General features: G+C 42.2%; 1 long non-coding RNA gene across 1 annotated transcript; it reads left to right on the top strand.

The window, feature by feature from the left end:
- Nucleotides 1-30354: 30354 nt before the first annotated feature.
- LOC311061525 lies at nt 30355-34027 on the top strand. Its single transcript, XR_014602406.1, has 5 exons — nt 30355-30430; nt 32634-32677; nt 32829-32959; nt 33811-33897; nt 33992-34027. It is a non-coding gene; the product is annotated as an uncharacterized lncRNA (long non-coding RNA).
- Nucleotides 34028-72089: the final 38062 nt, after the last annotated feature.

The following is a 72089-nucleotide window of genomic DNA, read 5'->3' as shown; positions in this document are numbered from 1 at the left end:
CCAACACTGATATATCTGAAGTACTTTGAAGGAGAAGTTGACACGTGTCTAACATGATGGACTCGAACCCTAATGGACCCAGGAAATGAATTCTGAGATCTCATTGGAAATATGATATTTTCAAATGGTGTATAATGATGCCTGTAGGTTTTATAAAACATTTTCTGGTAATTGTTCATGTTTTTTATTGCAAATGTCATACCTAGGAGCGCATACTGGCATTTTAGCTGCTTTGTGATGGTCATTTTAAAAAGTTTTAAGATCATTTTGGAAGAAAGTTCAACTTTATGTCACAGAGACTGTAGGATTTTGGAAAGGCAGAGATTAAACAACTCTGTCAACCGTACACTCTCAATGTCACACAGAATATTAGTAGATCAATGAATGATCTAGAGATTGAGACGGTGGCATTTCAAGGTTTCAGTGGAGAATCTTGCATGGGGCTGTTGCTGTAAATGATTTTATATCTGTGATGATGAGTCACAAATTCTAATAAATGTCCATTCTGTGAGATGTGGGGACAATCTTCCACTGTTTTTTTTAAGTGTGTACAAAACTTTGTCTACATGGTTCACTGAAATTTGATCGAACTGCTTTTATTTCTGGTGCAACTTATAAATAAAGCAATGCACCAAAGTGGTAATTATTAAATGTATTATAGTAGACGCAAAACTGTCCATATACACTAACTAGTACATATACTGTAATAAGTAACAGTGTCAGGAAGCATTTCCTGTCTTTTATGGGGTCTAGACAGGGGCGGATTAACCCTTTGTGGTGCCCGGTGCTTGGACCCGGTTCGGTGCCCCCCGGGAGCGTTTTGTCAACGGGGGGGGGGGGGGGGGGGGGGGCTGCGCGGAGCCCTGCGCGGAGCCCTGCGCGGCGCCCTGCTTCTACATTTCAACGTTTTTTTTCTTCTTCACGCCGTTTGGTGCCCCCCCCCCAGGTTGGTGCCCTGTGCTTCAGCACCTCAAGCCTGTTGGATAAGCCACCACTGGGTCTAGAGCCTGGGTTGATTTTACATCTCATAAGTTAATTAAACTTGTAGACATTAGTGTTTCAGGTGCGCCTTTTCTTTCTTTGGTAAATTGTCTATTGGGCTTGTTTTTGGGTGCAAACTTAGTAATCTTTTTTGATCAATGACATACATTAACATACTGTGTTGCGTGTGCGTGAGAGAGAGTGCGCGCGTGTGTTCCCGCCCGCATGTGTGTAGGGATAAGAGAAAGAAGGTTCCTTTATGAAGATGGCTTGAGGTTTTTCCCTAATGTGCCGTTTTATTTGAGATGTTACATCAAAAGTATCTTTATTTCTGCCTCTCTCTCTCTCTCTCTCTCTCTCTCACTCTCTCTCTCTCACTCTCTCTCTCTCTTTCTCTGTGGTTCACCCGGCAGTCATGCCTCTGGCACCGTAGAGGACAGCAGAGTGAGATGTGTTCATTTTGTGCTGTGCCAGGTGGCATGGTGGTCACAGGGGGTAGAGGGGCACAGATGGCAGCGCAGGTGTGGCAATGCCACCACATCAAGCACAGTCAACTTTATTCTTTATTTGGATCCCCATTAGCTGCCACTAAGGCAGCAGCTATCTCTTCCTGGGGCCCACAATCTCCCCCGTCTGAACACACTCTGGTGTGTGTCCATCACCATCAGGGGCAGATTTAGTGATGTCTATAACCATTTCAAACTGCCGTTGTGCCCCACCCACACTCCAAGTTAGCTTTTAAATAATAAATAATAATTGCGTTTGCGGGTCATGCATTTCCCCTTTGAGCTTGTGTGGTGTGCAGTTGCGTTGTGCACCCTCCTGCAAGTTTAGGCCTACAGCAGTGCTGCTAAACAGACTAACAAATGGAACAAACTCACTGGCTTGCATGTTCTTTGTCGACTAGAATGGTAGAATCTTGTCTTTGCTTGCCACGTGAACGCACCCATGGACCTTCTGGAAGTAGTCTTCGGAGATGTATTTAATGGCTGTCAATTTCACCAGGATCCGGTTTGCAATAGGACATAAGGGAAACCAAGATATAATGACTAGTTGATGCACCAAATGTGCTTTACCTGAACAGACCTCTGTTTTTTTTTAAAAAGGAAAAAACACCTGCCTGTGGGGCCCCCTGGTGGCTCCGGTCCTGTTTCATCTGAAACGGTTGAAATGGATCAATCCACCTTTGATGGCTATGGCGTTTGTGTCTATGCACACGCACGCACGCATACACGCGCGCGCGCGCACACACACACACACACACACACACACACACACACACACACACACACACACACACACACACACACACACACACACACACACACACACACACACACACACACACACACACACACACACACTGCACACACAATCTTTGGCAGGAGAGATCAGAGGCAGACAGGCTGACATCTTGCAAGATGAGACATCGGAATAAGTTAACACTTTTTCTCTTTCTGCCCGTCTGTCTCGCTCCCTGTGTCTCCCTGTATTTTACGTTCCCTTGCAACATTTGACATGAAGTTGAATAGCTACACACTGTATGCTGTTCTGTGAATAATTAAACAGAAAGTGGAGCTGCGGTGGCCGTGGCTCTGACATTTAAATCATTGATGTCGGGATTAGCTGTTTCTTCCACTGTAACAATGTTAACAATCCATTCATCTGTCCTGCTTTACTTTCACTTGACTGCTCGGCATGACAGCCCTCCTCAGGGCTGAGATTTACTCTGTCTCTGCTCTCCCACTTTGTTTCCTTTTCACATGTCACTTGTTTGTCATGTGAATTGGCAAGTATTGAGAAGTAAACGAAACACGACAGCAGACAAGAGTAATGTTCTGAACTACCGTCCTACCCTCAGAGAAGTTTAACTGGAGACAGACCCTTGTATATTTTTTTATTGAACGTGAAATCAATATGTTATATATTTTCTGTAACATTCCATTGCTTTTGTTTCTTGCTTTATATTGTAGTACTGTTTTTATTTTGTAGTGCTCCCCTGTCTTGTCGATTTGGTTCTTGCCCTTGTGTGTCTTCCACTAATTACTCACCACGAGCCCATGGTTTTACAATCAGCCAACCCGGTACAGTATATAATACCAGCCTATTTCCTGCAGCCAAATTCTCTTTGTTCTAGCCTCGTGTGTTCATCGCTCTCCAGCCAGTTTCCTAATGTTTGTTTCATTGTTTTTTTTTGTCTCGCTTTATTCCCTGGTTTTTGGATGTTTGCCTTCTCCCTGGATTTTTCCCGCTGTGAGTCGGGACTTATTTCAGATGCTTTTTGACCTCGCAACATTCTCTGGTTTTGGATTTTTGCCTTCTCCCTGTTTGGATTTGTTTGCTTTGATCCAGACCGTGTACCTGCTGTGTATGACTACCTGCCTCCCCGTTAAATACCTGCCTTTTGAATTCCATCGACGTTACATGTTCCCTCAAAGTGCTGTCTAACATTTGTTTTATGTTAGACAGCACTTTGATTTAATTAATCTCTGTTAATGACTCTAATTTAAGCAATTATTTCTTCAATTGTGATAAAAGATGTTTATGCTTTGAACACCTCAAGTAATGGATCAAACTTGACATGTAGCTTACAATTGTGATATTTGAATTAGCTGTCAGAGTTTATAATATCAAACACCTGCCATTTACAGTAGGTTTCAGCTATTTGCAGGCCCGCCACCAGGAGTTATAACCTGACTTCGCCAAATGGAAGAAGCTTGCGACACACATTCTGGCTGAGTCAGGTTACAGGAGTTATGGGTGGGGGGAGAACTTTTTGAAATGGAAGGTTGCCTCCCCATCAGTGTGTGAATGCACTGTATGGGCGAATATAAGGCACATTGTATGTAAAAATCCTTTGGATAAAAGCTATAGAAATGCATTTACCAGTAGTCTCGTGTTGCCAGACGATCAGAGATCTCCGCCTACCGATACATCTGGGGACTTTGCAAGAACAGCATCAAGGATGGTCGCTAACAAGACTATACACCGACTGCTTTGGAAACCAACCATGTCATCACCCCGGCCCCCTAAGGACATTGGATTGGTTTTGTATTTGTTTTATACGGTTTCTACCCAGTTTTTAGCAACAAAAGCTGGGAGATTGTCCTTAAGGCCGCATCTTGCCTTACGCCTTATGGCTAAACTTATTTTAGGGATTTCTTTTTACTATTTTGAAAAACATTTTAAAATAGCGAAAATAGCCTATCTACATTGACACATGAGCTTTGAACTATTTTAAAATGTTTTTCAAAATAGTAAAAAATGCCAAAAAAGTTTAGGCATGAGGGGTAAGCGGTGCACAGGGATAGGGCCCTCAGTCTTTAGTTGAGTGAAGCGTTTACAGACTGATTTGTGAGTCTAATTTACCAGTAACTGTCATATTAACTTTCATATTTTGGGGAATGCTGTGTTCAAACAGCCACATTATTTTTTGTTGCATTCATCAGTGCCTTCATGCTTCCATTAGTTTTGAAGTGGTCTTTATAACTGAGAAGATTTCAAAGAGCCTTTCATTTAACATTTCCGTGACCCTTGGCCGAGGCAATCAGTGACTGGAACCTCCTCCATTAACGAGTGGTGTGCAGACAGCAATGGATGCATTTATGAACCAGGCTGCCAGATTAATTACCTAAACGAGTGCTCTTCATGCTAAATTTCTGAGAGACCAGGGTGATTTGGTTGATAATGAGGCTCGCTCATTACAATGACAAGTCCCCATGGCTCATCAGGCTGACTTTGAGAAGACAAAACTCAAGTGCAGAGTCTGCGGATTGAATTTAAGTCTTTATCAGCATAACATTCAAGAACTGGAAATGTGCACTCGGTAGAGTGTAAATCTCTGCTAAGAGCCATGCCCTAATAATGATAATAGTGATTTATGCAGTTAAATTTCTACCTACACCCATGAAAGCGTAGCGCAGCATGTGATTTACAAGTTGTACATTGCCTCCACGGTATTTCTCCCTGTCTCTCTCATACCAATTAATTGTGTACCTCTCTATTTTTCTGTCTGTCTGGGGCATGTGATGACAAGGTTTTGGGGTTGTACTGTACTGCATTGGTGTAAAGATATAGTAATATGGTAACACTTTACCAAAAGGTCGGGTCTATTAATAAGTGCATTATACATTTATAATGCATTATAATGCACTTCTAAGGCTTCATAATGCTCATTATAAATGTTTATAATCATGTATGACAACTTATAACAATGTTTATAACGTATTACGTGCTGATCATGATCCATTATAAGCTTAGTGGAACAGCACATTATAACTATCTTAGTTAGTTATACAGTGTGTTTGTTATAAGTTGTTATGCATAATTATAAACAGTGTGTTTGTTATACGTTGTTAAGCATACTTATAAACATTTATAATGAGTGTTATGAAGCATTATAAGTGCATTATAATACATTATGACTGTGATTATAATACATTATATACCCAACCAATACAAAGTCTCCTTAATACTTATAAAACAGCTGAACTCTTCACACTTCCCTGATTTTTTCCTGAAAGTTCCCTGAAAAGTCACGGTTTTCCAACTGTTTTCCCCAATTCACATCTGATTAGCCTTTGTTTAAATTTACACCATTTCACACCTATACCATCATTTCACACCTGGCAAATGTCCCACTTTCTCCATGAAAAGGTTTGGATTGCCCACTGATTTGCCAATGGCAGGCCCATTGAAGTTCTCAAATATCACATCTGTACATTGTAATGTGAGTGTGACCCCATTCCAGCTCCAACGTCATTAAGATCCCAATATTAAAAATGTCTACGGAATGGATTCATTCAGTGTATTGACTCCACAGTGAGCCATTTATTAGAGACATAAATCTTTCCTTTAAGGTCACCCCTCCACCTTCATCAAAATGGGATTAAAGGTTTGTCCATGGCTATAGGCACTTGAAACCTAAAGAGAAGATTATGGATTATGGCATAACATAATGCTCAGAATATATACAGCCCTTTCCCTATGTTGTTCATCAGCCTGTCTCATCCCTCAAACACAAAGCCTGTGTGATTTTTTTGTGCCTCAACCTCTGGCATCTCTCTCTCTCTCTCTCTCGCTCGCTCTCCCCCTCTTTCTCTCTCCCTCTCAAATGCTCTTCTCTTTTCTCCTGTCACTCTTGCATTGGCCTTTTATGCGTCTGCTCTTTCTAACCCCATGATGTACCCCCATACCCCTCTCTCTCCCTCCATCCAATTTCCCCTTCCACGGGGCCTATTGATTCCATCGACCGTGGCTGGCGATGGTGGAGCATTGTTTGCCATGAGATAATTGTCCCATCATTGGCGCGGTGATGAGCGCTGTGCCTCCCCTGCCTATTTATTTATTAATGTGATGTGTCACCTGCTCCACGCTCTAAGGGCGAGTCGAGAGCGAGGCAGGCAGGTAGAACAATCCCAGAGTTAGCCCTCATCAATCAGGTACAGTTGTTTTGGTGGCGGCTGTGTTGCCGACCGTCAAAGTGCAATTCAGAATACATCATGTACAATCAGCGGAATGGACATCGGGATCAAGTTTCTGAGTCTTTCCGAAGGTCTGCTGTATTGATTGGACACATTTTACCCATTGGTTCAGCGAGGAACATTATCCAGATGCCAAGAGTTGTACTGTATGCTCTCTCAAGTAAAATATATTTTCCCCACTCTCCTCTTTTTCCCCATTTTTTATAGCCATATTTAGTGTGGTTGCCCTAACAGGGCAACCAGACTATAGTAATAGTCCCACTTTATTCTTTCCTTCTAGATAAACTTTATTTTGCCGCGCTACTCCTCCCACAGTTTTTCTTCCCCAAACTCGTGCCATATATCAAAATGACCGGCTTCAACGGGAATCGTGCGCTTGTATTTTGCTAAGAGATTGGTTACATAGTTTCATTGATACTAATTTATTAGTGCATTAAATTTCCCCATCCACTTTAATGGGAAAATGAAAAAACTCGATTTCAAATATTTTTTTCTCAAAAACTGTAAGGGCTAGAGTTACAAGACTTGGCGGGGAGGTTCATAATTTAGTCCGAAATGATCAAAAAAATAATTACACCAGTCGGCCTCATGTTGGCGCTATAAAAGCCCCTTTTACGTTTTGGCCTATAACTCTTGAACCGTAGGTTGTAAAATAAAAATTAAAAAAAACAATCCGCAATTTTTAATTTTCTTCAGAACACACTTTTAGCTCCTCCTCCTACATATTTTGTCCAAATCTCACGAAAATCGGTACACATAATCTCTGGACCCATGCAATAAACATCTCCAAGCGGAATTTTGATAGGTCATACCGTTCGTCCGTAATTGGCTTCCAAAGTTAGCGGAAGGGGCCTGTTTTACAAAAAAGGCCAAAAATCACGAACAAAACCTCCGGCGAATGTCAAGGGTGGATTACTCAACGAATCCCCAAAAGCATTTCCACTTTGAGCCATAGGGGGCGCCATAAATGCTCAAAACGTTACCGTTTGATGCAAAAACATGATCTCAGGAGTGAGGTGACTATACAATTCGCCCTTTACATTCATGGGAGGGGCTTATTTTTTTAGTGGGAGGCGCCTATTTCCTAAAATCAAAACGGCACGTGTCGCTAACGCGGGATCCTATCGGCACCGACCCGTGACCGGCGTCGGCGCAACCACACTTTTCAATTTCCCAGAATTGCGAAAATTCGAGTTCACATTAGGTATGCTTGTTAGTTTCAGCAAACTGATGATGAGCACCTTTTAGTTGTGAGCAATGTCCAGGGTTCGATTTGCTGGGGGGAATGGGAGGGGGAAATCCATACGTCTGCCCCCCCCCCTTCATTTTTAATGTTTTATCCCTGCTTCTGGACATGCTGAATGAAATGCATGCATTTCCTTTGGGGGAATGTCTGATAAGTTTGATATTCATGTTTGATAATATCAAACATATAGATTGAACAATTTAATTAAAATTATACCACAGACATTAACCCCGGTGTCAGTATTTTGGGCAAAGTTTCAAGATTTGTCAAAATTTGCTTAAGTGGTTAAGCCCTATATACAGATTTTTCTTTGTTTTTATACCAATCAAACCTATAGTCCCAATGCATAACCGCTGTTTAAGTCAGTCTTTACTTTCACTGAATGCTTACAAGATCTTTTATATTTGACTTGTTGCTGACTATGCTCATGTTAAACAGCCGAGCTGCACGCATGATGTGCTGCTGAGATGAACCTTGCTCCTTTGAGAAGGATATTCATGAGCTGTAGACCTATTTTTCCTGACCTTTATAATGACTATGGTACAAATAAATGGCTCTACGATGACGGTTTTATTTATTGATTATTTTCGAGTGACGACCGTTAGACTCATAACAGGGATTTCAGCACTACTGGTCCTCTCTCATTGCTGTTCCACCCTCTACGCCTCCACTTTAATCTGTAGAAATCCAGTGCTGACTAAATCCTCTCTCTATAGTTTTCTGTTCTTATATGCCATGTTTCCACATAAAGTGCATGGTTAATCCTCTTCACTTCAACAGAATTTGAGTCATGTTATCAAGCCTCTTTTTGCTAAGTGAGAGTGCAGTATCATCATATTGAGCCAATGAACACATTAACATTGCACGTGCGGTCCTGTTTGCTTTGCATTCGATAAAATATTAGGTGCTATAGTATGGAGTAGTAATCTCTAAATGTTGACTTTAATAATAAAACTACTCAATACAACTGCTTCAGTAGAATATCTCCAGACAGTGGCTTGCTGACTAAGGATTCTTCGGATTACGTAAACTCAAAACTGTGATGAGAGATGACGGACAATGGACAGTGTGACAAAGGTGAGATTATCACTGTTAAAGACAGTTTGTGACTGGACTCGATAGCGGAATGGGTGTATTCCACATAGGCTCTAATACTCGACTTCGAGACCCCACGCGGACCATTTGCTGCAAGTCATTCCCCTACTCTCCCAGTTTCCTGTCTCTCTCTCAATACTGACATAATTAGAAAGAAAAGGGAGAGCCTTCGGGAAGCCAAAAAATATAGAAGAGTATCCTTCTATAAATATTAATATTCCAGACATCTATTCCTAAAATAGATGTCTAACCTTTTGGAAATGAGTAAACAGGAACTGCTATGAAATATAAATGTTGTGTTGTTTGTGACATTTCTATGCCCTTCTCATGTCCCTTGTTTTAGTTAAAGACAGAGGTTCTACCATTTCTAAGTTTAAGTTTATGGCAGGAGTTTTCCCATTTAACCTCAAATTCAGTTCTATTATGCATATATTTTCTCCAACCTCTGAACGTTTTTTACTGATCAGCGTTGAGTTCATCTGACATGTGACACAAATGTTAGACATGTGCTTTCTTACATGTATTAGCCACTTTCAACCTGCTGTCCCTATTTTGGTCATTTCATTGTAGGCAAGCATTTAAAAAAATATTGTTAATTTTCTAAAACAGTTAAAATATCCAATGTACAAGCTCATTATGTGTCATGATGCGTCACATTGTGAGCTTTTGGAATAAGGCTTAAATGATCATTTGTTTGCCATTTTTTTCTGAAATGACGCCTCTGGTTTACGCATGCATGCACGCTGATACAGATTCATGAGTGTTAGTATAATGGTAATAAACAGAAACTAAAACTAAGAAGTGGATTTTGGCAAACTTATATAGATAATACCAAATTTTGCAACTGTTGTTGTGTAAATCTGTGGGCTTAACTAAATCAGTAATTCAATGTTGTTCCCTACCAGCTATCTCTTTGTCTTGACCTCACTCTTCCCCATAAAGCCCCCCACCCCCTGCTCCATTCCACAATATTCTGGCATCTCTGCTTTTCTCTTTTCTTTCATTTAAGGTATTTTTGCAGTTGTAATTTTGGTATAAATTGTGCTTGATAGTCCAAAAGTGCAGTAAATAAGCTTACATTTTTAAACTTCAAAACTCCCTTAAAGTTTACTTCAGCCAAGAAATGACTTTATTTCTTTTGGTTACCTACCCGGTGGTGGCTTTATCAAGGATAGTTTTTGTTTGTAAAACATTCCTTAATGGTGCCAAACACACGCACTCTCTCTCTCTCTCTCTCTCTCTTTGTAAATGCTGTGTACTCAGCAAGTAGTCCTCTATTTGAGTTCGGGGAGCAAGACAAACAAGAGAAAAGTCTGCTCCGCTGGGTGTTGAAGTAAACACCCTGTCTCACCTCACTCCTCGATCCATCCCTGTCATATTCGATTCCTCTTCACTCTCTAACTCACCGTCCAGCTCACCCAGCACCTCTTTCCTCTGTCACTTTGTTCTCTTCTATTCTCATACTACAACAGATGTCCTCTCTCTGTCTTCTGTCTCTCGGCCATTTTTCCTGTGGTGATTGTCCACTGCCGTCTTGGTTGTCACGTATCTGCCAAGAGTCCCCTGTAATATGAGAGGATTTGCCCTATCTCTTACCAAGCTTGTTTGAATTACACTCATATCAATCAGATAGAGTCAGAGCTTCCCTGTGGCTTTGTGGATTGTCCACAGGCACTGATTAGAGATGAGTCATTCGGCGGTTTAGCTCCAGATTTGTCTGGTTCAGCCTATCCATGTTTTTGACCTCAGGGCTGCTCTGATTGGAGGCTTTAAGCCTGATTTATACTTAGTTGCGTGCCAGTGTCGCACACTGACAATAGTCGATCGAAAAGCTCACATGTCGTACATCATGTCGTAGATCGGCTGAAGTTATGTTTACATCTGCACATCATGTACTACACACTTTATTCGTCTTATGACGGGATACGGTGAGACACTCTAAGACACTGCAGTGTAACCTGTGTCGTTGCTTTTCCTGTGCAGGACAGGACACAGCGAGACACTGTTGTTTTCCTGCATAGTGCAGGACAATTGTAGAGTTTTTACTTCTTGTTTTTCTTTTTGCCTTGTATTGCTGTACACAACAGTACGTTTTCTTTTCCTTACTCTTTACCTGTAACTCTGTAACCTTAACCAGGGCCGGCACGCCCATTAGGCAGAGTAGGCAGTTGCCTAGGGCGCCACTAGGGGTGGGGGGGTGGGGCGGCGGCAGGAAAAATATTGCCTATAGGCGCCAAATTGCCTAGCACCGGCCCTGACCTTAACTGCTGTGCCGCCTCTGGGCAACAGAATTTCCCCTGCGGGATAAATGGTATCTATCTATACGCTGTATATGTCTTTGATAATTTGACCTGTTTGTATCCTGTGTTCTTTTGTTTTCTTCTTACGCACTGCACACACACTTGTGTGTGGTGTGCTGTGTTTGGTTTTCACCAAATATAGCACTTGGATTTCAATCTAAAAAGTTAAATCTTGGTGTTATCTGACCATAAAGCCTTTTGTCACATGGCATTTTCTTTTTTTGCACAACACAATAAGTTGCCACATGCAGAGATCAACCAATCTCTGCCATGAAAGGCTTGTGAGTGATTCAGAGTAGCCACTGGCCTCTTGGTAGCTTCCCAGATCAATCTCTTCATGGCTCAGTCATTCAGCTTGGAGGGACAGCTCGATCTAGACAACGTGTTGTTCGGTTGAATACTGGCTATTTCTGCCACATGATGCCTTCATGTGACAAAGTACAACTTTAAAGTGGCTAGGAGAGAGTGCCAGCTAGTTCTGAAATCATAAACCACTAATAGATCATTCAAGCGCTCCTTTATTAGGGGGGCTGTGTGTGTGTGTGTGTGTGTGTGTGTGTGTGTGTGTGTGTGTGTGTGTGTGTGTGTGTGTGTGTGTGTGTGTGTGTGTGTGTGTGTGTGTGTGTGTGTGGTCTCTTCTTCCCATTCTCTAAGTTTGTATGGACACCCACACATTGGGGAGTGGGAGAGCAGGTAGAGAGAACAAACATTTTAGAGATATCTACATACATATACATAATACACATAGCACAAAGCGAGCTCGAAAAAGAAAAAAAACTTCATGGTTGTGGATCAAATTTACACACCTCTGCTGTCCGGGAGGAACCAGCTAACTCCAAAATGTTCATTTTTCAGGAAATGAAAAAAATGGAGTTAGGAGGTTTTGTTCATCATTGAATAGAACAGCTGAATGGACCTCCAAGCTCACAATGAAGTTAGAGGTCAAAAGGGGGTGGAGCCTGGAGTCAGCAAAACCAGCTAACTCCTGTGGACTTTGAGGATCCAATGGAGTTAGCTGGTTTTGGTTGTTTTTTTAATGCTTTTCATTGGTTCAATATTTGTTTTACCAACACACAGACGTAAAGGGTGTTCAATGGCCCTGATTTATGGAAAAAATGCAAAAGCGTCAAAATGGAGTTTGCTGGTTCCTGCCGGACAGCAACGTGCTTTATCATCATTCATCATACCCAATCATAAGACACAAACAGCATTTGTCCCCATTACATTTGAGTACATTTGCCAGGTGTATCCAATGCTTTTTTCAAATGGAGAGCTTCACAGCTGCGATCGGGAAAGCAGCACAACTGAAGCAAAAGCGATTGCCATTTGATTTGGGCTTCTCACAGTAGGCCCACTGATTAATAACTTATGTACGTGGTGGGTGCGTATCTATTGGAGAAATGACTACGCTCACAACACGTTGTGACTCGTGTTGTGACGCATTGTGAGCTTGTAGATAAGCTATTTTCTGCAAAAATATTTGGTTTAGAGGGGAAAAGGAGGGGGGCTTGTAAAGAGCCCTGGAGGACTTCGGTCAACAAAGTATATAGGGTTTAAGTGGTTAATGGAAAACATGTATTTGCAATGGCACGCTTCATGCTGTATCTATGTTCATGCTATAGATTAGAATTAGATGAAAGTCGAACTGGACAAGAGGATTCTCAGGCGGTGGGATATAGTGACAATTAGTAAACTAAGATATCCCTATTGCTTTTGCACTAATCTCTCAAAAAATATTTGAATTTGCAATGAAAATCTGTCGGCAGGATGGCTTTTTAGTTGAATAGGAACTCTCCTAGGGGGCAGGCCCTTGAGCAGGAAGCAAGCACATTAGCCTAAAGGGGCCTGCAACGCCTGATATCCTGTTATTCAGGCATTTAATTGGGCTTGCGCAAAGAGAGAAGAGAGAAAGAGAGATGGAGAATGAGCATAGAGAAAAATATGTGCTGACATTTTTATGTCCACCTAGCCACACCTTTTTTGTTTTCTGTATTATTTACTTTGTGATAAGGTCAATAGTTAGCTTCAACAAGGATTTGAGTTGAGATTCAATCAAAGCATTTTTGCCAACAGGACCCTCTGTGCCTAATTATATTTAATGGGATTATGTGTAGTGTGTAGCTAATGGACACAGGCCATATTGGCATAATTGCCAATATGGCAAAATGTTTACTTTTATTCCAAGTCATTAAAACACTATCACACTTACCTGAATAAGTGAGTCCATTTTAGCATAACTAAACTGTCATTTGTACATCTGTGTTTTTTGTATGCCATAAACAAAAAAAGGTTTGAAATATTTCACTTTATGCGCAATGAATCTAGAATATGTTAACATAGCCATCTACCAGGAGATTTTATAGCACTTTGTGCTTCCGTACGCTGACAAGCTTTATGGAGATGCTGATTTCCTTTTCCAGCAGGACTTGGCACCTGCCCACAGTGCCTTAACTACTGGTGTACTGACCATAGCATTACTATGCTTGACTGACCAGCCAACTGGCCTGACCTGAACCCCATAAAGAAGGCTGCTATTAGCTTTCGATTTTCATCAGCTGTATGCCATAATCATCAAGATTAAAACAAAAAAGTTTTTAAATATTTCACTTTATACGCAATGAAGAAAGTTTCACTTTTTGAAGAAAATGAACTTTTCCAAGATATGCAAATCTTTTATATATATATATATATATATATATATATATATATATATATATTATTTTTTTGTTGTTGAGGGATCTCACTTTTGCCACCTCGAAACAGGTGACATTAGGGGTGTATTGGTAACTAATTGTATTGCATGTACTACATACAGTATGCTAGCAAATAAAATCTACTGGACAGCTACATGACGTGGAATGGATATTGTATTGACTAGAAGCTCGGCCCTGCTACGCAGGGCCTCGCGTCTAGCCCGCCGCCACGCCCACGTAGCGCCCGCGGCCACTTGGCAGCGCATATAAGTGGCATAGCGTCATGAGGGCCAGTGGGGCCGTGGCTCGGTCAGTGAAGACCCTGTAGCGTGGATGATATGTGGCATAGAGGGGCAGATTTTAAATCTCCAGAGGAAACATCCGTGGGCTACCATTGGTTCAGCGATGTGTGCGGGCGCCCTGCGGGCCCTCCTCCTCCACCAATGTGCAGTATTGAGAGCCCTGACGTCACAACATTTGGAGCGATGGGCACTGCACTCTGGTTGGTTAGGGTACACCTAGGGCCCAGGTAGAACCCAGTGAAAGCCTGCATGGGCAAACCCAGTTAGGACCCGCCTTGGTCCCACATAAACGTGGCTAGTTGGGGCCCACCTAAGGGCCAGGTAGAAGCGACTTATAGCCCGCATGGGCATCGCAGTTAAGACCCACCTCGGCCCCACATAGAATTGCCTAGGTGGGGCCCACCTAAGGGCCAGGTAGAGTCGGTGGGGACCCCCCACAGGCCAATGTAAAAATGGTAGCACTTGTTCCTCAACATAGTGTGAATGTGCGTGCAAAGTTGACCACAATCGGACGCGGCATTCATGATTTGCGGCATTTTGTGCAAACTTTAGATGTGAATCTTAGCCAATCGGGATGGAATATGAAAGATTAAACAGATCCGTCTTGATCACATGACTATAGAGATCATGTGTACCGATTTGCGTGAAATGTAGCTAAAATCGGAAGGAGTAATGTAAAGAAATATGTTGTACATAAGGCGGCCTCCTGGTGGAGCTATAAAAGGTAGATGTGAGAAATGCAGGGGAAAGGTTTTTCCTTGACCTCTAGAGAGTGCACATACAAAGTTGTACACAGATTGGTGCAGGTATAGGTAAAAACACAAATTGGACTGTTATAGCGCCACCATGAGGCTGATTAGAGAAATCTCAAGTGGAATGTCTTGCTGGGCATAGTGGGAATGTGGGTGCGAAGTTGCACGGAAAGTGCATGCTGTGTTCATAATTTGAGGCATTTTGGTCAAAACGGAGCAGTCCTGGAAACTTTGGAAGCCATTTTTAGTCAATCAGGATGGAAAATGAAAAATCTGAAAGAGTGTTTTTTTTAATGACTATAGAGATACTGTGTATCGATTTGCGTGATGTTAGGACAAAATATGTAGCAGTACTGTGAGAAAATGTGGTTTGCAAGAAGCGGCCTCCTGGTGGCACTATAACAGGGCCATGTGAAAGAAATGGGGCAGAGGTTCTGAATTGGCATCCAGGGAGTGTGTGTGCACAGTAGCGCTGCGATCAAGCCAATGATGCGGGAGATTAGCTATCCACAGACCGTCGGACGGACAGGGGGTAAAACATACTCTCGCGCCATCCCTTTCGGCCTGGCGGAGACAATAAAAAAGCTAAAGTAAAGGAAAAGACCATTACTGCAACAAAAGTAGTCAACAAACTATACTATAAAACATTGGCCACAGTGTCAAATAATTTAAGAGAGAGGCAAACATGTTGAAAATAGCCGATCTACAAGCTTACAACGCCTCTCAACGTGAGGCGTTGTGAGCTTGTAGATCTGCCATTTTCACAATATTGACTTGTGGAACGGAGTCAAACAAAATTGGGGGGGTCCCCAGTTCAAATATGATTAAGGGGGGGGGGGGGGGGGTAGCCACTGCCCTAATCGGACCGAAATGATCTGAAATTACTACATGACCATAATGCAGCCTAAACGTGCGTTGGACGGGGCGGTCCTGCCATTACGTTAGTTACTTGCTGTGGAGCTACACCAGAAGACACAGACAACATACACCATCTACAATGGACTAACGGAGCAGCAATAATAACAGTTACCGCACGAACGTGCATTGTTGACAAAGTGATTGCACAGCCGCTGCAGGCATGACAACCACGTTAGCGTTAGCTACATGCCAACGATCACAGCGCCCTGTCCGTCGTCGCTGCGACTGACTCTGATGGCTACAGCCATAGATATATAAACACTACAGCAAGCTCTCTGAGATGCCATTGTCTGGGAACTGCTCTTAGCGTGACACGACCAATGAGAGTGAGCGCTTTCGTTGTTGCTAAGATACGGTGCATGGCACACGGCGTCTCTGCCCCATAGCTTGTAGATCTCTCACACATGATTGGCGTAGGCTGCGTTGCCGTCGACGCTGATTGGCTGCATGTTGCTGTGACGTTGAAATGGGGTGCCAGGTCTGCTTTGTGTGTAAGCGATGTTGGGCTCATTTGGGTGCACTTTTGGGCTCGTTTCCATAGACCACGGCAGCGCTTATTTCTTTCCCGTGACCGATGTGGCGAAAAAGGTGCAAAACGAACCATCCGGAAGTAAATTGCGAGATGAAATATATAGCACTTTTTGATTATTAGAAAAGGAGACACATGTGAAGGTGGAAAATGAAAGGTAGGAGATTATATAGTTTTGCATGAGCGATTTTTGTAGCAAGTTGTGAGAGAATTGGGCCACTCCTGTGGGCGGGGGGCTCAATAGAACCATTGGGGTTTGAAAGGAGACGCTCTCTGTTTGAGTGGTGAGATATTGTACAACTGTCTTCACTCTGTATCACTCAGTCTTCAATTCTAAATCATCTCACAAGACATACTGACCCCTTCTGAGAAAGGTCATAGCTTAGAGGTGAAGTAAATCGATGTCACAGGTTCACTGGGTCCAATTAAGGACAGCTTATTGGGTGGGTCGTTCATCATTTACGCCCACCCACCACTCAACAGTCTTAAGCTCAAGCCATACCCTGTTTGGTTGGCCGCAAATATTGTAATTCTTAACCTTTGCATAATTCAATTAATCAAAATGTATATAAAACTGTTCTCGTTTTTTTAGCGGCGCTAGCCGAGCGGATCCTGCTCTATACCTGACTTTGTCCGTGTTCACCGTCAACGTTCTGATTGGTCAGACCCGTCAACGTTCTGATTGGTCAGACCCGTCAACAAAGTGATTGGTCAAGCTGCACGTGACACATGGCTATAAACACATTATAAACACATATCGATGACATAATGTATCAAAGGCGCCGCTACCTTCACACAGGGTGTGATTTTTTTTTTAACTGTTAAAGTGGAATACCACTCCTTTTCAACATTAAACTATGTCATTTATATACCTTATAGAGCTGATGTGTGGAAATGTTGGGGTCATGTGATCAGTGACGGACGGAAGCTGTAGTCTTTGGCCTGCCCTTTAGTCAGCCTGCAGTCTAGAATGGGGAATTCCCCTCCAGCTGAAACAGCATGACTTGAAAATAATACAAGACTTGTTTGAGCCTTTTCAGCCAATTCAGTTCACAGTGTACAAGTGCTAATACTCCTTCTGACCCGCCAAATTTTTCAGTCCCAGAACTTTTCCTCCGAACCCCTGCACCTCCAGATGACCTGACTCTCCGAACGATAGTTTGGGAAGCCTTTCCGACAGGGGCGTCAATTGGGTATGGCAGGCTATTGCAGCTGCCATACCCTGGCTCCAGGGGAGAAAAAAAAAAAGTAATTTTTTGATAATAAATCGGGAAAATCAGGCAAAAATAGGAATTAAATAACATAACCCTAACCTAACCCGAATCCTAACCCTAAAACCGAAATAAAGTAACCAAAAACTGGAAAAAAACGAACCCAACCCGCCCAGAACCGCACAAAAATTTCGCGCGCGCGCGTGCATGAGGTCGCGTGCATGCTGCCATACCCTAGCTTTTGCTGAACTGACGCCACTGCTTTCCGATCTACCCCACTACATCTCAGAGGCAAATCATATTATACTTTTACTCCACCACAATTATTTGAAAACTTTAGTTGCTAGTTACTCTGTAGATTTAGATTATAATTACAAAACATACATCAGCCCTATATATATATAGCCCTATTTCAGCCATTTGTAAATAGCCGATCTACAAGCTCACACTGCGTCGTGATATGCATTGTGAGCTTGTAGATCTGCTATTTTCAAAAGATTTTTACACATTTGAAAACTTGTCAGATGGGACATTCTGCGTAATGAGTACTTTCTACTTTTGGTTCTTTTAGTACATTTTGATACCACTATTTCTACATTCCAGTATTGATCCTTTTACTTAAGTAAAAGATGTGAGTACTTTTTCCACCAGTGTACAATCCATAAACTAGGAATTACCGGCCGCCTCCTTGCTGCCCGGTGGTACATGTTGGTTGGGAACCTCTGTCTGCTTGCATCTCGGATCATATTTAGTTGGACACACTCTGTGTTAATACAAAACACAGCAGGAACCAAATGGCTTAGTGGTCGGGGGAGGAGCAAGTTGCGTGCATGCGCATGTGTACAACATGCATGCATGCACACGAGTGTGTGCGTGTGTGCGTGTGTGTGCGTGTGTGTGTGTGTGTGTGTGTGTGTGTGTGTGTGTGTGTGTGTGTGTGTGTTTTGTGTATGCGAGTGAATAGATGTATGTGAGTAGCACTGCAATTGTCCTTGTACAATCGAGGGTGTATTAATGAATTGCAATATGAATATGAAGGATATATGATCTGGGATTGCGTTAAAAGGCTTGGTGTCAAGTATCTATTTTGGACACTCCTATTTGGGATAAATTATATTTCGTATTCAATCTAAAATATATTTGTGAATTAGTGTTTCCTGGCTACAGAGTTTTGAAGTCCATTTTCTAGCCAAGTGTTGTATATTTTGATATGCACAGTTGATCACCGACCTTGACCTGTACCTTTGACCACCAAATTGCACCATAAGTCAGATACCGCATTTAAGAACTAATATGAAGTTTTATGACTTTATGACGTGTTATGATTTGTTAGTGATACAGTATTACTAAGTCAATGTACACAGAATAACAAAGTACATAATGGTCTCATCACTATAACTTCCCAATCACCTTGTGGCTCAAGCAAGCAATAATAATAATAGCATGGACAATCAAAAGCACTTCTCAGTCAAAAGGCAACATCTGATTTATTTGTCCCCTGAATGCCGGGGGGAGAATCTTTTTTCGGGACATTGTAACAGGTGTGTCTATACACTATCGGCCTGCCAGTGGGTTGACAGCAGGCCTTGATCACAACAGGGGAAATGACAAAGGGGAAGAAAAGGCTGAAGGCTTCATTGTCTTCGTACGTGCCCAAAGACACTGCAGGGCTAATAAGAGAGAAAGGCCATTAAAATGCCATTTGGGCCTTGTGCTCTGTTTGAGTGGAGTGAACAGATTAGCCACTGATTCCTTGGCAGGGACTGTGTGTGTGTGTGTGTGTGTGTGTGTGTGTGTGTGTGTGTGTGTGTGTGTGTGTGTGTGTGTGTGTGTGTGTGTGTGTGTGTGTGTGTGTGTGTGTGTGTGTGTGTGTGTGTGTGTGTGTGTGTGTGTGTGTGTGTGTGTGTGTGTGTGTGTGTGCGTGCGTGCGTGTACTTGAGTATGTTGTAAGCGTGACATACTGATCAATGATGCCCATTTGTGGGTCATCCTCTACTGACTGACCTCTGTAATTATCTGTGAGATGACACAAAAGGAGCCTTCCTAAATCCCACACTCTTCTGCTCTTCACAGTACCTCTCTTCTAATGGTCAGAATCACAATAGACAAGTTAATAACAGACCCTAGAATACAATGGAAGGGGAGACATGTAGACCATTCCTTGCAGTACATTAAAACAAGACATGACTTGTAACGCACTTATGAAAACAAAGAGAAAATGTATAACATTTAAAGTTCCATGAGAAATAAAAACAGTAAGCTAATCAAAGTCGCATACAGCAATTAAATTATCAAAGCTGAGCTCCTCAGGCAGGTCATTCCAAAGTCGAGGAGCCCTAAGAGCAAAGGCATGGTCATCCTTTGTCTTCAGCTTCGACTCGGGAGCAACCAGCAGCTTCCTGCCGCAGGACCGCAGGCATCACAAAGGCTTGTAAGGGGTTAATAACTCTAAAATGTAATCAGCAGTCAGGCCATGAAATGCCTTAAAATCAGTGTAGAGAATTAATATTTTCTCTTCTCTTAGTTTTAGTTTGCATGCTGGGAACTGGAGTTATGGCTGTTTAAGCCCCAGCCAATAGGAACGCAGAGGTGGCGGGGCTTCAGTAATTACAACCTGTCCCATAGGACCACCGACCAAGTTTGAAGCCTTTTGCATGCTGGGAACTGGAGTTATGGCTGTTTAAAGCCCAGCCAATAGGAACACAGAGGGGACGTGTGGTACGCAAGGGCCTGGGGGCCACACCACTGACCAGTGTTGGTGCGGATCGGAGAAACTGTGCGCCTTGCAGATCTGCATGTTACGTTTATTTGTTAGTTAGAGGACCACTTTGGAACTAAGTCCTGGACTTACACTTATTGTGTTTTATCAAATGTCTTGAATGTCTTTGATGATTTGTGGGTTATTTTCAATTCACATGAACTAAATTAAGCAACAATATTTCGGATTGTTAGGTTTACCTCAGGTCATACAACATCGATACAATTCTGGAGGCTGTTGCAGGCTACACAGTCCCCCATGTGGGTCTGTGGATTGACTGATTTCTGATTACACAGTATGTATTATGCAGAGCAGCCGGATACTAGGACATGACATTTAAAGAATACTAATTGCCTTGCCTGTGTTCCAGTCATGTTTATTGGTTAAATTGTGGCCTTTGTTGATTAGGTCTCCCAGCCAATTAAAATGTAAATATCACGCTAGTGATGCAGAACATTGGGAGGCCATTTGTTTATTTCAATTTAGGCCGGGTTAAATAAAAACTAGTCCATCCATCAATAGGTAATATGTTCATGTTACTATAAATGGTTTGTTAAAAGGCCTATGACAGAAATGGGAATTAACTAGGTTAGCTGGACTCATTTGTATGTGAGGCGTGAGCATGTCCTTCAATCAATATCATTACTGTAAGGGATATGTGTTGAAACAACAACACAACAATGCTACAATCAACGGATAGCATCAGTGCCCTTTCCCTCTCTCCTTCCTGTCTCCCTCATGCTTAATTTATGCTCTGTCGCGACGTGTTGTGAGCTTGTAAATCGACAATTTTTGGCTATCAACACTGTCATACAACAATAAGTATATCATAAATCTAGGCTTCATTCTCTGTCATCCTCATGCCTCTTTGATCTCACTGGACCAAATTACAACATTTTGCCTCAATATTATCTCATCACTTGTGCTATTTCTGTATAATACAAAAATTGACTAAATTAATACATTTATAGACTCTGAGCAGCATGACTTCAAGTTGTTGTTGTTTTGCCTCCATGCAGAAAATATAAAGACCTCCAGTCTCATATTAAGCAGGGTAGCCAATCAGAGAGGTAGTTTGTCTGTTAAAGGCCACATCAGCCCTCACTGTACTTAAGCCTATGATGTGCCTCCCCAAATAGGTTTAACTAATAGCATTTAAGCACTCCCAACAGAGCAGCACATTTACTTTGGTTGTAAAAAGCAGTCAAGAACATGTGCTTACTTCCCACATGCAGAGCAATGACACACACGCTTGAGCGCGTGCACACACACACACCACACACACACACACACACACACACACACACACACACACACACACACACACACACACACACACACACACACACACACACACACACACACACACACACACACACACACACACACACACACACACACACACACACACTTACTTCTAGGTCTCTAGAAGTCAACATTTTGTTTTGCACCAGTAACTGGAAATCACACCTCATGGGTTTGTGAGGTGTGTTTAAACATGTTAGGCATGGTCTTTGGCCTTTCAACAAGCGACATATTAGGCTTCTGCTCTTCAGGCAGAGATAACCTGCTATTGGGGCCTTAATAACCACATGAACCTATAGCATCCCTATTCTGGGCATGTCATAATAGTTGAACAATCGGTGAAATTTTATGAACATTTGGCAAAAATAGCAGGTCTACAAGCTCACAACACGTCACAACACGTTGTGACCTTGTATACTGACTGTTTCAACAGAAGCGATTTGATGTAGAGGGGAAAAGAGGAGATGGCCAAGTACAGACCCCTGGGGGTCCATGAATTATATAGGGTTTAAGTGGTTAAACAGGCAAACACACACGGTATTGTGGAAACTTTGAACAGCGGTGCAGTGCTCCACATGTCCTCTTTGAGGTTATACTCGGCTGCATTCTTTACTATGACACTCTGCGTGGTGTAGATAGTGCCCGTAGCAAGATTCTGTGAATGTGTAAAAAAGGTTGAAAAGGGCAGAGTGCTCATCACCGCACTGCAGTCTATATCAGATGTAAGCACGCCGTGCCCTTGGGGAGTTGGAGGAAGCCAGGGACAAGGAGTTCATGCAAGGCCTACAGATGGAGTACTGCTAGTGGGTTTGACAGAGATGATAGTTGCCTGCTAGAGATTCGCACACAGACACCCTTAGAGCACGCAAACGCACGTAGGTACACAAGCACACACTTGCTACAGCGGTCCGTGATGTCCCAGCGCACAACTTCCTGGCAATCCTGGTTGACTTCAATGCAAGGCTCGGACCACAGGACACACCCTTCACATACCACGGCTCTACCAACGAATATCTCGCCACCCTACTCATGGAACACAAACTACTGGCAGCGAACAACCATGTTCCAGAAAAGAACAGGCAAGAGATGGACCTTCCAAGACCGAGCCACAGGTATGCTACATCAGTTGGACTGCATGCTTGTGAGGCAAAAGTGGAGGAACTCCATCCTGAATGCTGTACCATACAGCACATTCAACTCTGTGGGCTCTGATCACCGTGTGGTCTCCACGAGGGTGCGACTAAGCCTCAGGGTCCCCAAGCCAAGCCCCAAGATCCGGTACGACTGGAAGGCATTCTCAACCGACCCTGGCCTTCAAACCAGGTATATGGAGGAGGTTAGGAAACGCTTTCAGCAGCTGGATATGGGAGCGGTGCCTAATAGCGAATACAGGCGATTAGTGTGCCAGTGCTGGACAGAGCCAGAACCATCATTATAGCCCTGGACTATGTGCTCAGGAAGGCCATCAGTGGATGAGAGCAGGATCTTGGCTTCACTGTAACACGAAGGAGGTCGAGATGACACCCCACAGTAGTCCTGACAGACCTGGACTATGCGGACGACATCAGTCTGCTCTCCGACCACGTGGAACAAGCACAGGAGCTCCTGAACAGAGTGGAATTAGAGTGTGCCAAGGTTGGCCTTTGGCTAAATGCCAAGAAAACAGAGGTTATCACCTATAACATCCTATTGGAACATCCACCTATAACAACAACAGGAGGTACTGCTCTGAAAGAAGTCAAGGACTTCAAATACCTGGGCTCATGGGTCAACTCAACCGAGCAAGATATGAAGTGAGGAAGGCACTTCCATGTAGGGCCCTGAACGGCATGGCAAGTGTATGGAACTCCAACCTCCCCGACAAATCAAACTCAGCTTGGTCACATTTGTCCTAAGAAGTCACAATATGCCTTTTCGGGGTGAGACAGCATATTGACTACAGATTCAAGTACACAATTGTTCCTTACCTAGATTAACTTTTTGTTTAAAATATGATGCCTTGTATGGTCCTGTTAATACAAACCTTCCAGCAATATTGTTAAAAGACGCATCACTATCAGTCCTCATGAGGTGATTATTAAAGGGATAGTTCACCCCCAAAATGGCTTTTTTTCCTATCGATTAGTCTCCGCACCAATACGTATTGACGTATTGGTGGTAAGAGTATTGGCATTGCTAGTTTCTGGTTAACGGAGCTTCTGACATGCGTCAGCAAATAATTCACATCAAACTATTTGTGTGCGTGCGCTCGTGTGTGTGTGTGCGCGTGTCCCTTATGATACAGTATTGTCATGTTCCATATTGCAGGTCCTCAGACTAAGATGTCTGTATGATTACACCGCATTTGTTTGGTGATGCAGCCAGTCGGTCATACATAATTATGTAGCTTCTCCTTTCACCTATGATGTGGCTTTTTTTTCCTGCTATCTCTCTCTCTCTTCCTCAGCTTTCTGTCTCTTTCTGCCCCCTCTCCTTCTCTACAATACTCCCACCTCTATATCTCTCCATCTCTGTCTCGCTCACTCCCTCCTCTCATCATCTGTCTTTCTTTTGAAAATGGATGTGGTATTTTCTTGAGTTGATTACAGGAATTTCAAGCGCTGGATTTTTAATGTGTTTTGGCGGCGGCTTCAACTGGAATGCTGTGTGATGCATAGTGTTGCATAAATTAAAAAAATATTTTTGGGGCCAGTGTAGAAAGACAGGATACAGCAGGGGAGTAACGTGCAGGAAAAAACGGTCCGGCCTGCCGGGAATCAAACTGGGGAACTGCTGTCACGCATCAGAGCCCATATGACATGCGCCCCAACCACCCAGCCATCAGGTCACTCCATAGATAACGTTTTATGTCTCGATTTAACCCCGGTGGCCATAGTTGAATGGGTAGAGAGTCTGTCTGGGAGTATGGAGGTTGCCGGTTTGACTCTTAGCTTGCCTATAGTGCAGCCTACATATCCCTGAGCAAGACACTAACCCCTAACAGCTCTACCTGTATGCTCATCTGTATGAGCAGCCATCTTTTTGGTGAAGCAGTAAAAGTAATCCTATCTCCCCTGGGGACTAGAAAATATTTAAATTTTGTTTTCCTTTTTGTAATAATCCTTTATTAAAAAAAGGCTAGTTATGTATAGCAAATGCTGAAGTGGGAATGCTTCTTGTATTTGTGCATGTACTTACGTATGTGTGCGTAGTCTGCGTACATGTGTTCATGCATGTGTATGCATGCTTTCAGGCCCTGCCACTGCATTCTCCCTTGATGGATGGCCATTTTCATTGGCCAGCTCAAGCTTAATGAACCTTGCAATTCATGACTTAATTGAATGCTTTCTACACTCGCATGTTCTATGCTCTTATCCCCTCACTCACTCACGCACTCACTCACTCACTCACTCACTCACTCACACAGACACACAGACACACACACACACACACACACACACACACACACACACACACACACACTGCAAAAATTGGATTTTAAGAAAGTAAAAAAATCCTCGATCCTAGCATATTAGTCTTATATTTTGTCCAAAAAGAAAAAATGTGCTTGTCAAAGAACATTTTTGCTTGTCAAACATGTTTCAAACAAGATTTTATTTTCTCATTTTAGGGAAATGTAACTTGCATTTTCTTAATAGGGAATTTAATCCATTTTTGAGCAATACTTAACCAGTAACAAGCTACAACAGTGGTTTGCATCATATCCCAGTGGAGGCACAAGATTATTTTTCCTTATTTTAAGAGTAAGACCAGTTGGAACAGCTTCTCAATTTAAGAATTGTTTTATTTAATTCAACTGTCAATCTAATGCGACTTCATCACATAGAAATAACATGTTTCAGATCAAACAAACATGTTTCAGATCAAACCAACCATTTAACAAAGTGCACATTGGCTTTGGTAAAAGTGCAAGCTACACTTTAAAATCTGGGAACTATAAAACATTTCATTATCACATCTTAACAAAACTCGGCAACGCTGTGCATGCATGTTACTTTCAGATGAGATAAAAATAAAAAGTGATATAAAACAAAAAATAGAAGTTTGGGTGTTAGGGTTCAACTGGTCACATGCACACTACAGTTTCATTCCCACCCCCAGTACATTAATTTAATTCAACAATCTGACATCACAGATAAAGACCATGTTTCAGATCGCTCAAACCATTTAACAAACAGTGCACATTGGTAAAAGTGCACGCTACACTTTACAATCTGGGAACTATAAAACCAGTCTTAAACTCTGCAGTAACGCTGTGTAGTTTTATGCATAATGTTATAGGTACTTATTGGACAAAAGAAAAAAGAATATAAAACAAAAAAATGTAAGTGATATCAAGCACGCTCTGTAGGCTTCAACTTGACACACTACAGCCCCCCCCCCCCCCCCCCCCCCCCCCCCCACCCACAGTACAGTACACACCAAAAAAAGAAATTAACATACAGGCAGGACAGTGTCATAAAAAAATAATAGTAAAATAAACAATAATAATAAAGAAACCACAACAGTCACCAGTCTCAATTTGGATCAACTCGCCATTGCAAAGAGGAGTGAGCTCTAATGGGGTTTTACACTGACAAGGGACATTCCATTCGTACAGGGGACCTGGGGAATTGCACGGTGCTGCAATGCTCGAACATGCTTTCAATGGCGCCGAAACAAAGGTGCAACCAAATCAAATGTTTATATACTATTTGTACAAGGCAGGAAGATGTATATGACCACAGGTTACAACACTGTTAGGATGAACTAATTATAAGGATAGTTCTTGTAGTTAGATTGCTGGTAGCAGGTTGCCCTGAGCGTCGTCGATTAGAACGATACCTCCCGTGGGGCCCTAGTAATTCAGGCCGGTAGGATGAGATCAGGTAGAAGAGTAAATGGTTTGTAAGGCCTTCACTCTTTCTTAGTTAGTTATACTTATTAGTTACTGAACCGGAATATATCTGATCTGATCTATCCTGCCTCAACTCAACCTTATAAACTGGTAGGTGTCATTGTCATCCTACACGTTCGCCATATAAGGACGACCCTAGAGCATAGCCGTTTCGTTTATCATCCATGTATGGATATTTAGGAGGTGCCCGTACAGAGGATACCTCTGTAACAACACTGATACGTCCCAGGTGCATCCATGTGATGTTTTTTCGTTATAGTTATTCTATTTATAGTGGCTCATAGGAATTTATAGACTACCTGACAACCAGGAATAGATTGGTGACCACCAGAGAGTAGATGGCATCCGGGAGAAGTTTGGGTTGGCGCCCCAGTCTGTGTCTTCCATGAGGAAGAAGCCCAACAAATCCACGGTGAGGCCTTTAGGAGGGCCATTCAAGCAATCGCTAAGGGAGGCTGCAGTACCACCACAGGCCAAGACACCATCACACCAGAATTAAATGTTTGGAGCGGGGTAGTCTGGTGCAACGCACAGGTCCTGGACCTGGTGAGACGGAGGAGGAGCCCGGCCACGAGGCCATCCACAGAGCCTAGTCCCTCCACGTCCCAGAGTATCTCCTCTCCCCCATTCCTGGCAGAGTAGTTTCGGACAAGTGTATTAAGTGGCCCTGTCTTTCCCTATTTAGGACTGACCGTGGGTAGCTACCTGGGACGTAAGTCGGGGCTTCATCAACCCTGGCTGGATCACCTGGGCGAGGGTGTATGTTGCGAGACCCGAAACATCCTATGACCCCACACTGTAAAATCTGATTTCATGTAATGGTAGACCTTACTTAAAAGAAAGAGTACTCTTTACTCATTTCGGCTTAATTTGTTGACTCTACTAGATGAAATCTAGTAGAGTCAACTTTCTGGTGAGGAAAGTAATTAAACTTTGTCTTTTCAGTAACCCTTACTTAACATTATAAAGTGAGGAGGATTTGTAAGTAAACTAATGTCTTTTCAGTAATCTTTACTTAACATTATAAGTGAGGATGACTTTTAGTGTTTTATTAAACTTATGTCTTTTCAGTAATCCTTACTAAACATTATAAGTGAGGAGGATTTGTATTAAACTAATGTTTTTTCAGTAATCCTTACTTAACATTATAAGTGAGGATAATTTTGGTGTTTGTATTTATCTATTTATATGCATAATATAACATATACGTATATGTATATGTACATGTGACACTGATAAAGCTCAAAGATCAGCAAAAAGACTGCAAAGGTCAACCCTGGTTATGTCGAATGGTGGGTTACATCAATAGTCTACAACTTTTCAATAAGAAGTTATAGATTTTTGAAATAGTTCAAAGTTAAGCTTTTCTCACAATTTTCAAAAATATTTTTTTTAAATTAAAAAACACGTTTTCAGACTCAAAAGAGGACGCTGAATCGAATGGGCTAGGTCTCGATTTTGTATGACCCTTAGAAAGTGGTTTAAACAAGCGTTAACGTTTAGTAAACTTGAAGCTTTTTTCACAAACATATTATTATTTTATTTTGACCCTTCCACCCTCTTATTTATATGATATTGAGTCGAATGGTAGGTTACATCAATAGTCTAGAATTGTTTAATAAGAAGTTATAGATTTTTGAAATAGTTCAAAGTTTAGCTTTTCTCACATGTTTTAAAAAAAAAATATTTTTAAATTAAAAAACACCTTTTCAGACTCAAAAAAAGACGCTGAATTGAATGGAATAGGTCTCGATTTTCTAGGACCTTGGGAAATACAAACGGTCACCAAAAAGATTGGACGTTGACTTTTGTATAAAAAACTGATTTTGTTGAGCACAAAATCTGTAACTAATCGCTCCAGATATTTTTTTAAAATCCGAAACTTCTCTCAATCCATATTGAGAGTAAGCCGGATTTTTTGGCACCGGCCCTGATTTTTTCTGACACTGATAAAGCTCAAAGGTCAGCGAAAAGACTGCAAAGGTCAACCCTCGTTAAATTTTTAGAAATTGTATTTTTCTTCGAGACTCTGGCTTTAGACTAATGTGATGGCGCTGATTCCAAATATGCAAGTTTATTTTTTCTCGGACAACAGGAAGTGCCTCAAAAGGCCACTTCTTGGTTGGTTTTAGGGTGTTCCAAGCCTGTGATTTCTCCGAAATATTTTTTTTCCAAATCTACACGTAAAATAATGCTAAAATTTGAAATAATCAAACCCTAATATCAAATCATGATTTAATTATCCCTTAATTGGCTATGGTTACGGCTTCGCTATCTCGCTCAATATCTCGAATACGATAAGGACTTAGGGTCCACTTTTTGGATAATTGTAGAGCTGGCTGAGACGCACACTTGGATGTCTTGTTTGTCCCGTTACGACACATTTCTATTTCTGACTTTGTCCTTTGATATGGTCTTAAGATATAAGACTCTATGTGCCTTCTGAATGTGTAGGAGGTCAACTTAGGAGTGTCATACCGGGACAAACAAGACATCCACACGTGCGCCTTGGCGAGCTGTACAACATATCCGAAAGGTGGATTCTAAAAATGCATCGATTTCGAGATATATCGCTTTATTGCGCGTAATAACTTGACATTTGACCCTAGCCAATTAAGGAGAATGGTAAGGCCGTGTCCGAGGAGAGTTATATGGGCGCGTTCGGGGCGACGCGCTGACCCAGAAACAGGTGTCCAATTTTGTTTTTACTCCTTTCAAACAGGTTTTCACTATTATCTCGGCCCCTAGGGGGCGCTGAAACAAACGGACAACGTATTATTGATCAGCTCTTCACCCCGGACGCGTCCATATAACTTTCCTCACACACAAACATGTGGTTCTGAAAATCAGGGTTATTGGGCTTCTTGAATAATTTGGCCACTAGGGGGCGCTGACACAATCGGACAACAGATTATTTATCAGCTCTTCAGCCCGGACGCGCCCATATAACTTTCCTCACACAGGGACATACGGTATGTATTTTTAATATTTTTTTTTGAAAATTAAAAAAATAAAGTACAATAAAAAAATTTAATAAAATAAATGAAAAAAGTAATCGGAAAAACACGGCCCCCTCACGCATTAAGAGGGCAGGATGAGTCACCAGAACCAAGGACGGGTGTTTTTGATTAATCTAACATGGTTAAAATGGAGTTTGAAGTTACAATGGGTTTGTATAGGAAAGGGGCGTGTCTGATAAAATGAATATCAAATATCTAAATAATGAATCAAGCAACTTAAAAACTGTCTGGGTGGTTCACAAAGGCCTGAGTAGATGATAAAATGACAGAAAGTTTTTTTGAAAGTGAAATATCCCTTTTAAGTGTATTTATTTTTGGACATCACTTTACACAAGTGTATTCTAACATCACGTTTTGTGTGTGTGCTTTTGGTCCTGCTAAGTAAGGCTGTATTGTCTGAATTTTCATTATAATCAATGGGGAAAGCCTCGCTCCTGTTCAGTCCAATCAGATGTAGGGTCTGTCTACTGCATCCTCCTAACTCTATGACTGTATCCTGTATACAATTCAAAGGGCTTTGAATGGTATACGGGGCGTATACCATGCACCGTTTCCGTATCCGCCCAAACCTAGAACCGCACTCAGGGTTGCCAGATCTGCTCATTATAATTTCCCTGCAAGCTTTTATTTGAAAATAGCCGATCTACAAGCTCACAACGCGTCGCATCGCGACGCGTTGTGAGCTTGTAGATCTGCTATTTTCAAATAGCTGATGTATGTGTTAAAGTGCTCATGTTGCCCATAGTCGCTTCTTTTGGGCTGGTTTTCCTAGACCTGGTTGCTTGTTTCTCTCACAGAATCTGGCAACACTGACCGCACTACACATGCGCAGTTGATCACTGGAGAAGCGCGCGTAAGAAACAGGAAGAGAAGAACGGTCTTGTTGTTTTTCTGCAGCTCTAGTCTGCTCCGTTCATTCATTCAGAGTTGTTATGCTAAGGTAAGTTAACGTTCACTGTATATACTATATATTTAGCAAACGTTGTCTTTTGTCATATTCCTCATACTTTTGTTGCTTAAGTTTATGTCATCGATTTATTTAGCGAAGTTAGCGAGGGACTCTCGTCCTTCTTTGTTTACCCCAGAGACACGGCCCGCTGGACTCCGCCAACAAAGTGAGTTTCATAATTAACCTACAGTAGTATGTTGCTGGGTAGATTTCAGCAGATTAGCTCTGGTTGTGGAGAACATATTTTCAGGCAGCATGAGCATAATATGTTGAAACTAGTGTTCGGTACAAACGTATTTACACACAATTACAATATTATTGTATCCAAGGGGTCTTCAACAGGGGGTCCTCAGAGTTACTACCCAGGGGCCGCCAAATCTGTGTGTGTGTTATATATTTAGTTTTTACATTAACCACTTGAACCCTAGCATCCCTTTTCTGAGGGTAACCAAAAATAGCAGATCTAGAAAAATAGCAGATCTACAAGCTCACAGTGAGCTTGTAGATCGGCTATTTTTGGCAAAAAGGTTTGGTCTAGAGGGGGTAAAAAGAGCAGACCAAGTTGAAAAAAAAGTTTAATCTGAAATACAATTTTATACAATATAGAGGGGGTCCCTGCTCCATCTCTCTCTCAGCTAGGGGTCTTTGGAAAACGTTGAAGACCTCTGGTTTAAAGCATCTATTTACTACTTTACTTTAGCCATATTTTATGTTTGTCATACAACTGTGTTGTTTAAAAAATGTTTAAAAAATGTTCATCTACAAGCTGACAACATGCTTTGTGATCTTGTAGATGTTCAGAAAATCGCTTTTATAAGAATATTATTTATAATAAATGTATTCAATTAAATGTTGCACCCCTGTGGGTTAGAAAAGCTAAACTGGCCTAGGGCAGTGGTTACCAAACTGGGGGTCCCAAGAAGATTATCTTAATGTTTTTCTCACTCAACAGTAAACAAACCAACATACAGTGTAAGTGCATACACTATACAGGGTATCTGCACATTTATAAAGAGACAACTTAAGAACTTATAAGACCTTTTTAATCCCTCTAAAACAGGGGCTTTCAACCAGTGGTCCTTGAGGGGGTTCCAGGGGGTCCCCAGGCAAATGAATAGTTAGCAACCAAATTGACCCTTATATGTCTGTAACTCTGAGTGTACAAATGGAACCAAATGGACCCGTTAGGGTCCATTTGGTTCCATTTGTACACTCTCAGAGTTAAATGAACACTGATGATGGTGATACAGTGTAGATTGGGATCCCCTAAAAAATCTAAATGGTTGAGTCCCTGGCATATATTTTCAAATGGGGGTCCCAGGGCTAATATTTGTCAATTTGGGGGTCCTTGATGCGAAAAAGGTTGAAAACCACTGCTCTAAAATATAAATGGACACACAACAAACAATACTACAAAACATGGTCAAACATTGGCCACATTGTCAAATATTACCTAAGAAATAGGCGCACATTGTGAAAATAGAAGATCTACAAGCTCACATCACAACGCCTCGATTGTGAGCTTGTAGATCTGCTATTTTCACAAGCCCGCGGACCCCCATTTGAAAAGATATGCCAGCTAGGGAGTCCCATAAGAGAAGATTTTTACGTCTCTAGCAGTGATTCTTTTAATTTCAAGGACCCCCAGTTTGACATGCATTAGGCTACGGACCCCTATTTAATGGCATTTCTATCTCCGGGACCCCAATTTATATTGTAAAATCTATGTTAATTTAACCATAAGCCATAAGGGTCAATTTGGTTCCTAACTATCCATCATTTAGCTCGGTACCCCCTGGATCTCCCTCGAGGACCCCTGGGGGTCCCGAATTATCATTGTACCAACAATTAATGCGGTAGGGTTAGACAGTGGCACGTTGTGAGGGTGTAGGCTGGCCATTATTGAGAATGTTGTCCAAAATAGGGACACCAGGTTGAAAACAGACTATTATTATTAGTAGTAGTAGTAATTTGTATTATAGATTGTGGCTTATGTTGTTTGTATATTTGGCTGTTTGTCTTGACTGCAAGGCCCTTTGCTACTGTCTTGTCTAGCCTCATTTATGCCAGTGGTTGCCAGTCGTTATTTGTTTAATTCCTTTTTTTACTATTACTTAGTTATTTCTAATTGGCGTCTAGACATTACCTAACATTGTTTCTAATGTATATTATCCTTTTATCCCTTACCTCATAGAGCACTACAATGTTGCAGGACAGATATGCAGCCAGTGGAGCTAAGTGAGTAAGCTACTACTCATGTTAACACACCACTGATACCTGGCAGACAAATGACAAACATCTGACACACTTCAGTTTCTGCTATTAGAAACGTAATGCCAGGTTACACTTTTAAATTGTAATTGTTTATTTTTGTTATGTTTTCTGGCAGTCTGGCAGAGTCAACTGAGAGCCTAAGACCAGACCCAACAAGAAGGATGTTTCCCAGGTCTTGGACCTTGAATAACAACCCAGATGGGCCTTCATTGACTCATTGACCCCTGCTTCAGAGAACTGGAACATGTAAGCAAATGTATTCCTTTGAAGTAGGCCTGCATGTGCTTCCTTCAGTCAGTTGAATATTAAGAACACTAAGTATATTTTATTGTAGGACTAGTGCTCATGATGCACACCAGCAAATAGTTATTGATGGGGATGGGGTGGCGACTGTTGACGAATACAAGTATTTGGGTACAACGATTGATTCCAAGCTGACATGGAATTCCTACACTAATGCCATCTATAAGAAAGGTCAGCAGAGGCTGCATTTTATGCACAGACTGAGACAGTATAATGTGCAAAAAAGTGTAATGGTGCTCTTCCATCGATCCTTCGTGGAGAGTGCACTGACTTTCTGTTTTGTTTCCTGGTATGGCTCACTATCATTGGTTAATAAGAACAAACTCCATAAAATCATCAATGTATCCAGCAAGATAGCTGGGGTACGACATGAGAGTATAGCAGCAATGTATGAGACCCGGGTGCTTAGGAAGGGGAGAGCTATTGCTTGAGATAGAACGCACCCGTTATACAGTCAATACCACCTTTTACCATCAGGACGACGGTACACAGTGCCAATGTTGCAGGCTAGGGCTTCAAGATCATTTGTCCCTATAGGACTCCTGAACAAACAGGCCCCATCTCAGTTCTGTGCATACAATGTAATGTGATGCCTCTTGAATCATGACTGGTGGCCTTTTCCAGTTTGTATGTATTTTGTATTTATGTTATGTGTTTGTGATTTTTTTGTATCCTGATGGCACAAAAATGTTGTCTCTCTGTGATCTCTCTCTAGTTATGGATGAACACCGGTAGATCCTCGTTGGAGGAATGTGAACTGACCTGCTCTCTCTCTTTATCTGTCTGTGTCATAGGATGAACTCTGACGAATCCTCGATTGACGGAACTCCTACTTTGTACCCAAAGTGATCCGCTGTGGGACCTTAAGCAGCTGGACAAAGGTACAGTAATTACTGTTTCTGACGGAGTATCTCATGAAAGTATACGCTTGTTTAAATAACTGGCTGCTGTAAATTAATGTTTTTAACTTTGCAGCCCGCCTGACATGTCTCCACCACATGAAGTTAGGACATGCATGCTCTGCTCACATCCTTGAGGTAAGAAATGTGCATATATGGCAATTTTCATATTTGACTATAAGATTCAGAATGCAACGCATACATTTTTTGTGATATTTTTTTGTTTTTTCTGTTTGTGTTTGTGTCAGTCTGCAGAAGACCCCAACACCTTTCTTCAGGCAAGACCACTCCACTCAGCCCTGCCGTCTGTGAAACCATCTGCACATGCCATTGGAGCCATGCCTGTATTGACCTTCCCAAAAGATGACACCTTTTTTATCCAGGGGGAGGCAGTATTGTGACCAGGATTACTACATGTTTTTGTGAGGGTACCTACCCTAGGAGACACGGGGAGAACATGCAAACTCCACATAGAAAGGCCCCTTCGCCAACCCCACCTAGGGGGTGGGCACTGATGACTCGGAGGAGAGGACACGCCCACAGCATCAACTGCGGGAATCGAACCCAGGACCTTCTAGCTGTGAGGCGACAGCACTACCAACTGCGCCACCGTGCTCCCCCCAAAAGAGGACACCTATGCCAGCATGATGTATCTCATGGCGAGTGATTACACCGTTCACCTCACATACCCCAAGTGGAAGATGACTCATAGAAAAAGACCAAACGCCACCAGTTCAGTTCCTTGATGTTGCTGTAATACGGTTAGTTGATTACTCAGGTTAGTCACCAACAGAGCTTGGTACTGCTTTATTACCGCCAAGACGTCTTGGTAACAATTATTCTTCAACTGATGGACCCTGTGAAGTAAGGATCAGTTATGCCTCTCCCTCAAAGCACTTTATATATACATTGTATTGTCACGCTGGATGGTTTTTAGAATTGAATGTTTCCAGTTGAGTGTCCAGACTTGAGTGTCTGCTGTGTAAAGTGTGAAGTCCTCCCCCTGCCCAACTTTGCAGTGGTTCTCAAACTTATTCCAGTCCAGGATCCCCAAATTAATATTTGGCTTTGGACCCCCCTCTGAAAATAATCTGTGCCGCTGGGCCTCCCCATACACAATTTGGGTTGTTAAAATTATATCATGGGTTAAAGTAGTAAAACTGACATTGAGGCTATGTCAACAAATGTTCAGCAGGACCTCCTCAAATCCTTTCATGGACTCCTGGGGGTCCCTGCGTGGACCCCACTTTGAGAACCACTATTTTATAGCATGTGGGCCTGAGCTGCTTTATAAAAGAAAATAAATGCTGAAAATAAGAATGCTTCTGGTGTCTTAATTTAAGACTTTTCATTCTATTATTTTGAAGGAATTGCTTCTTATTGTAAGAGTTTTGGGGCTTATTATTATTCTCAGATTTAAGGAAAAAATCCTCAGAATCGGCTTAATAAAGAGAACAAAAATACCACATTTAAGCATATCTTTCTTAAATAACAAAGTATTCATTGCTTGTATTAAGCAGAACTTGCTTTAGATGTAGGCATTTTGTCTAGTTTTAAGCACCAGTATGCTCTTTCAGTGGCTAGACTTTGTTTCTAGTTTTAAGAATTCTAGTATAGAAAAAAATGCTTACCCCATTGGCAGTTTTTTTTGCTTGATATAAAGAAATATGTCTCAATTTAAAAATATTTTGCTTGTTTTAATTTGGCCATTTTTTGCAGTGCACACACACACACACACACACACACACACACACACACACACACACACACACACACACACACACACACACACACACACACACACACACACACACACCATGTCATCCCTGCTTTTGTTTGTGATGTTGGACCCTGATGGGTAATGAATAGAGGCTCTTTCACTTCTCACACTTTTTATGAGGCACTCTGGGACTGTTCACGTCACGGCATGCACGCAGGCAGGCAGGCAGGCAGGCAGGCAGGCAGGCAGGCAGGCAGGCACAATCAAAAGGTTACCTAAAAACACACGTACCCCATACAAAACTGCACAAGTACACACACACACACACACACACACACACACACACACACACACACACACACACACACACACACAGAAGTGCACCCATCAGGCTATTATTATAGGTGAGAGATGAAAAACACATTGAGAGACCTCTCCAGTCGCAGCACAGTCTAAAAGGATGAACCTCTTCCCTTTCATCTCGTTAGATGCGTTCGTCACTGCTGAAAACCTCTGCAAAAATCATGTGAGGCGCTGTTTGAATGGTGGTGAGCTAGAACTGAGAAAAAGTGTTTCAATACCGAGAAACAGCATTTTCTGGAAGCACAGCCTTCATCAGGGACTCTACCATGTATTCCACTCAAGTTGTACTGCCTGCCAGCAGCAGGCAAGCACTTCACAGCAATGGTTTTGCAGCATTGCTGTGCAGCAATTCACAAAAGTAGCAGAATGTACATTAAGTCATGCTCTCTCTCTCTCTCTCTCTCTCTCTCTCTCTCTCTCTCTCTCTCTCTCTCTCTCTCTCTCTCTCTCTCTTTCTCCCTCTCTCTCTCTCTCTCTCTCTCTCTCTCTCTCTCTCTCTCTCTCTCTCTCTCTCCTCTCTTTCTCTGTCTCTCAGCTCTGTCTCAATTCTGCAGGTAGCAGAGCAGGCCAGAACTCTGCTGTGAATCTTGTGAGTCACCACTCCTTGGGACAGCACAGTACTAGCGCAGGTAATAACCACACCTGTGAAAGCAAATATAGAAGCTATGGATGGATAGATCACCGAATAGGCTGTCAGAATCAGATGAAAGTCGAAACACGCGGTGATGTAGAGAGATGTTTAAGTGATAAATGACTGACTGGATGTGAATGCAAATAGGAATATAATCGACACAGCGCCCTTGATGTTCAGTATGGACCTTGATAGAGGGATTCATATAGGCATGGTGAAGGATGACAGAAAGACAGGTTGTGAGAAAGAGAGTGCTTGTACTTTCATGTTCATATGCCTGCACCACAGGAGCTTTTCTAATGGGAGATGAGTGTGAAATAACCTTTTCAGTGATGCGGCTTCTTGGTGAAATTAGCTGCACCTGGGCCAATTTTATCAGTTTGAACAACTGCCATGCTGGCATCCCAAGTTCTGCCTGCAACGGTCTTGTTGGCATGCAAATGAGAGTGTCATTGTAATGAAATTTATATTGCAAGAATGGAATACAATTTGCCAGGTGGTAACTCTGAAAATGCAGATTTTACAATGAAGATTGGATTTGGATTTGATAGATTGGATAGCATGGAGACACCAGACATTTTGTTTTGCAGCGACCCATGAGACCCTTTTTATTTCACTGGGTCAGCTGAACTTGTGTAACTCAATTTTCAATTCATTTTGGGTTGGCTTGGCCCAGCAATGTGGAAATCTCACACTTTTCTCTCTGGGAAAATGTGCTTGTGCTAACTGCATCACATAACTCAGCATCAAGCTTTAGAGAAATACAGCATTCTTGTGAAGACACATAAGGACTAATGCAATGCTCCTAGCAAAGCACAATATATTTTCTTTATGTGTTACATCCTCTAAAGTGGCTCGTGACGGGAGGCCAGTAATATAACATAGTTATGGGGAAAGCCAAAGACAAGTGTTTAATGAAAACACAAAACAAGACTATAGTATCAACAGACTAACATAAATAAATGTATAGAAGGGGAAGAAATAGGCCAGCCACAATCATAAGGAAGGGGAGCTCTCTGGGCCAACCACACAATCAAACATACATCAAACCCAGGGCACACACTAGACGACTAGAGGTCTTAACGGGTCAACCCTAACCAAAAATACCCGACAGTACCAGAGACCCGTACGGGCTAGGGTCCATGTTTGATCATGGTCACTCTGGTACGGGTCAGTTCAGATTCTATTACTTCGGATCCCAAGACTGTTTATCTTTAAGTGTAATACTTGAGTGGATCCGAGAAGACCCGTATTTAGCGCTGATCAGGAGAGAAACACATGAGGTGCGTTGTAACTTCCATGATGATTTAGTCTGACCAAGGATCAGATTACTCCAGCACAAAATAAGGGGGGAAAACGTTGAGCTGCGCATTCATGCCAAGCTACCAGCTGCCTGAGTTTAGTGACTTGGGAGATTGCATCCATGAGATCAAAGGTGCGCACACTGTGCGCGATCATGGATTCCTTCTTCGTCGAGGTGAAAACATGCAATTCAATTTCATTGTACCTTATTGTGTGGAACTACGCAGCTGTTTCCATTATGTAGTAGCCTATAACTGGCATGTAGAACGGCACTTATTAGCTTTGTCACGTTCATATACTGTAATACCCAACAGTCGGTTCTGTAATACCTCTGAACAAATCAGATCTCGGAACTAATTTCATGCATCCATTAGGGTTCGGGTCATTTAAATTTGATTTGGAACTAATTTCACAGGTCCATTATGGTTTGAAAGGAAACACAAAAAACCCACAAAGTCAGCTTAATCAACGTAACAATGTAGGCAATGTAACAAAACGGTGTTAACCACTTGGCTGCTGCTGTTGGAACAGAAAAAGAGAGAACCGAGTGCTCCTGGCATTCTTTAGATCAATCAGGCTAGATCTGGATCTCTCCCAGGTTCTTGGCAGTTGAGTAGGAGTCACCAGGGTGTTTACTGTGGGCAAGACCTCCCAGGGAAGAAGAGAAGCTCTGTTTTGTAGATATTTAGGTTGATGTGATGGGAAGACATAAACTGAGATGTCAGCCAGGCATGTAGAGATGCCTTGTTCAACATGCGTGGCAGAGAGGGGGAAGAGTGATATCTGCAAAGCACTGATTGGGAAGCAGAGAGGACAGGGCCAACAGATCAGGTGTAAATGGAGAAAAGGAGTGACTGATGTAAATGAACTGTTAACTAAGTAGGCTGATGCCCTTTGGGAACGCAAAGTCTGCAGGCGCAAAGTCGAGAGTGATGCAAGTTGGGAATGCATGCCCCACCCATTTATGGGATACCCACTGTACCCTTTGTCAGATTACCCGCTGTACCCGTCTGTCTGTCTGTCTGTCTGTCTGCCCTTGTCCCTTTTATGTCCATGGAGATCCCTGATGTAATCAGTGTATATTCTCATATGGCATATATCTTACATATATGCCCACATGCAAGCGTGTATATGCCCATATGGGCATATTGGTTGGATCGGCAGTTCTGGACAACTGGATCTCCATATGCCTATATCAGGGGTCGCGCTAGGATTTTAATCTGCCGGTCCCAATGTCCGGAAGGATTCAAATTTATCGGACAGCGGACAAAAATAACGGTCATAATTATTTTTATGCATTAAATGACAAGCAGGTGCATAAATACAGCACTTACAACACTTAGGCCTACCTCATTATATTTTGGATTGAGCTATTTGAACATGGACCATCATAATATACACATTTTATATAGCAGGGTAATCTTACACAAATACATTAATTACCTACATTACCATTTGTGCATTCTGCGTGCGTAATGGTTTCTCAATAATCAATTGCGTTTGAACGCATATTTGAATCAAAGGGCATTGCACAAAATTGGGCATTTCAGATTAATCCTTCATAACGTGGCTCAGCTGACCTGTTAGGGAAATAAATTATAGACCACTACTCACTCACAGGATGTTATACTGTATAGTTAGGCAGTGGATGCTGTCCGTGCGTCTAGTTGGGACAGCCGTGGGAAAGTTGAGTTGTCAGAATCTTGTCGTCTCCTCATAGAGCTATTCAGTTCAAAGTGGTAACGTGTCCACCTCATAGAGTTAAAAATAGGTCCACGATTATGATTAACGTCGTGTTTCACCTGGATGCCATAGTTGCAGTAGCCTATAGCTGTTGTGGAGAGTATTTACGCATCTGTGTTGGATATTTCAACCTGCACTGTTGTTAAACTGTAGGGCAACTTGCCAACTTTACTCACAAGTGCCCTGGTAATAGCCTATCTGTGACATATTCTAACTCGTAATGATACAACTTGTGTGTGACTGACTGTTAAATACACAACTTTATATAATGTAACTTGTAACCGGACCGCGGTCTCGGTCTGACTGCCGAGCAGACCACAGAGAGAGAGAGAGAGAGAGAGAGAGAGAGAGAAAGAGAGAGAGCTTGCAAAGCAGAGGATTTGAAATGTGCCTGATTTGCGGTGATAATTAATGAACTGCCGTGTCATTATCAACACGGACATCAGGATGTCCGGAGAGATTTATTTTTTACGGTCTTTGTCATAAAAAAAACGGTCAAAACCGGCTATTATCGGACTAACGCAACCTCTGGCCTATATATAGGCATATTGGTCAGAACTGCGGTTTTGGACGAGGTGTGATATAAGACCTACGGGCCTTCTACAGAGGTACCATGTTACTGCACAATCATATGAAAGACACAAAAGTTGATTTGATCTAACAACAGTGGTGAGAAGGGTTAGTGAGAGAGAGACGCACGCACGCACACACGCACGGCCGCACGCACGCACGCACGCACGCACACACGCACACACGCACACGCGCAGCAATACTTGCAACAATTGTATCAAGTGACTGCAACAGCAAACAGAAAAATCCCACAGTATTGCAACAACAAAGTTTCATTGGCTTGAAATATGCCAATAACCTAGCCTGACACCCAGCCTGAATTTTCATTATTCATTATTCAGTCTGAAAGCCCGAAGCAAGCGATTCAGGGGGTGGAGCCAGGCTACCAATAACCCAGAGCTAGGATTATGTGAATGACTACACACTAAAGCCCTATGGTACATTCATTTATTTTGGAAAACGTGCTTCTTTTCGCTTATTTATCTTGTTAACACAAATAATATTCATTATTTTACTTTTTATTGTCTCCGCCAGGCCGAAAGGCATGGCGAGAGAGTATGTTTTACCCTCCGTCCGTCCGTCCGTCCGTGTGTGTGTGTGTGTGTGTGTGTGTCCTGTCTGTGTGTTAACAGCTAATCTCCGGCACCGTTGGCCCGGTCGCTGCGAAACTGTGCACACCCACTCCCTGGATGCCAATTCAGAACCTCTGTCCCACATTTTTCACATGGGCCTGTTATAGCGCCACCAGGAGGCCGATTTGTGCAAAACCCATTTTTTCTCATTACACCTACAGCTTTTAACCAAACGTCATGCAAATCGGTACACAGTATCTCTATAGTCATGTGATCAACCCGGATCTGTCCGATTTCCCATATTGCATCCTCATTGGCTAAGGTTGGCTTCCAAAGTTTGCAGGATTGGTCCGTTTTGAACAAACTGCCTCCAATCATGAACGCAGCTTGCCATTTCCATAAAATTGCACACGCACATTCCCACTAGGCCGAGGAAGAAATGCCACTTGAACATTTTCAAATCAGCCTCATGGTGGCGCTATAACTGGCCGATTTGCATTTTTAACTATAACTGCACCGATCTGCGTGAAACTTTGCACGCACACTCCCTAGAGGCCAAGGAAAAACATTGGACTGCATTTTTCACATCTGCTTTTTACAGCGCCACCAGGAGGCCGATTTATGTAAAATACATTTTTGGAGATTATTCCTTCAGATTATGTCCAAAAAACACGCAAATTGGTACACTGCATCTCCATAGTCATGTGATTCTGATCGATCAGATCTGTCCGATATTTCATATTCCATCCTATTTGGCTTACAGTGGCTTCCAAAGTTTGCAGGATTGGTCAGTTTTAAACAAAATGCCTCAAAACATGAATGCAGTGTGCAATTTCCGTGAAAGTTTGCATGCAGATTCCCACTAGGCCGAGGAAGAAATGCCCCCCTTTTCACATTCACATTGGCCTTTATAGCGCCACCAGCAGGTCTAATTTAGCAAAACACATTTTTGGAACAAAATGCCTCAAATCATGAATGCAGTGTCATCCCATTGAAAGGCCTAAGAAGAAATGCCACCCTTTTCACATTGGCCTATTATAGCGCCACCAGGAGGCCACAATAACCTACCTGACCTGGCGGAGACCTGTGCTCCGAGGAGCACTTTTTCTAGTTTGTATTAAAATTGTGTTTTAACCACAGCAACTACAAATGATTGTTGGTAATGTATGTCACGGGAGCTCAGAATTGAAAATGTTTGCATTTCACATGTACAAAATTAGGTATCACTTGATTGACAGCATGTTATACAAATATCTCATTGTGAAAACTGTAATTCATTACATTACATTACAGTCATTTAGCAGACGCTTTTATCCTAAGCGACTTACAATAAGTGCATTCAACATAGGTAGGGAACAAAACTACTGATCACCAGAAGTATTAAGTGCATTCTCTTCTAAAACAAGCAGCTAAGAGTATACCTAGCGCTAAAGTAAAAGTACAAAGTAATATATCAGCAACCTACTTTCATAAATAATAATTCTTAATAAAAAGTGTGAAAATCTTTGAAATATCTTACAAGGATTTTCAGCCTTTCTCAGCTCAAAATATGTAATCAGACAAATAATTTATGCCTTGAATTGATACAGTACATGAGCAGCTGCACTCACTATTGTTTTAGAATAATAATTGCAATTAAATGTATCAAAGGGTCTTTTGTGCTCACTATAATCACTAGCCAGACTCCTGTCCCATAATTCATTGCATCTGAATACCTGTAGCTCAAAGTGAGAACATTTTGTCTTTGTTTTAGTTTTTTGGGCTGGAATTAAACAATTCTCCATTATAATAACTATAATAACTAGATAGTAGTTATCTCATAACTACTGTATTATTTTCATGTTTGAACTACCGGTACTGTAGATTCAATTCAATAGTCAATTTATTTGTATTTGGACATGACAGAAGGAGCAAGGGATTAATATTGTACTACTATCGTATGAAATCTGTGGGAATCTGTGTTTAAGTCATTTTTCAAATTGCATGCCTTTCTTTTGCTCTCCTGTAAGATGTGCGGCTGGGATAATATGGTACCAAGTACAGTAAGTACAGTGTACAACTCGCTACTTCCTCCACGTTATCATTCTTAATTTCTATTGTTCCACTCGTAAAGCGGTCTTTTCAATGGTTATGGTGAAGTTTTATCATTTTAAGTCTATTCCATATAATTATTTTAAAGCATCAACTGATATTGTAGTCTAAATGTGGAGTAATTATATCTAACTAATCTATGACATAGATATAATTATTATTATATGTAAATATGTTGAGGTGTACATTATCTGTTGGTCTTCCTTTAGTTGTTACAGTCTCAAAGGTATTTATAGGCCATCAGTTAACAAAGGAAACCTTAGCCCTCAATCAGGCAAAAAAAGCTTTGGTGGGAAATGAAAGACAGAAACATCGTGGAGGAGGAGACACCCTTCCAGGGCAGACAGGCGTGTAAATGGAAAGAGGGGAATAAATACAAAACAAACGAAAGTGCGAAACTGTTAAGCATGCTACAGATGTCTCTGCAACATACCTGTATTACATTGTGTGTAAATTAGCCATCACGCCCTGATGAAGCAATGTTGGCTCATTAAACAATTATATATTTTCAACACACTCCTGTCTTCATATCTTTGACGTTTGCTGTGACCAGCATGTCACCAATGCAGACTGTGCGCCCTGCCTCTTTCTTTTAATAAATCGCCCTCAAATAGCACTTGTTGGATGTATTAAATAATTTCTAGAGTTCTAAAAATAAACCCGGGAAGATGACGCAGATTTGACTTTTAAATTAACTTCTCTAACTGACTTCTGAAACAGAAAATGCCTATCCCTATCACTCCAGATTTGGCTACTTTGAATTGGGTGAGTTGTTATGAAAGCACTGAAAGCATTGAAAGCGATGGCATCATACTCTCGCCTCTCTCGCACAGCTGGGTTCCACTACAGACTATAGTAACATACTCAGCATATACAACGTATCAAATCTCATTTTGTTCCTGAAGGACAAACATGAATAGGTGAAAATCCTTTTCCCCAAACGTCGATTGATGGGAATGCCTATCATTGGAGGAGTCGATAAAAGTGAATATTAAATGATTGCCCACCCCCTAAGCACTATAATGACAATTATGCAGCATACCAGTAATATGCATACTACAGTAGTGTCCTTCTTTGGTGTGAATATGGGTATGCTGATGCAATAGGTGTGAGATTCAGATGAGTACTGTCAACAGCATTGAAGTACCCATGATCACAGCAAGCAACGTCCCTAAGGGTAGTGGGGTTTTATATGACAGCTACCAGTACAGTGTGCACTACTTGAAAAGTTGTCTTCAAAGTTGAAAAGCAACAACAATAAAGGAAAGAGGGAAATATAACAGGAGAAAACAAAAGAAGATTTCTAACGAGCTCCCTCGTCACCACGGGGGCTGGCATATCAACCAATAAACAAGAGGCTAGGCTATATTGGACTCAGGATGGTTGGAACACATCTTGGACCAATCGGATTGCTTGGCTGAAACCTGTAGCGATGAGAATATCGATTGATATAAATTAGACCTTGTGCCATTAAGATAGTACAACAGGACGAACGGAAATAAATACAAATATTATGCGAATATTATGCGATATAATATTTGCATAATATTCCCTCGTCCTTGCAGTCACTCATCAATATCTCTCCCATGTCATTAACAGAGTTGATATTAGTTCTTAGTCTGGTTTGGAAGGAAAGCCATACAGTTACAGTAGTTATGAGGTTTCTTAATTTCCCTCAGATGAGATGGAATGAGCCAACTTCCTGTTCATTTGTGACCTCCGTTATGGATCAGTGCCCTCTGAGCGCATTTCATGCAAGGCCTCTGAGCCTTCCTAATCTCTTCAATTGACTGGCTGATTTTATTGAGTGTTAATCAAATCAAACCAATCAAACATCCATCCAGATATCATATACATAACAACTAAGGTATCTAGGGGGTAGTTTAGCCACACTGGAGACGGGACAGATGAGAACAAAATATATAAACTAAAACCCTCTTGGAAGAGAATATCAAATCATAAGAGTGCTTAATATTTCACTGACTTGATGAAATATGCATTGTAGCCCAGAATGGAGGGAAAAAAATGCAATGATTTGGATGCATTATGTATGAGAAGGTCCGTTGGCGAAAATGACACTGCACTGTTGAATAATCGCCATTTCACTTGGCACCCCAGCGCAACGGGGGTTTTGTTATTACTACGCATCACTCAATTCATTTGGAAACTGCATACAGTTTGCATTTTGTATCAAGGGTCCAACTTGGTGTGCAGAGCATACAGATGCTTGCTAATGAGCCAGCGCCAAGGCTAGGATGAGTCCCTCGTCTCCCCTTCAGTTGATAGATCTTATTGTGGGCCTGTCGCACAAAAACAACAACAGTGAGATCCCAATAAAAGTTAACCAAAGGTGTATAAAACAAATATTTACTAGGCCACTTGCAGGGAATAAAACAGGACTTAATGAATTCATATAACAATTGGCAACATCTTCAATGGGATAGTAAAATCACTAAAGCATTACATCAAAATGGCTATACTGTACTGACACAGCAAAGGGCCTAGCTGGGTTTAAAGGTGTCCTCTTGGCTGGCCTGCAAACGAAGGCAAACGCGACAGGCGGAGAGGTGGAGACAGAGAGTAAATGCAAACAAAATAGCTGCAACTTGACATAATTACATTACAGGACAACACAAATATCAAGTCCCAGCTCTGAGAGGATCCTCCATATGACTTATGTCCTGATATTCAATTCTGCTTTTGCAAACTGCACAGGAGATGGATATCAGTCAGATCAGAGACATTATACTTGTGGCTAAATTGGCACTTAAATAATGTCAGAGATTGTAAGGACAATGGGATGACAGATGCACATACTGTTGTTAAATGCACATCATGTGACCCAGCACAAAGACATGTGGCACCCACTTTAGAGGAGAACTCCAAAACAAAACTTTATTAATGAATGGCTCCATTCGATTCCTCATGTTTAAGTGTTGCCTTTACAGACCGGAAGCTGTACAGGGACTGGTGTTTAGAGTATAGTCAACAGTGCTGAATGTGTGTAACTTCCCCCGCCGAAATGACCGACTAAGCTAGAGGAGGGGATGAAACAGAGGAAGAAGACCATATACATAAATACGTAGACGAATTGGCCACTGAGGCCATATTTCAACGCCACCCCACACTCCGTGCCTTTGATTTTGTTACAATCATACATTATTATTATAATATATACAACACATTTATCAGTCATTTGTGCTCACTCATTTCCCAATATATAGGTGTCCCTTAACTGATCATGTCATTATGGTTGGACGTTTTAAATTTAATTTATTTTCTTTCTTTCTTTTTTCTCACAAATTTTCAAAAATACCTAAAATATTTCTTGTTAACAGATAGCAGTAGTTTACACATTTTGATTTAATTTCAATGTGTTTATTATATTATATTGTGTCAAATCATACCGTCTATTTTCACATGTTGTATTGTAATTGCAATGAACTTAGTGTGCTGGTGTTGAGGTTACCAGACCTTTGTGCATTGGTGTTGTGAGCACTGCACATTGTGCGTTGGTGTTGTGGTTACTAGACCTTTGTGCGTTGGCGATGGCTACATTTGAGTCAGATGTTTTAGAGAATTATTTTTGAAACAGTATTAAATAGAAAAGGGCACTCCTCCAAGTGCATATCTCCGTTAGGCTAGGTGGCCTACCCAGGGCTGTGTAAAGGTAGTTGTAGTTCACTATGTACACTATGTACTTCCTTGCACTGCACAGTGAACTGGAAATAGCTATAAATACAACAACTTTCAACAGAAATATGACATGATATATTCTTGATTTCTTAATGAGACGAACAAAGTGTGCCAGACCTGTGTTTGCAACAGGTATTAAGCTAAAAAAAGGCCCACTTTTTAAAATTATATTTGTATTTAACCTTTATCTAACATACATGCCCCGTCAACTTGTAGAAGATAAATAAGCATGTGGAATCGTATGGTGGGGAATTCACACGTTCAAAGCTTGGGGCTATTTTGCCCTCAAACCAAAATTGTATTATAGACAAACCGGACCCGATGTGTCTGAGGTGATGAAAGCCCTCGCTGGCTCAACACGCTGCAAAAGAAGCATGTAATCATTCTTTCTATTTCTGTTTCCTATCTGCGTCTCTCTGATTCTTCTGCCTTACTTTCTCATAGACAGGGTCTTCCTTCTTTCTTCTGCACAAACACAGAAATATGGACTCTGTCTCTCTCTCTGTCCATTGCCTATATCTGCATGCACATGCACACAATAATACATAGACATGAAGGCACTTTCGCATCATAAAATAATCATCCATAGAATGGATTTATCACTACTTAGATTCATATGCTTGGAAAATGACATGGGTAATTATTACTCTTGGTGTAGTTAGGGCAACACCAAGAGTTGGGGGGATATTCTCTTTTGAGTAAACCAGCAGTTATTCTTGGAGCATCCTGTCAAACATTGCCTGTTGTGTCCCGTGTTTTATTTTGTTAGTAACGTTTTATTTTGTGAGATGCTTTCAGCCTTAAGCTACAGGTTGACAAGCTGTGTGTGTGTGATGTGTGAGATTGAACAGCAGCAGGACCTGAAATGACAAGACTGGTGATTACTTCTACTCCGCTTGTATAACTACTTTGATTGTACTTGAACTAGAAGTCGCTAGCTGCGCGGCCCGAATGTCTAGCGTGACGCGTCGTCCACTTCACATCGCAGATCCACCTTACAGCCACCTCACAGTGTGAGAGAGAGTATTGTGTGAAAGTCGGGCAAAGTCGCGTATGATTTTCAGACATGGCAACGCTGTGGTGAAAAGTAAGGCAAATGCGCGTATAATCAGAGGACATGGCAACGCTGAGTGTCCTGTGCTCCCCTCTTTCCGCGGACCCCCTTGGAGTCTTGGGACACCCACGAAACATCGTGGAGCCCTTCGGACCCCCGCGAAACATAGCGGACCCCTTGGGGGTTCCCTGGAGACCCTTGGGGGTCCCTGGAGACCTACAGACACGACGAAGGAAAACTGTAAAGCCACAGCCACTCATGCAAGAGGTTGCACATGAACTCTGCAGCCGCACTGAGGCGCTCCAACACAAACACTCTGACGCTCCCCTAAATCCACTCCAGGGTTTGAAAATACCCACTTCACAAACACGTGACATGCATCACCGTTCCAATGACCAAAACTCCACTTCGGGATTTTGCAAAGACCCACAAAAGCGTCGTGGGATAAAAAAATCCCAAAACAAAGTTGTAAAAAAAAATGTTTTAATTTTTATTTATTTTTTTAAACCAAACATGGGCGCTATGATTAGCTCTGTGTTTTTTCATGACGCTGGTTGCTTGTTGCTCGCGCACAATCCAGGCACGTCCACGCATGTGCAGTTTTGCGTTGTATTACAAACATTACAAACAAATCACGTCCGCGCATGGGCAGTTATGCCAATTGTATTATAGGATGGTATGCTACTATCAGCACTTTCAAGACCTAGTATATGGCATGTACAAAAATATGGTTTTATGTGCACCCTTTTTAATTTCAGAGTCTCTGAGTTTCTGTCATGGAGAGAAGACTGCTTGCCAGTAGGGTTGGGATCCGGAAACAAAGGAACCGGAGGAACCGGGTCCAACATTGAGGAACCAAAATCGGTTCCATCACATTTGGAACCATGCAATTCCGGAAGCGGTTTATCACACTATCAGAGCTGGTGTGTGGACTTCACGTCTGCGATACAATTACAATACCGGTGGTTCTCAAATCTTTTAATTTCAAGGACCATAACTCTGAGAGTGTAGTGGGCTTAGTGGTCCATTTGGTTCCATTTGTATACTCTCAGAGTTAAAGACCTGTAGGGTCCATTTGGAACCCCCTCAAGTAACTCACTTTGAGGACCACTACAATAATAGACCACCGAAGTCCTGACGTCACTCGTTCATCCCCAGGTTCGTAAAGTAATTTCGCTATGGAGAATAACATTGGGTCATCTTAGAATCGTCTCATATAATAATTGTGGTCCAAAAATAGACAAACTGTCTCGGCGATATTGTCAGGGAGGAGGTTCTGTATCGTTTATGATAGTCAGTCACTTATATTTGATACAGTCTGTTTCCGTCAGTTGATGCTTCATATCCATAAGAGTAAAACCGCCGGGGTCATTTGTTTATTTTTGGAACACAGTTCTTATTTGACGCAATATTAAATACGTATATGGGATTCAGAATGGGGGTGGAAAACCGCGAACCAGGTAGACAAACCAAGGATGTGTAAATTACGTCAGACTTCGGTGCTCTATATGTGCAATACTGTATGTACAGTATGATTGAATTTGTGTTTATCGAAAATTATAATGAAGGCCAAATTTATATCATTTTTTTTTCTTTCTTCAAATATAGTAATTATTAAAGGGAACAACTGGAAGTGTTAAAATCCTAATGGATCCCAACCCTGCTTGCCAGTGGTGGAAAGTAAGTACATTTACTCAAGTTCTGTACTTAAGTAAGATTTTTGACTTCACATTAGTATTTCCATTTTGTGATACTTTTACTAAGTTTAAATGGTTTTAGTTTACAGTGATCAATTGTGTTGCGCTTTCCTGAGCTGCACTTACACACATCTTAAATCTTAAAGACTGTTGCGTGGAGGCAGATAAGTAGGGATAGTTTGTTAATGTTACAATAATTGCCCACATTTATTCTGCTTTCAGACCACTAAATTATCAGCCAGCAGTGTTTTTAACTCCATATATTTTTAATTACGTTGGGAGGGCTTTTAAATTGTATGATGCAATCATTTGGGAATCCATTTTAATCTTCCCAAGACTGTCAAAAACAAAGATACAAATTCTGTAATCGTTCCTGAAATAACGATATACAGGACAATCTATAACATCGCTTACAGTGTTCTGGAATATTTTATTCGGATCATAGTGAGCCCTAACCTGACTTCGAAAAATGGAAGAAGCTTGCGACACACATCATCTGGCTGAGTCAGGTTAAGTGAGCCCCAGATGTGAACATTTCTATCTAAAAGGGGGGGGGGGTGTTCTAAATCAAATCAAGACGAGCAAAATATGATTCCTTTAACAGTTTGATTGTTCGCATGGCTCCCATCATGTCTGTGAGGGGCGCTAAACCAACAACCATCTTCAGCTCAAAATTCATACAGTTTTTTGAAAAAAGTATGTATGCTTTTAATAGATATATTTAGTTAATAATTAATCATCTTGTTCTCTTTTTCGCTCAGTGTAATGATGAGTATTATTTATTTTAATGATAAATAGGCTACAGTAAACATGTTTTCTGAAATAACTAAATGCACTGTATAGTGCTGTAGTGTACTGTGTGGTCATTCACTTAATCCTGGCGCTGGGCATTGGTTGACATATTTCAGGCTATCAAAAAAGTTGTTGAAATATTGCAGGCAGTTTCAGGTTGTTGCAATCTATTTGATACAATTGCCTCTCTCTCACACACACACACACACACACACACACACACACACACACACACACACACACACACACACACACACACACACACACACACACACACTAGAGAAAGCTAGGCTATTATTCATTTATTTATCTCCACCCTCTAACAGTGTAACTCTAAGTCTAACTAATGGCTGGAGGAAAAACAGTCCTGCTGTCATTAGAAGCATTTAGTTAATCGCCCCAATTTGTTGTCTCCAACTGGCCGGACGGCCGAAGGTTGGAGACTATGTTTTCGCTCCTGTCCGTCCGTCCGTGTGTCCGTCCTTTTGTCTGTGAAAAGCTAATCTCTGGCACTGTTGGACTGATCGCCGATCGCTGATTAAGTACTTAACCCTGTATTATACTTTGTTGTACAATGGTGGCGTTCAAAAAAAAATAAAATAGCTGATGTGACGGAGTTTGTAGATCTGCAATTTTCACTATTTGTTTTCATAATCGTCCATTAATCATAATCGAGGCAAACGTGATACTGATTTGAAGCCATATTGCCCAGCCGTCATTTACAGCCAGTCCAACATGGAGATTGACTGTGTGACTTAGGCTACACCATTATGATTTTACTTAATATTGTAATCCTGATTATTTTGATATATATTTTTTTTTGTTTCCCCGATTTATATTTATCACAATCACTGGTAATAATGATTTTTGGTAGACAAAGATGTTTTACGGCGTGTCTCTGCAGGAGGAGCTGTCTTCAACAGGGGTTCTCATCCTTTTCAGACCGTGACCCCCCAAAATAATCATATTTGAACTGGGGACCCCCACTTAGAATTGTAGGAGTTGAGGCATTACATTTTTTGAGGTATTAAAAATGTCTTATAAGTCCTTAAATTGTCACTTCACTGCCATCTGGGGACCCCCCAAAAATTATGTGGGGACCCCCTTGCGGGTCCCGACCCACAGGTTGAGAACCACTGGTATACAAGAGGGTCGATCTGTGTTTTCCCGAGCTAATCTCGCAAACTGCTGGACCGATCGGCACTAAATTTCGTATGCTGCCAGTAGGCCATGCATTTTCTTTCACATGTTTTATAGTGGTTGTTGTTTTTTTTAATATGACGTGTTGTGAGCTGGTAGATCAGGTTTTTTCTGCACACTTCAAAGTATAAATCATTTGCCATTACTTCCCCCTCTGTCTTGCGTCTAACTCGTGCGCACACGCAGGTGTGTATGTTTGTACTGTATGGTATGTCTACTGTATGGATAATTCTGTGCGCCTGTGCAATGTCAAAGTCTGTGCTCACATCTGTGTGTATATGTAAATATCGCTGTCGGGCAGAAACCTTGTATGTCCAAAACCATTTCATTTCAGGAAATCGAAAAAAATCTGGGTTCCAATAGATCCAATGTACTGTAGTTATCAATTAGTCACAAGCTTGTTAATACTGTTCATTGGGTAAATATTTGTAAACAGCCACAGACAGACTTCACCACTTTCAACCTTGCATCCCTTACTGCATGTCATTATAGTTGAAAATGTTTGCTTTAAAAAAAAAAAAAAAGGCAGATCTACAAGCTAACAATGTATTGCATCATGTTGCGTGATTAGCTTGTAGATTGGCTGTATTGCATGGCACTGTCATAGTACAGCACAACAAAGTATAGAGTACTTCTCTAGTATAGAGAAATATGGAGATACAAGGGAAGTGTGTGTGTGTGTGTGTGTGTGTGTGTGTGTGTGTGTGTGTGTGTGTGTGTGTGTGTGTGTGTGTGTGTGTGTGTGTGTGTGTGTGTGTGTGTGTGTGTGTGTGTGTGTGTGTGTGTGTGTGCGCGCGCGCGCGCGTCATTAACATTCATGAATGCATCTGATGTCAAGTGGTCTCAATATCTCAGACACTATAGGGCAAGGAGAAAAAGATTTGGGTCTTCTTAAGAAGGCACTGCTTTATTGATTGATTGTCATCACCATTGCCAAATTGTGCTGTTGCTATGGCCATTCTGGAGATAGTGTTTTTTTTGTGAGAGAGATTGTGCATGTGAACATGGTAATCACACTTACAATCAGGTGTACAATCTTTGTATATCTGATAAAGGTCTATCATTACTTTTGTGTGTGTGTGTGTGTGTGTGTGTGTGTGTGTGGGTGTGTGGGTGTGCGGTGTGTGTGTAGATAGAGAACGTGGGATGTGATAAGTTATCAGTGAGTTTGTGAGGGGGCGTTGGATGTTTTTGTGCATGTGAGTGTGTGCGAGAGTGTGCCTCCACCCATGACAAAATGCTGAAACTTTACTAAAATAAATGAATCAATATTTGGATGGAATTTAGATGACAGAGAAATGTTGGCCTGCCAATGAAATGGCTTTTATGCAGTCCCTTTGATAGTCACTCAAAGAAATGAAAATAACGGTGTCGTTCCCATTTCCTCAAAGAGAAGGAAAAACACTCAATGTTCTCATCTCTCTATCAATTTTGGTAATCACAAAAGTAATCTGAAAGTCTGTGTTCTGTATGCGTTCAACTATATGTATTCATGGCAATAGTGTGCAGGCACTTTTTTTCTTCTTAGCATCATGGTCAAGTGTGATAATGTATCGTTGTGCATATGGGCCTAATGCATCCTGAAGTATTCATTTGGGAGAGGCAATTGCCGGTTATCTGAAGATAAACCATACACATGCGCGCATACACACACGCACGCAGGCACACACACAGTCACACACAGGCTGAGCCATTAAAGTATAACAGTGAGGTTGCTCACATGGCCTTACCACCGACAGTGAAGCTGCGGTTGTTAGCTGTCCACTGTCACCCCGGTGCCCCCAAGCTCACTGCAACACACACGCGCACACACACACACACACACACACACACACACACACACACACACACACACACACACACACATACACACACACACACACACACACACACACACACACACACACACACACACACACACACACACACACACACACACACACACACACACACACACACACGGGTTGGTACAGTAGACAGATGGAAAATTACATTACAAATCCCTGAGAAAATTGAGTGACATGATGAAACTGCTGATGAAAAAAAGTGGTAGATGCGTGCAAAAAGAAAGAGTGAGGTAGAATTTAATTTCAAAGGCCGCTCTTCTTTTCTTTACACTTCTCTCCCACTTTCTCTCTCTCTAACTCTGTCTCTCACACACACACACACACACACACACACACACACACACACACACACACACACACACACACACACACACACACACACACACACACACACACACACACACACACACACACACACACAGGTTCCTTTGTGTCTTCATAGAGACTGGCATTCAAAGATTATTTTATTTTTAGATCATGAACAGAATACCTCTAGAGACCAGCAACTAAAACAAACAAATATAAACTAAAAAGAAAATACAGCCAATTGGACTTTTGCCTCAAGAACTCTTCATTTCAGTAATAATTCAATTCAGTATTGCCACCAACCTTTGAGGTTGAGTTGGACTGTCGCCTTGCATTCTGAGATCAGTACCTGACCACGCTAGGGTGGGGACATTGAGCAGTCAATCCCAGGGCCACCCCAACGGCCAAGCCTCTGTTACACTAGGGCACCATCATGGTTCCGCAGAGCAGTAATGGGGACATGGAAAGCTAAAGTCAAGGCAATATAATCAAGATAGGCATAGAAAGTGATACTATCAAGCATTGGCACTTCATTTGACACCGCTCTCCTCAAAATGTTGAGTTCAATCTCTGGGTCAACATTTTTTGGAGAAGGGTAAAAGTTCTCAGTTGCAGCCCGGTTCAGTCAGACAATCTATGCAAATTGGTTGGGTTGGGTAGAACTCAGGCAACCCCCAAAAATAATAATGATAACGTATACAGTGGAGTGAATGATTTCACTCCAAATCACTCCCAATCAATACCCCCGTCAGTATGAAAAACATCTTGCAACAATGCCAAAATACAAATCTAAGTAAAGGACGGCTAGAAGAACCTTTGTCTCGAAACAAGCATCAGCATCTCTCTCTCTCTCTCTGTCTCTCTCTCTCTCTCTCTCTCTCTGTCTCTCTCTCTCTCCTTGCATTAACTGACTCATTTATGTTTTTCAGGTTTGGACGATCTCGTGTTAGTATTGTTTGCATTGTGATGATTACGCTGGGGCCGGTTTGGGTTCACATTTTCGGACCTGTTGAGAACTCTATTTCTAGTGCCTCTTTAGATAGGCTCACCTTGCACACTGAAATTGGATCACGTAAGTGGATGTGACAGAAGAGATGAAAAAGGCAAAATAGAGGTGTGAATCTTATTCTGTCCCCCCCCCCCCCTCCCCTATCCAAAATCATTGTCATAGTTTTGTTTGATTTTCGGGATCCAAGACCAGGCCTACAAAGGCAGTAGAATTCATTCTGCGTTAGGGATGCACTGATATGTAAGACAACAAACTGTATCTGCCGATTTGGGTTTGAAAAATCACAATTCGTATCAGTCTGAGTCTTTTTATGGCTGATTGTGTATAGTTAACCTGTAAGGACCATGTGGCAGTGATGGTGTTGTTTTCTAAGTTGTTCTGCTGTTCTCTGATGATGATGATAATGATGACGATGATGATGATGATCATGGTGGTGGTGGTGGTGGTGGTTGTGAACATAATGTTTCACGATGCTGCCAACCTTTGATAAATATTTTTGTTTATGATGATGTCTGATAATTGTTTTAACAGGTTGTTGAATTGTATTACTGCGTATGTACTATAGTGCCTTCATTCGTACTCAACTGTTGCCATGGAAGTCAGCACTTTATTTTTGCATGCAGCTTTATTCTTTTATTTTAGGATATTTAAGGTCCAACTGACACTACTATTGTTTTCCTTGTGTTCCAATACATTCAGTGACACCACCCCACCCCGTTTGATGTACCCTACGTAGGTGTTTTTATTGTAGTAATAAATGTTATTGTCTCGCAGCTTTGTCTTGCTGACAAAACAATTGCCTTCCAGAGACACATAGAGTTGATTAAAAACAAATATATATATCTTTCTTTTTTTTGTAAGCAAAAATGTTTAAACATTTCTGGTTGTTTTACTAGAAATTATGTAACTCCCCATATCTAATGATTTAATTATCTATCTTTAATTATCTGTTATGTCAAAGGTTACCCAATTTGGTTCCTGCATTTTGGCTAACATTCTGACAATCGGTACCAATATCGGATGATATGGATAGAATATAACTGGATATTGTAAGGGCCTCAAAATATCAGTGTATCCCTACTCTAATTACATACAGTATCGTGGCGGTAACCGGTCAGGTGGGCACAAAAACCAACTGGGCACACCGGACAACTGGGCACACAGCCGTCTGGGCACACAGGTCAACTGGGCACACAGTCAACTGGGCACACAAGACAGCTGGGCACACAGTCAACTGGGCACACTGTCAACTGGGCACACAAGACAACTGGGCACACAGTCAAGTGGGCACACAAGACAGCTGGGCACTCTGCTTTGATGTGCCCCCCCTTTCTATGAAATCCAGAGATTAGTGAACCCCTGCTGTGAATTGTCTGCTCCTGAGTTCCTGAGCAGATGCTCCTGAGTTCCCCCCCTCAGACAGCCGCATAATCACCCCCCTAGGGTTAGGATGAGAGTTAGGTATAGGCCTAGGATGTGAGAGTTTCCACTGATTCAACCTAGTGGTCCCCCCCCACTGCTTACACCTAATGGCCCTCCTCCACTGAGTTCACCCGCATAATCACCCTCCACCCAGGTTAGGGTTAGGGTTAGGGTTTAGGGTTAGGGTTAGAATGTAAGAGTCTCCACCGATTCAACCTACAGACACACACACACACACACACACACACACACACACACACACACACACACACACACACACACACACACACACACACACACACACACACACACACACACACACACACACACACACACACACACACACACACACACACACATGGGAGAGGCAATACACAGCTCACAACAAATGGATGAGGATGCTGTCAGAACTGCAAGGACACACTGCAATACACTATCTCAGTAACAGACATTACACAATGTCTCCCACCGTCTCTCTCTCACAGTGGGGGGGCGGGGGGTACTTAAATATCAAAGGAACACAAAAATCCTTGGTAGTCATACGGTGTGCCCAGATGTCCATGTGCCCAGTCATCTCGTGTGCCCAGATGTCCGTGTGCCCAGTCATCTCGTGTGCCCATATGTCCATGTGCCCATTCATCTCGTGTGCCCAGATGTCCGTATGCCCACTTATCCGGTGTGCCCAGTTGTCTAGAAACTTGTGTGCCCAGATGTCCAGTGTGCCCACCTGACCGGTATTCATAGTGGCATGGGGAGCTCCATCTATTTGCAAGCTCCATTGAAGCTCCATGCTCCATCTAGCCTCTGCACTGTCTGCCAACTGCGTCCAAAGATGGCATTGTGCATTTAACTCATTTAGACTCTGAAAATGTGAAGAAGACAACTATTGTCACCTAGTCCTCTCTCTCTCTCTCTCTCTCTCTCTCTCTCTCTCTCTCTCTCTCTCTCTCTCTCTCTCTCTCTCTCTCTCTCTCTATCTCTCTATCTCTCTCTCTCCCTTCCTTCCTTCCTTTCTCTCTCCCCCTCTCTCTCTCTGAACAATGACATCAAAGGGGCACTGTGATCCAACCATCAGCATATATATGCTTTATTCATGAAAAGGGGGCATCATTCCTAAACACAAAGTGGTGGAAAGATTCAGCTGTTTATTCTTGGATTTAGGGAAGCCCTCTCTCGCAGTTGACAAACCGAAGGCATCTCCGAGGGGATCTGTTGTTCTCTCTTCTTTCTCCTTGCTGAGCGTTCTTTTGTTTCAATTGCTCTCTTTTAGTTCAACATGGCAATGGTGGCATGTAAGTTTAAAGAGCGTGGTTAAATATTCAACGCTGAGCTCTGTCGACAGTTGTCATCGAAATCTTTACTCTTTTTGCCACAACGACGAGGAATCTTTCTCCCTCACCGTAGAGGGAATACCATACAAGAGAAGCATGATAGCACAGAACACAGGTCCTCTGAGTAGCTATTAGATCATCCATTTGAGGATAACAGAGGAATGGGTCCCTGCAGGCCGTCGCTGCACTCCGTGCCTCACTAAGGTGTGCCACTTGAGCTTTAAGGCTTGTTAATAACTTACACATTCCTGCTGCCTTCCGATATAGCACAGATAATTATAGCTGTACTCAAAACATCCGAGGAACGGTGCACCCACACGTATAGATTCTCCCCCACACAGATTCACACACACAAATTCTACTCTCTCTCCCTCTCTCTCTCTCTCTCTCTCTCGCTCTCTCTCTCTCTCTCTCTCTCTCACACACACACACACACGCATTGTACATGTTGCCGCAAATTAAGACAAAACCCACTGAGCACCAACTTTTAAGTCCTTTAAATTTGTGATGATTACATATTATGAATATAAATGACCATGGGTTTTAGCGCAGAGGATGGAGCCATAATTCATGGAACAATCAGTATGGTATTGCCTTGAAGCCACCGACTATACAGAGCAGAAACAACACATACCCTTATGTGCACACACACACACACACACACATACGCACAATCACACACACACACACACACACACACACACACACACACACACACACACACACACACACACACACACACACACACACACACACACACACACACACACACACACACACACACACACACACACTCTCTTCAAGAGACAATATTTACACCGGCACACATTAATTACAATGAAAATGGTATGGTTCTCACTGCTGTGAATGAATTGTTATATTCACCATGACAAAGGAGCATCAATAAAAATGCAAAACACCTGCTGGTCTTCATTTCGTCTCGACAGTACGCTGACAACTGGAGTTTCGTGGGGACAGCGGCAAACCAGCCCAATGCGCAGATCAACATGTCTATATGCACAAGGGGCGATTATGTAGCGTGTGGACTTAACCCTGGCATCCCAACGTTGGGCATGTCATTATAGGTGGAAAAAAACTAAAATCACAATATGTTGTGCTAAGGCGCCCGGGTGGTGCAGGGGTAAAGTACCTGCCCACCACCTGAGACTCTTTAGGGGTTCGAATCCACCGCGGTGTATCTGGCTGGCTGAGCGCCTACAGTATATGAGAACACAACTGGCCGTGTTCAGGGGAGGGAAGCCGGGTGGGAAAGGCAATCTTTGTCACTGCACGCACATACTCCTATGGGCTGGGGGTGGCACCTGTCAGCGGGAAGTGTTGAATGTGAGGAGTAGGTCGGAGGCGCTATGTCCTCCCGGAGGGGGCTCCTCACTGACCGGTAAGTCAGGAGGGTACAACAGCAGTGGCAGTTATGGGAGGAATGTTTAATTGACTAGACAACTGTGTCAATTCCTGTTGTGTTGTTGTTTTTTTGTGTTTCACTTATTCTTTAGCTGGTCAGGGTGTGACGGCTTCAGAGCCCAAAAGAATGCTGTGGGTTTCCGTTTATGTCATGTTGTTCATGAGCTTGCGTGTTTGCTGTTATAAAGACGTTACAGACGTGACGGTAGAGCCCGTTGAGTGCCGCTGAGCCGGCCAACAGCCCGTTCAGCTGGCCCCCAGACCGCTGAGCCGCCCCCCCCCCCCCCCCCCCCAGACCGCTGAGCCTGCCCCCTGTCCGCTGAGCCGGCCCCCTGTCCGCTGAGCCGGCCCCCTGTCCGTTGAGCCGGCCACACTGCGTCAGTCTGCATGCAGCTTGTGGGAGTCGGTCCCAGAGCTCACCTGCAACCTCCTCAATTAGGACACAGAGGACGTGACACACGGTGGCGTGAAATTCACTTTGACACGCCATGCTGCCCGGGCTGACAACACCGCATAGAGGAGGAGAGTGTTTGGGGGTGAGGGGGGCATAAAGGAATAAAAAGTGATGGAGAGTCAGAGGAAGGAGTGGGAAGAGAGAAGAAGGATGATCCCTGATTGTGGCTGTCTTATGAGGGGCATCCATCAGAAGTGACAACCGAACAAATATTTCTCCCCATATTCAATTATGTACCGAGGGGCAAGCACACACACACACACACACACACACACACACACACACACACACACACACACACACACACACACACACACACACACACACACACACAGGCGCATGGACACACATGTGCACAAACCATCCTCAATTCAGATTCATATGCATTGAGCATTATTCCAATCTCGTGTGACTTTATATTTAGCACCCCTTTCACAGAGCATTGTCTAATCCGAGCCTAGGAAGATTTATCACAGCACAAACCGTTTTTTGTGTTAATACAAGCTGACGGTCTCATGAAATAAGATTAGAATCGAGGGAGAGACAAGCCACAGCTGCATGGCACGCAGGCATGCACTCACACAGATACACAGAAACACAACACACAACTGCCAGGCAAATCCATAAACACTTTAGCCCTATATAGTTGATGAATAGCAGAAATAGATTATCTACAAGCTCACAACACGTCACATCATCAATTTTTGTTGTTTTTAACATTTAGATTTTTTTTTTTTATATCCCTTGATTTTGCAACCCTTTTTTCACCCGGTGCCAATTTGCTAAGTGATCCTGGGCACTACACTCCCCCCACCAGCCTAGGGAGGCCAGGGCCGAGCTCATGCCTCCTTCAATGCATGAGAGCCAACTGACCTTCTTGTTACCTGACAGGGGGGAGTTTCCTTGGTTGGACGTAGCGTGTGGAAGGAACACGTTATTCCAACCAGTTCCCTTCCCCTCCATCACGCGCCCCGGCTGACCAAGGGGAGGCAGTATAGTGACCAGGATTACAACATGTTTTTGTGAGGGTATTAACTACCCTAGGAGACACGGGGAGAACATGCAAACTCCACACAGAGTAGGCCCTTTTGCCAACCCCACCTAGGGTATGGGCAACATTTAGATTTTAAATGTTTTAATTTTTATGTCCCGAAATTGGGATGGCAGGTTGAAAGTGGTTACAACTTTGGGGACACAAGTGACTGTGGCTGCCACACGAGAGCTGGAGGACAGCTGGCTTGATGCGCCTGAGGCCCAGAGCGCTGAAGGAAGAGGTGAGGAACTTAAGCAAATCATTCGCCGCATAAGCCAGGAAAGTGACAATGAAAGGGAAGACGTAGAGCTCCAGCGATAAACTGTAAAGTCTAGCCAGGTTGGTGGCTGGAACAGGTGTTTTCAATTAGGCAGCTCTGCTTTGACTATCTGAATCAGTAAAGAAATGGATTCAATGTAAATGTCATGTCTGAGTGTAAAACCTCAGCAATACAAGATGAATAACTCGAAAATGATTTGTAAATGTACAGTAGTATGTTTCTGTCAGTATCTGTCTCGGTCCAGTTACCCCCCGCCCCCTCTCTCTCGCTCTCTCTCTCACACACGCACTATCTCTGTTGTGTTCTTTGTAGTTCATAGTAATGTTTATCTTTCTGTCTATCTCTTCCCCACACGTTTTGTACACTATGTGTTAATAATACATCTGTTGGATTGGATTCTGCTGTGTATGTTCTATTGAACCAGTTTAAAACAAAACCCAGTGGAAATGAGGAACGGTCTCTGGAGCCAAATTCCAGGTGACTCAGATGAGCGCACGGGGGGCAGCTGTTAGGGGTTGTGTGTAATTGCCCAGGGACACTTTGACATGTAGACTGGGCGAGCAGAAGGTCAAACGGGTGACCTTCTGATTCCCAGACAGCCTCTCAGCTGCCCTTTCAGCTATGGCCTATCCTGTGTAAAGGGTGAGGGGTTAAGTTGCGTGCCGAAGAGGACGGAAGACAAGCAGTAGATTTTGTGATTGTGAACAAGCACATTGAAGTATATAAAATGTGGCTTGACACCTTTATGGGCACCTCAAATCATGCATGTGATTGGTTGATACAGTAGGTGTGGTCATACAGCAGTGGTTCTCAAACTTGTTCATGTCAAGGCATGTCATGCCAAATTAACATATATCCGGCCACAGACCGCCATCAGAAAATATTTTGTGCCAGGGATCCCCCTTTGCTAAAATGTTACAAAAATATTTCAAATTGTTCCTATTTTTTCAAGATTTTTTTTAAAACAGCCGATCTACAAGCTCACACCCAATATCATAAGTGGGTGCCGGCGCGGTCACCCCAAGTGTACTTTAGGTCTCGCAAACGTCCTATGATCAGTGTTGCTAGATCTCACAAGAGTGTGTTGCTGATACAGACAAGTCTTGAAAAAAGATTATTTCTTCCTGTTTTGTGTTTTGTGGTCGGAATAAGACCATTTTATTGTCAGAATGTTCAAAACATAATTATGTGGCTTTTGAAGAATGGGTCCTATAAGTACTACAGTGACTATGGGGCAAAGGAATCAATCGGTCATTATCTGTGCTCATGGTCACTTTGGAATTAAGAGACAGCAGACTGACTGACAACTTCTGGTCTCCTAAACCAGTTTCTGTTGGTTTTCCCCACCGTCTTGTCATGGTCATGTGACTGGTTGGGTGTGGTTAACCCTTCCTTGATGCATCTATCACAACTCTTGTGTTGTTGAGCTTTGGCATGTATGCATGCTCTTTGGACTGCATGGCAGACATTTGGAGGTGGCATGTGTTGTAGCTTTGACCCGGCGTACCTCTGGGAATTACTGCATTGGGGGAACCCAGTACAACACACTGATATTGATAAAAGACTTGCAACAGATCATCTTCCCAGTTGTTTGTTTGAGCACCCTTTGAGCACCTTTGTATAAACACCCAGATAAACTTCACTGAGCTGACAGGAGAGACGGCACCATTTGTGAGGAACGACAGAGCTGAAAGGAGACCCTATACATGGAGATGTGGAGATGGTGAGGCTTAACCATCTTTAATACTTTGTCCAACCACAGCGTAGCTTAGCATGTTTATCACATGACACTTGCATGGGCCTGATCTGTGATTAAAATAGGAGTGATAAGTGGTGCAGGACTATGCCATTTTGTGAAATTTCTATGCCAATACTAGAAAGACATGTAGAGCTGCACAAAGTTGAGATTGACCAACTTGAGGAAAACATCTAAATGTGTGTGTGTGTGTGTGTGTGTGTGTGTGTGTGTGTGTGTGTGTGTGTGTGTGTGTGTGTGTGTGTGTGTGTGCGTGTGCGCGTGCGCGTGCGTGCGTGCGTATATATATAGATATATGTGCGTATATATAGATATACGTAGATATAGATATATTTGTATCAGTGACGGTGATATATCAGTGATGACGGTGATGAGTTGGGTAACATCTGCCAGGATGTCAGAGGTTGACACGAAACAAAGCCCTGTCACGTCACATATTGACAAGGACACAGGCTGACAACTCGAACGGCGCTGAGTCGGCAGAAGCAGACATCGTACTGCTCAGCACAGGCATGTTTCTACTGCTGCATCAACCTATTATGAGTTAGGAGGAGTGAGCACACATATCCGCATTCCGTTGTCAGTCATGTGACGTGGGACTACCGGGAACATTAAAAAGAAACAAGACAGGTACCCCTGTCACGTTTCTTTCTAACGTTTCCGGAAAACTGCAAGTGCCTTCGCAAGATGACTTTATTTCATAAGCCTGTGGAGAACACTACTGTATGGAGTGCAGAATACTCGTAGAGGAGTATGGAGTGCAAAATATTCGTAGAGGACCGATCCTATCATGCTGGACTCTTTCGTTTGTATTGCTTTTGATCAGTTGATGCACTTTGTTGTATGCTCTAACTACCTTATTATCTAATGTCAATTTGGATGGATATGGGGCTGCCGTCATTTACATTCCCTGCCTGGCTGATTTGTGTGTCCCCAGTCTGCCCCTGTACAAATGTAACTGACAGAAGGAAATATCTATCAGCATCTTTTATCATCCTCCCCATTGTCCTGTGCCTTTTCATACACTCGCACACACAACCCCAAAACATTGTCATCACATGCACAGGAGAGGATGGAGGGACGTGCCTCCTGGTGGAGATTTGTGGTCCACAGAGTGCACTTAAAGTATAATTGAAAAGGTTCAACTGATTGATTGCAACAATATTAACACACAAAAGGATAAAGGTGAAATGTATTCATGCTTCCAAATGAAAAAAATGTTTTAGTATTGTTCAATTACCAGTGACTGAGAGAAACAAGTTAATTAATTGGAATTAAAAAATAATAATAAAAAAATAAAGAAACATATAGAATATATATATATATATATATATATATATATATATATATATATATATATATATATATATATATATATATATATATATATATATATATATATATATATATATATACGCACGCACGCATGCACACACGCACAGGTATATATCCATCCATTCTATGTGTTTCTCTGAGAGATCATTAGGCTTTTCTGTGGTGGCTCCATCTCCACCTCCATGATAAAGGTCCTTTGGGCCTTTGAAGTGTTTTCCTGGAGAACAGATATCACGTCATGCAGAAACTCTCATGTTGCCTAGTTACAAGGTTTTCTTTTCTCATTACTTTTGCCCCCTTCAACAGACCAAATACTCAGTGGCACAACAACAAACAGTGCCACGGACACGTGTTGATGGAATAAAACATGCCTTACTTCACTAGTATACACCCATGAACACGCACGCAGTCTCCAGGAGACTAAAGACATACACTTGCAAATGTGCACATGGCATGGCATCACAGATGCATTGTTCCGCCCTTACAGCCCTTAGAGTAACAAATGGATAAATTAACACAGAGGGTCTGGCTGTGTTCTCTCCTTGTCACACACACGCACACACGCACACACGCAAACTCACACAAACACACAACACACACACACACACAACACACACACAGACAGCGTTGAGGGAAAAGGCCAACTGCCAGAGAATAACAACAGACCTCTGTAGCCTAGCAACAGCTCACAGACAGGCTTATTAGCCGGAGAGAGTAGACGGCAAGAAGGAAAAGTTTGGCCCACCGTGTTCCTGCCACTCACACTGCGAGCTCACCAACTGCACACACATGCGCGCACACACACACACGTACGCGCGCGCGCACGCACGCACACACACACACACACACACACACACACACACACACACACACACACACACACACACACACACACACACACACACACACACACACACACACACACACACACACACACACACACACACACACATACACACCCCTCCCACCTACCCTTTCCAAAAAAGGCTTGTTTTGAACAATCATGCTTTTGCAATGGCTCATCGATCACGCCGCTAAACTCAAGTATTTGGCTGCCTATTTCTCCCTCCATCCCTCCCTCCCTCTTTCTCTGATACGTTTAATCGTCCATTTGTTGCTCTGTGTTTTTGTTGTTGTTTTGTCTTTTTGTGCTTTACTTCATTCTTCTTTTTCTCCACAGCTTAACCGCAGCAGCACCACCCTGCAAGCCAAGGTAAGCCAGGTCTCCAACACAATAAAATGAGCTTCACGTAATTGCTCCCTCTTAGTGGCAAAATCTAATATCTTGAATTTGATTACTAAGACGGGGGAGGGGGGGCTCAAATCAATGCCACAAAATAGGCAGGGAGGCTGAGCCAAACGATTGGCTGAGTAATGGAGTGGGCGAAACAAAAAACAAACCAAAAAAATACATTGGTTTGAAAAAAAGAAACAGTATTATTCATAGCATGGGATTTCTGCTTGAGTCTACAGTATATACTGTAACTGTACTGAAAGTAAAGAGCTTCTTAATGCTGATGATATAAGATAAGATAAGAAGATGAGATAAGAAATCTTGATTGATCAAATCAGGTGTTGTGAAATAGAAACATATAAAATAAATTTAGAGGACACTAGACATCTGCACTTGGTCTGACTGAGTAAACAGTACATTATAGTTATATAGTTATCAGTATATTACATCAATAAATGTAAGTAGAACTGTACATTCTATCATCTATGAATATGTGCGTTGGGGCGGATGTGGGGAGGAGGCTTTCCCCACAAAATATGGTGGCCGTGATGACATATTGCTCGAATGAACAGCAGCGGCCAACGAGTATGAACAGTTTGTGGCTGTGGTGGAGTGGTGCATGTCCTTAATGATGCAATGAGCTCACCTCCCATTATGTGCTCGGCCGAAGGCAACACCTGCTGTAGGTTTATCTGTTCACTGGCGGTGCAGTTTCCATAGCAGGCGGTTAAACAGCCTGCCAGAACGCTTTCAATGGAGCTGTCGTAGTACAGCCTTCTTCAGGCGACGAAACCAGTATAGTCGCTGCTGGGCCTTGCTGGCCAAGTTGAAATAAACAAAAGCAACTAAAGCTTTGGTACATGTGCATTCGCATATTTACAACTGGTCTGGCCCACATGAGATGTTTTTTTAATTACACCCTAAATACAATGTAAAATCATGAGTGTTAATATAGGCCTTACTCTGAGAGTACAAATGTACTTCTGGTTTTATGGGATTTTAGGATTTTACTGTGGCAGGCAGTCCCTTTGGATGTTATTTTTAGTGTGTGTGTGTGTGTGTGTGTGTGTGTGTGCGTGTGTGTGTGTGTGTGTGTGTGTGTGTGTGTGTGTGTGTGTGTGTGTGTGTGTGTGTGTGTGTGTGTGTGTGTGTGTGTGTGTGTGTGTGTGTGTGTGTGTGTGTGTGTGTGTGTGTGTGTGTGTGTGTGTCCATAGTATACACACACACACACACACACACACACACACACACACACACACACACACACACACACACACACACACACACACACACACACACACACACACGTTTGACAGGATATTAAAATGTGTCTGTATCTAAGATAGTTGCTCAGATCTTTTTTCCCCCACACTCACCATAAACATTTACCTGCACGTCTGCATCAGCTGTTCTGCTGCCAAAAATACAACTTTTATGACGTCTCTCTCCAGTTTTATCATCTCTATCTCCTTAACTGACCCCCCCGCCTCCGTATAGGGTTGCCAACTACCTGAAATTCAAATAATGGACACCCGGCTGGACATCGCTTATTTTTCAAAGAAAACTAAGGTACGCCCAGATAATATAAAAAAAGAATAGAGTCTGCACACTGGTAGCCTAATGCTGAAAAAACTCTGCTTTGTATCTATTGCATTTGTCAACATTTCGGCCTGTTTAGACCCTCATCAGGACATATACCTGGTATGTCCTGATGAAGGTCTGAACAGGCCTAAACGTTGACATACGCAATAAATACAAAGCAGAGCTTTTTGAGCTTGTCTGCGTCAAGCTCAAAACGTGTCGCGATGTGTTGTGAGCTTGAAGATCGGCTATTTTTTACAGCGTGATTTGGCATAGACAGAAAAAAGCGGTCCAAATACAGAGACAACTCAAGTCCAGTTTATTAAGTCTCTAGAGGGTTTAACTGGTTACAACCTGTATTATAGTATATGTATGTGAGCTGATTGAACTTGTAAGATGTGTGTCATTGATTGATTCCCTATAACAAGGAACCAAGTGTGTCCCTTATCAGTTCAATAAGGGACACGTCTTTTACTTTCCAAATAAGGGACGATTAATTATTTCAAAAGGACGGCAACCCTACCGCTCTCTCTCTCTCTCTCTCTCTCTCTCTCTCTCTCTCTCTCTCTCTCTCTCTCTCTCTCTCTCTCTCTCTCCCATCTTCCTCACGGCTCATTTTCTTAACTGGCATGAGAGCCATTACTGCAACCTCCACCGATGTCCAGAGGGAAATTTGCATTCCTGCTTCAGTAATTCTCCTGTTTGGAGTGGGAAGTGTTGAGGTCAGGTCAGGAGGGCAACCCTCCCGGAGGGGACTGCACCTTGCTGTCACGACCACACAATAGAGCTCAACAGTGAGGTGCATCGAGGATTAATATAGTCTATAATGTCGTAACCATCCGATCCAAGGTAGGCTTACTACGAGCTACATGGTTATAAAACAATGTATGCTCCTGTAGAAGTCACATCTGTATGCAATCAACGTAGGTTTAAGAAACACGTGTTTTATTCTCAATGTCATGGAGAAATACAACACTACCCACACTCTTAAAATGTAAAGTGAATTTTGGAGCACAGGTTACTATGGAAATGTTAAAACCCCCGCGAATGTCATGCAAATTTCTGCTACCACTAGATCCCATAGCCCAGAGACACGATCGTACATCGTACAAAATATCTTTTGTAAAGTATTTATAACCTGAATCAAATTGTTATGATTGGCTTGATTCCAAGCAGAAAACTCTTTTTGTAAGGATATTCTGAAACAACAATGTACCAGATTCTTGACTTCTGGCACCAAGGCCGATCTACAAGTGGGTCATTGTTGAGCTCTATTACAGCGAGAAAGTAAAAATGAACCAGAAAGGTGCAGTCAATAGGTCTCTGCCAGGAGGAATGCTCTTATAATATTAGTATTACTAATACTGTCTGACAAAGTAAGGCCAAACTACCTTCTCAATTTCTCTCTCTCTGCCACCGTCTCTCTCTCTCTCTCTCTCTCTCTCTCTATGTGTTGTGTTTTTATCAGTAGATGCTGTGTGGAAGAGGCAGACAAGAATTACTGTTATTTTAGTTTAATAAAACAAATTGTCACAGCCGAATCATTTGTGAGATTAGCTCTCTGGACAGACTCATACAGGGGATCTCTTACTGCTGTCAAAAGGACTGTACACTGAACAGTGTGAAGAGAGAAAGAGGGGGAGGGGGGGTGGAGGCACAGATATTAATTATGGGGTTATAATTCTCTTGTGACAACAAGGTGAACCGTCCGCCCATCGCACATAGTGAGTGAAAAGCGAGTAAAAGTTAAAGTACTGCTGAGGAAAACACTGTAGCCAAATGACCCTTCTAAATTCACTCAGCGAAACAAAAGGGGCCTACTGTACATTTTAATCTGTTCATTTATTCATCATGCTGTCTCAGTTGTTATAGAGTCAGAAAATGTCTGTCTAGTTCTTTGACTGGATGTACTTTCTTCGTTCTAATATGGGGAACTTCAAACAACTTTATTAATAACACTAGGGGCAACGGGTTTTGAGCAGCTTGTACGTACATAGAGAAACAACAGTAACATACAGTACAACATGTAAACAAGCTGATACTCAAAGGAGCTAAATGTGGCATAGAATGTTTTTGAACATTCCAATGTTCCAACAGTAACAAGGTAAAAATAAATAAGGTAAAAAAAATCCAAATGTATAAAGAATAAGCAATTAAAAAAGAAAATCCTATGGGGCACTTAAAAGTCATATTACCGAGGGTATGAACCATTTTGAATGTCCGTTTTACAAGTGGGTCAGACACTGATGGCAAAACAGAACCTGTACTTGCTAAAATATATCCAGAAGAAGCCAAATGCGTACAGCTTTCTGGAGAATGTATTGATTCCAGAAAGAACTCTGTATTTCAGAGGCTCTGTATTTCACTCTGATAATTTTAATACAGATTTTCACAATGCTGTTCAGGCTGTTTCTATCTTTTATTGTGAGGCTGTGAAACCAGCAGATAAAAGAAAAGCTCAGAAGACTCAATAAACGATTGATAAAAACAACAGAGGATGACGGGCCTGGCAGAGAAATAATTTAGTTTTCATAGAAGGTGAATTCTCCGTTGCCCCTGCTCAACAATACAGTAGCATCAGTGTTCACATCGAATTTAATTTGTATAATTTATTAGTGTGATAAGACAATTTCCACACTTTAATTGTGTATGATGCTGTATCTTTGTTATGTCTAAAATCAATAATCAGTTATTTAGATTTAGACGCTCAAATCCTAGAAATTATCACCCAAGGAAATAAAGGCAGCGAGAGCATTACTGTGGTCTGATCCTGAACCTTGGAGAAGGGACTGCAACACATGCAGTGTCATCAGAGAATTTAATCTGTCCTCCTGAGAGCTACTCCATCCGTCAGTGTACATAATAAAAAGTAAGGGCGAAAGGATGCACCCTTGTGGTGAGCCTGTGGACATAGGAGTCTGAGAAACTGCCATATATACCGTCTGCTTTCAGTCAGTCTAGAAGTCCAAGATCCACACTACAAACTGTTGAGGCAAATTAAAATTGCACATTGTAGTAACATTTCCATTAAAAGATGCATTGTGTTGAATGCCAATGAAAAGTCTGAAAACAAAAGCCTGGCATGTGCTTGCGGCTTTTAATATTGTAGATGATTAAGTACAAAACGCATTGCATCTTTATACCTCTCCCTGCTTGGTAAGCAAATGTTAGTCAGGCATTTTTCCATCCGCACATTTTTGACAATTTTCTCAAAGTGTTTTGTGTCAGGGATGCCAGACACGTAAAGAAATGTTGACTGGAGGTGAGCCTTTTCAAATGCAGAGCTGTTGTCACTGAATTGAAATAGCCAGCTTTGTTCCTTCCAGTGAGCCGCCAGTCACAATTACAATATAGGCATTTAGCAGACCGATAAGTGCAAGATTAAAGTAAGTGTAAATATAGTGCAAAAAAAAAAAAGAAATGCTGCAAAGTAACTAGGATACCAGGTAAACATCAAACCTATCATCTGTTTTATCTACTGTAAATAACATAGCAATAGCATAAATGTGTTCAAGTAACCACTATACATCTCAATAGCATATTAAGTAGCCACTATCTAAAATAGATGATAAGTGATACAAGGAAAGAGGAGTGCTACTAGGGGGTGAGGTGGAGTCTGAAGAGGTGTGTTTTCAGACTGCGGCAGAAAATGGAAGGTGAGTCTATAGTCCTGACTGGGAGGGAGAAGAGTCTGATGCTTGGTGCCAGGGTTTCGTAAGGAAGGGAGACAGACATCCTTTGTTAGCTTATCTAAGTGTGTGGGAAAGGGTGTACTCCACAGGAGCATGAAAAAGTGAATGAAAAGGAAATACAACTAAACAGGGAAATCTTCAGCAGCATTCCCCGTGTCGTGTGCCACCATTGTGTACTCGTTTTGTTTAGGTCATGAGCACCAGCAGCTAACGCCCCGACGAACAGTCCCAGGCTCACCATTTGTGCTTTTTCCAAGTCTACGCGACTACCTGCCCACCTGGAGGCTCTGCTACCGGTTTTGACCAACCGAAAAGCGTAGTGCGAGGGAGAATGTGCCCCACTTGCCTCCATTCTAAACTGTGTCTAGAAATATGGGGCCAGGTGCGAGAGTTGGGTGTTAAATCATCTCCCAAGGCTCAGTCTGATGGAGAATCTCTGCTGAGTCCAGACCTCTAAATTACACTTATAGCACCACCTTGATGGTGTAGCGCTACACCCGGGTATACGTACTTTACAGCCAGCAAGCTTTCAGAGGAGGGAATCGACACAGACAACAAAAAACAGAGTTGATCACCTATTTCTTTGTTTTTTTCCCCTGCTTCACTGTACCTCAAACAGAGCATGTCTCCCAAAGGACACTAAATGGTGTACTCCACCCAGTGTATACACTACCAGTGAGCTACTAGCACTTCTGTTTCATACCTCTGACACTGTCAAAAACATTTAACAGCTTTGCCTCTGAACACCAAATTGTGAGTTGTGTGGCTTTGTTCACAAACTGCACACAGTAACTTACTATTGATTGTTAAAGATTGGATGGGGAGCCCATGCTGGTATTAGATTGTCTTTTTTCTCCTTTCTTTCTTTCTTGTTTTTTTTTCTTTTACGCATCATATCCATTTATCCATTGAGAAAGCAGCTGGGTGCACCAGGGGGACTCCTGGGAGACAGCTGGGTGCACCAGGGGGACTCCTGGGAGACAGTCTGGGACCCAGTATTTTTGGAAAGCACACGTGTGCATTTAGCCCACTGTGGGTATGCTGCTGCTTAGCAACCATCACTGTGATGGAACGTATCAACATGAGCACTGCCCACTGCAAATCTGGCTCCCTGCTGTAGCTCTGGAGGCTCCAATGTTGTTGAAGACTTTTTCTTCAAATGGAGATGAGCCCCATTTGAAAATGAGAGATAGCCTACCAAATGATTAATTGCACATAAATACTGTAAAATGACTGTCGTTGTTGGTAGATTATTTTATAACTCTTAGGCAGTAACATAACTTTTACTAGCTGGACAATGTACGTTAGAGATATTGGAATATCATCTTAATTGACTCTTTTTCAAGTCCCGACTGTGATCCTGCCCTTCTTCCGTGCCCATTGGTTGCTGCTGCTTGATTGGAAAAAAATCCTCTCCATCTATCCACCACCATTGAAAAAATGGTAATGGATTGCTGGGGGAAAAGGGGGCCTCGTTCATAAAATGCTCTTAGGTAACCTTAAAGGAATAGTTCACCCAAAATATGACTTATTTTCTATCAATTACACACCCCATGAAGCTTTGAATTCATGGAGATCTTTTATTTTTTGTCGCATTCCTAAGCCAATAATTTGATGACCGGCGGTCTCTCCGGTAGGAGACTCAAAGAGTCTCCTTTGAGTCTCCTACTGGATACATTAGCATCTTTCTGCCGGTAAAAACAAAAAAATCTCCATGAATTCAATGCTTCATGGGGTGTGTAATTGATAGAAAATAAGTCATTTTTTTGGGTGAACTACCCCTTTAAGTGAATTACCTGCAGTTTTTTTGGGTTACTGTTTCGATATTCAAGAAGGGAGAGGAATTCTTTGTCACTTATTTAAGTGACATGCTAAATAGACTGTGCTCACAATAACAGTATGCAACGAAAGATAAACTAGAAGAAATAGTACAGGTTTAAGAAAGACAAGTAAGGGTTCTTTTATCGCAATGGAGAGTGTACAGAATTTAAAGGGAGAATAATTTAGCAACCGGATGTATAAAATATGCAGTAAAAAGTCT

The sequence above is a fragment of the Gymnoscopelus microlampas genome (genome assembly GCF_963454915.1).
Source record: "Gymnoscopelus microlampas genome assembly, chromosome: 15".
In the NCBI taxonomy this organism is placed as follows: domain Eukaryota; kingdom Metazoa; phylum Chordata; class Actinopteri; order Myctophiformes; family Myctophidae; genus Gymnoscopelus; species Gymnoscopelus microlampas.
Note: the sequence above shows the minus strand (reverse complement) of the source record. Positions and strands in the feature narration are given on the sequence as shown.